The sequence below is a fragment of the Schistocerca serialis genome, chromosome 2, assembly GCF_023864345.2.
Source record: "Schistocerca serialis cubense isolate TAMUIC-IGC-003099 chromosome 2, iqSchSeri2.2, whole genome shotgun sequence".
In the NCBI taxonomy this organism is placed as follows: Eukaryota; Metazoa; Arthropoda; class Insecta; order Orthoptera; family Acrididae; genus Schistocerca; species Schistocerca serialis.
In genome coordinates this window covers 876,662,117-876,734,205 of record NC_064639.1, presented here as the reverse complement: position 1 = coordinate 876,734,205, position 72,089 = coordinate 876,662,117, and the positions used below count along the sequence as shown (strand labels likewise).

At 39.5% G+C, this 72,089-nt stretch overlaps 1 protein-coding gene across 1 annotated transcript; it reads left to right on the top strand.

The window, feature by feature from the left end:
• Positions 1–18,696: 18,696 nt before the first annotated feature.
• Positions 18,697–59,997, top strand: LOC126456085 (uncharacterized). The gene is made up of 4 exons (XM_050091840.1): positions 18,697–18,835; positions 36,655–36,887; positions 42,365–42,538; positions 59,760–59,997. The coding sequence occupies exons 1-4, from the start codon at positions 18,757–18,759 to the stop codon at positions 59,877–59,879; spliced, it is 606 nt and encodes a 201-aa protein (XP_049947797.1). The 5' UTR covers positions 18,697–18,756; the 3' UTR covers positions 59,880–59,997.
• Positions 59,998–72,089: the final 12,092 nt, after the last annotated feature.

Sequence of the window (72,089 nt, the reverse complement as noted above, 5' to 3'; positions counted from 1 at the left end):
TTGAGGTTGATGTCACAATATTTAAAGTTTGTGCTTTCGCTTAGTTAATTGTAAAACTGTAGGCTAATTTGGTTGGAATTTTCAGTCTTATAAATCGAAATGGCAGTTCAGTAGAGGTCGGTGGTATTCTGGGGATAAATAGCGTGTGTTCTTTGTCCTTTTGAGTCATAAGTTTGGCTTCAATGATGTTATTCGATAGCTGTTTGATAATCATCCTTGTTCCATTACATAGTTTTGGTGAGTTGAGATTTCTGAGTGGTATCACTGGAGATACAATTTAAGTTGGGGGAGTGTACTGGCATTCCTGGTACTTGCAAAGAGTTTAGAAATTCTGTAGGAAGTTTACACTTTCTACAACATTTACCATCATGTCAATAAATTTATATATTCTCTTTTCACTGGGAATTTTCTTTTGAATATTAAAGCCGATATCATTGACAGTATTATTTTTAGTGGGCCTTTCAAATTGTCAGTCCAGATTGGTATAGTTGTGAACAATGTTTGGAAAAATATGGTTGATGGGTTTGTTTGCACCAGTGGCTATGTTGCAGAAATTACTGTTGAGTTTAATGAGGCCTGTCATCTGGTCAGTAGGACATATGACTTCATGTATTTGTAAGAGTTATTGAGCAAAATGTGCTGTTGTTTTGTCTTTTGATAGTCCAACTCTCATATTTTTTGTTAGTCACAGTGTTTTTATGTGTGGCCAGAGATGTAATTTTTTAAGTATGCATTGATCTCATCTGCTGTTGTGGACTTGGTGATAACTTTCCAGTTATCTCCAAGTCAACACCAGCAGATGAGATCAGTGCATGCTTTAAAAAATCACATCTCTGGCCCACATACGAATACTGTGACTAACAAAAAATGTGAAATTTGAACTATCAAAAGACAAAACAAAATCTCCTGATAGTATGAGTTGAGCTCCACCCATCACTTAAGAGTTTCCTTGCAAGTCTTGTATAATGTTCTGTCCATGGCGTCAAGTGATTTTTTATGTGTCATTGAGCATCCATTCCAGGAGATAATTTTAGCTTGCTTTTGAAGTTCACCCCAGCCAAATGCTCTTGAGATTTTACATACTGCAAATTGTTCTTCAGCTATATTCAGTGATAGTTGTAGGGCAGAATGGGCAGTACATCCTCCTTCCATAAGTGTGGCTGCAATGCCAGACAATGCAAGTGCAGGTGCAATTTGTTGTTTAGCATGTATTTCTGCCAGCAATAGATTTATTAGAGACATTTTACTGGTGCCACCTGGTGCATCCATCTAAATAATTCTGCTAATGTTGTTGGCATTCAAGTCCATGACAACATTGTAAATTTCCTTTCAATTGTCACTGAGGAGTGATTTGTTGTGAGCAATGTATTAACAGAGTTTCTTTGATATTGTAGCTTTTTTCCTTTGTAATTTCAAAGTTTAACACACTAATAGCATCTTTTTGTGATGCTTGCATCCCAGGTTGTACTAAGGTCTGGTTGTTTATTGCTAAACATTTAGCTTCTAGCTGAGTGAGTGTTTCATTGAAGATGTTGTCATTGAATTCAGTGCTCAGCTCAAGATGAGCTTGTCATATTTGGTACAGTATGTAATCACTCATACTCTCTTTGAAAGAGACCCATAGCCATTTTGGATTTGAAGAGTTACATTGTTAGAATTATGGCAAATTAGTCTCTGGTTTGTTCATTTGAGGCTGTGAATGAGGTTTCTTACAGTGTTAATTCCCAGTGGTTGCCGTTTTCCAGTGGTGTTAAGTGTTGTAATGCTTCTCTGTATGTCTGCCATAGGTAACTGTCAACAGTCTTGTGATCTGTGAAACTTGATGGTACCCGTATTTCATGTAGCAACATTTAGAAATAAAAATATTCAGTGTTGTTCAAATATATGGTACACTATGTGATCAAAAGTATCTGGACACCCCCAAAAACATACTTTTTTTTCATATTAGGTGCATTGTGCTGCCACCTACTGCCACGTACTCCATATCAGCGACCTCAGTACTCATTAGACATTGTGAGAGAGCAGAATGGGGCTCTCCGCAGAACTCATGGACTTCGAATGTGGTCAGGTGATTAGGTGTCACTTGTGTCATACATCTGTACACAAGATTTCCACACTCTTAAACATCCCTAGGTCCACTGTTTTCGATGTGATGCTGAAGTGGAAATGTGAAGGGACACTACAGCACAAAAGCATACAGGCTGACCTCATCTGTTGGCTTACAGAGACCACCAACAGTTGAAGAGGGTCGTAATGTGTAATAGGCAGACATCTATCCAAACCATCACACAGGAATTCCAAACTGCATCAGGTTCCACTGCAAGTTCTGTGACAGTCGGGCGAAGATGAGAAAACTTGGATTTCATGGTCGAGCGGCTGCTCATAAGACACACATCATGCTGGTAAATGCCAAATGATGCCTCACTTGGTGTAAGGAGCGTAAACATTGGATGATTGAACAGTGGGAAAACATTGTGTGGTGATGAATCATGGTACACAATGTGGGGATCCGATGGCAGGGTGTGGGTATGGCTAAAGCCGGTGAGTGTCATCTGCCAGAATGTGTAGTGCCAACAGTAAAACTCGGAGGCAGTGGTGTTATGGTGTGGTTGTGTTTTTCATGTAGGGGGCCTGCACCACTTGTTGTTTTGTGTGGAACTATCACAGCACAGGCCTACACTGATGTTTTAAGCACCTTCTTCCTTCTCACTGCCGAAGAGCGATTCGGGGATGGTGACTGCATCTTTCAACATGATCAAGCACCTGTTCATCATGCACGGCCTGTGGCAGAGTGGTTACATGATAATAATGTCCCTGTAATGGACTGGTCTGCACAGAATCCTGACCTGAATCCTATAGAACACCTTTGGGATGTTCTGGAATGCTGACTTCGTGCCAGGCCTCACCGACCAACCTCTCCTCAGTGCAGCACTCCATGAAGAAAGGGCTGCCATTCCCCAAGAAACCTTCCAGCGCCTAATTAACCGTATTCCTGTGAGAGTGGAAGCTGTCATCAAGGCTAAGGATGGGCCAACACCGCCACGAACTTGTAAGTCATTTTCAGCCAGGTGTCCGGATACTTTTGATCACATAGTGTATATACTCAGCCTAGTGTGCCAGATCACCTACTGGTATTCCTCGTTTTTGGTCATTGAAATTCCCCCCCCCCCCCCACACGCACACACACACACACACACACACACACACACACACACACACACACACACACACACACACACACACACACACACACACATATTAGGTAAGGACATTGACATATAGTAATGTTTTTGCGAATCGATCCATTTGGCACAGTTGGTAAAAACCTATTGATGTTGTGTCCTGAGGTGGTTCACTTGCAATTTTTCTAGCAGTGACTTTTGTATCTTCCCATTTGGTACATGAGGATCTCATTGTTTCTGTTCTGTTGTTCACTGTTTTTAGCTATTTGAAATATCCTTTGTTCACATACTTACAGACATTTCAAACAATGGAAAATCCAGGATGGAATGTAACAATATTATGAGAAGGCAAGTTGCTACTCACCATATAGCAGAGATGCTGAGTCGCACATAGGTGACTTCCCTTCTCATAATATTGTTATAGACATATTTGATGGATTTTCTTGGATTACAGTATTCTATGTTTATGTGTGCTTGGAAATTTTGGAAAGTAGTATGTTGTGTGGTACTACCCATTGATTACCTATTTTCAGTTCATTGCTGCCTTGTATTCATATTTTTGCTGTGAAGCCACCATTTAAGGGTGATCGTCTTCTGTATTTTAGATAGCAATCAACTCCAGTTTGTGTGTCATCCAAGTATGGTTTTGGGTATTTTTTGTACATTTTCTATCCTTCATACATGGTGAATTGGGATTTAATGGCCCATATGGTTCCTGAATCATGTTTTTCACTACTATTTTGTACAGTTCTGGATGTTTTTGAGAAATTCCGCTTGGATGATTTTGTCAATAAGTGTGGGATGAATTCTCTCCTGTAGCCATATGAGAAGGTGTGTGTGAGGCAGTCCTCATTTTTGCCATTTGATTTGTACATCCAGCATATAATGGTTCCAAAGATGTGGTATTTTATGAGGACATCGATAAATCTCATTTGTTTTTGTTGGAAAACTCAATCTATTATGCTATGTTGATATGTGAGGACTTGTCCATATCTTAGTTGTTCTTTGATTTCTGATCATGAACGTTATGAAGAGGTCAGGCTGTCCATATTTTCTTAGGTAGGTCATGGCATCTTAAGTGTATTTGTGCATGTGTCTCAGACTTCCTATGTACCATGCGGGTAAGATTACCATTGTTCCAATGTTGTCAATGTTTCCATCATTTATGCTTGCCTTTCGAAAGTGGATGTATTCTTCTGTGTGTAAGTTCTTCTGATTCAGTCTTATGTAAAGTAACTGTTCCTCTTCTAGTTTTGTCTACATATCTACAAGGAATTGGTGGAATAAATACAGAGTGTTGAGAATCTGATTGTATGTTTCATTGTCTTTGATCATTAAACAGTAGGCACAGAACTCCATGGAAGTGACTGTTTTGTTTGTTTCTATACCTGTTTCAGGTTGGATTTATTTCATACTACAGTGATATCCATCTCCTCTCCATGCAGAAATATTAATGGATATTGGAGGGCATACGTTTCCCCAGTCACGTAATGTAAAAATTCCTGCTGAGGTGTTTTCAGTGGTAGTAATCGAATCATTCCATTCATGTAATAGAATCCTGGTGTTTCTCTACTGAATTTTCACATTGCAAAACTGGCAGATGTTATCCATTTTCCCAATTACAACATTTGTGTTTATTGTATTCTTTCGTCAGGTAATAGTGGAAGCCTTCATTTGTTACGTTTTAATGTTTGTTTGTCCTTGTCCATGCTTCCCATGGCACACAACTGGTTGTGATGTGTGATGAGTGGTTACCCACAGAGGGGTACTTTGAATAGGCATCCACAATGAGCAACCACATCGATCCCAAAGAAGCTGAGTTGGTTGCAATCCCAAGGATGGTTGAGTGTAGGCCAGGGTGCAGATGATTGTGCAGGTGCTGCTTGGTGCCAGACACACAGTGTGCAGCCATGGGCCATCCACTTGACATCATATTGATACTCAGCCGGTTCTCGTGTCAGTGAGCCATTGTCTTCATGTAGGATATCCCCGAAGTCCACAGTGCAGCAAGCTCAGAACTCATTGCTGCAATTCAGCTGGAATGATTACCCTATACATGTCTCAGTATTCAAGTGAATGACATCATCAACAACCAACAGCCTGTGAGAAATAAGAAATGTGTTTCCAAGGGTTGTGCTTATTCATCAACTGGTGGGTGAGGTAGGTTGGGCAGTCATGGGTCACATATTAGAAGACTTGGCACATGGTGGGGTCATGGCATGTGGTAGCAGCATAGCATGCTGCTATGACAAGTCAAATGTATGTTGTGCAGTATCAATTTGGAAGCAGAGGACCTCCTGTCGGTCAGTATCAGAGTCTGGGCTGGCATGTAGACACAACAATGTTGGCTGTTGGAGTGTTGTGCCTTGGACATACACTGGATGGCACAATTGTATGCACTCAGGAACAGTGCTAGCACTCTAGGCATTGAGCTCTTCATTCTAGGAGGTGGAATCAGGCCTGCATAATGTAAGAAAAGGCTTGTGATCCATAATTAGAGAGAATTTTGTTCCAAATTTTTTAATGTCAATGCTATTGCCAATGCTTTCTTTTTGATTTGTGAGTTGTTGTGCTGTGCTGGTGTCAAATTCTTTGATGTGTAAGCATTGGGCTGTTCAGAGTAACCCTCATTCCTGTGTACCAGGACTGCCCAGATGCTGTAGGTGGATGCATCAGACACCACAACAAATGGATGTTCAGGAAAGAAAGGTGTGAGACGAGGACAGATTTTGACATGGTTTTTAATTGGGTAAAAGCCTGGTGACAGGCAGGGGTCCAGTTGTGGGTTACTCTCTTTTTATGCAAGTGATTGAGGTGCTGCACGCTATGGGCTATTTGAGATAGAAACCTGGAGTAATAGTTGATTTTGCCCAAAAACACCTGCAGTTTGGGTAAGTTTCTTGGGCAGGGAAGGGAATCTGTGGCACCTACATTTTGATCAGTAGGCCTGATTCTGTCTTTTATGATCTGGTACCCCAAATACTCCACTTTGGTGAAAACATCAACACTTGTCCAACTGACAATGCATAACTGTGTCCTGCATGGTTATAAAGAGGGTGTGGAGGCTTCACAAATGCTTCTGGCAGCAGGGTCCGTTAACAATGAGACCATCCAGATAGTTCTTCAAATGGTTCAAATGGCTCTGAGCACTATGGGACTCAACTGCTGAGGTCATTAGTCCCCTAGAACTTAGAACTAGTTAAACCTAACTAACCTAAGGACATCACAAACATCCATGCCCGAGGCAGGATTCGAACCTGCGACCGTAGCGGTCTTGCGGTTCCAGACTGCAGCGCCTTTAACCGCACGGCCACTTCGGCCGGCCAGATAGTTCTCACTTACTGGAATGTGCCATGTCAGTTGTTCTAGATACATATGGAAAATTGCGCAGGCTGAGGCAATGCCAAATGAGAGTCGCTTGTACTTATATTACCCAAAAAGCATGCTCATGACAACTGTGTTCTGAGATTCCTCATCTAAAGGCAACTGAAAGTAAGCATTGGCACTGTCAGTCTTTGAGTGGTACTCCCCTCCAGCAAGTTTGGTAAGGAGGTCTTCTATCTGGGGGATAGGATAAGTTTCAACCTGTAATTGAGTATTCATGGGGGATTGGGTTGGGTTGTTTGGGGGAAGAGGCCAAACAGCGAGGTCATCGGTCTCATCGGATTAGGGAAGGATGGGGAAGGAAGTCGGCCGTGCCCTTTCAAGGGAGCACATTTGCCTGGAGCAACTTAGGGAAATTATGGAAAACCTAAATCAGGATGGCCAGATGTGGGATTGAACCATCATCCTCCTGAATGCTAGTCCAGTGTGCGTCAGTGGGTACTTAACATGGTCTATTGAAATCCACACATAATTGAAGAGATGACTGGGCTTTCTGTTTATGACCAGTAGGGTGACCCATGTGCTAGATTTCACTGGCTTGCTAACTCCAGCTTATGGGTCTGATGCAACAAGGTCTGACAGAGGGGCCAACTTTTGGAGCAAAGAGAATGTCTCTGGTGAAGCCCAAGACAAAAACAGTGATCTCTGCAATGGATCATCCATGACTTGAAATGCTGTTTCAGACAACACAAGTACATGTTACAGTCCACCTTAGCGTCAATGAAAGCTGAAAATGATGTAGAATGTATGGGGGCATCAGTATGGGAGGCTCTGAGGCCTAGTGCAACTGGGCCTCATGTGCCCTGAGTTTGTCTGCCTGAAGCTGGAGTGATTTTTGAAACAAGTCTAAGTGTTGTATTAAATGCTGCTGTTGCTCCATCAGGCTAACCAGTTTAGTAACCATGTTATTAATAACTTCCTTTTCCCTCATCGCCAATATTATATTTCAGATAGCTGGATATTGGCATGCACATCAGAGCTTCAGAAGAAATGGAGAAATAGAGGAAGCCACTGGGTGGGAGACCCACCTACAGACAAGTAACCCAAACTAACAGAAGGTCAGTAAAATGCGACAGACAGAGTGCAGACAAGACAACAGACCAGGACAAGGACAATCAACCCAGATGATAACAAAGTCCAGTGCAAAGCCTTCACCACAATGGTAACAACAAGGCCAAGAGCAGTGGAGAGACAAATCCAAGACATGATCAGAGAGAGTAACTGGTCTTTAATAATTAACCAGAGGCATTTTTAATTAAAGTCCACCTCTGTAGCTGAGTTTTCAGTGTAGATAGTTACAATGTGGAAAAACCAGGTTCAATTTCTGTTACTGTCAAGGATTTTCCTTGGTGTGAGGACTGCTACAGAGTGCACACAGACTTGTGATAAGTCAGAAGCTATTTTAGTGAGTAGTAGTGGCCCCAAGGTCTGGAAAGTTGGCAAAATGGCTGGAAGAGCAGTGTGCTGACTGCATACTCCTCCATGCCAAACCCACGTGATGCTGCAAGGCGGAGGGTGACACAATGGCCTGTTGACATCTCTTGGGCTGCCAGAGCCTGCACAAGGAGCTCGTTTACTTGTAATTAAAGCCACTGTTCTTCAGACAACAATTTATACCTAAAATACTTCAGTCCACACTCACACTCATAATGTTCATTACAAAACTATATTTCCTCTTGTTAGTATTACTCTGGAATATTTGCCACAAAACTAATTGTAGCTTAAATCAAATGCCATTTATTACAGTTACCACTTCTCGTCTGTGAGTGCAATTGTTAATATTACACAATGGAGCCACTAAACTACCACAAACGTAACTTACTTAATGATTTCTTATCCCACCTTCCTCAGAATTAATTAATTATACTTCCAATTCTTGCTTTCCATTAACACTGATCTCACTTTTAACGATCATCATTTGTAACATAATTTTGTTCCACTTAAGACTCTCTCTACTTCTCTTTGCAACATGCTTCCATACTTGACTCTCAGCTTCCAGCAAGTGGCTACATGAAAACGCATGCAAACTCAGCTTGAAAAACTCACACTCTCAATGTGACAGTACGTAATAAATGTTCATCTCCCAAAGAACTTAGTATCCCATTGACTGGATACACTCATATTCCCATAGTTAAGTTTTTACAAATACTTGGGATTTTTTTGGAAAAAAAATGATCTTATCATTCCTGATAGATCTGGGATGAATCTTACCATTACTGCAAACCTCAAAGTTGCTCTTAACACTCCATAACGGAAAAATATGTTTGCAAAATTCTACAGTTTCTTTGACCCTTTTCACACCAACAAAATAATAGTCAAAATTTACTATTTTACTGTATGCGCACCATTACTAAAAAAACTTGATGTTGACAACAACAAAAGTCAATTTAACTGTCTGATATCCAATCCAAAGGCCATAGAGGTCACAGACAGAATGAATCTGGGTGCGTTATCCAAATATATCTCCCCATTACAACGCATTATCACATTCATCCATCCCTACCTCAAAGAATATACTTCATTTACAATAAGTTTCCTTTCCTCTGTATACATTAAGAGATTTCATCAAGCTACACATGAATCTGCCTTGCTACAACAGTTCAACCAGTCACTATTCAACGTAACCCTACAGATTGATACCCTAAGCTGCCTCCAAAACAAAGAGACTACCTAAGAATGTGGTTCACGTTAATGGATAGTCTGTTCGATGTCCACAGTGTTAGAAATGATGATGTTAGTTTTATATGCCTCTGAGTCATCTTCACTATAACATTGATATAATCAGATACTTGCTATTGAAACTGGTATCTTCCCACAAATATGACACAGCTAAAGCTATTATTATTGTCTGCCCTTCTTGTCTGGCAGATTCCATTCAACAAATAATCAACAAAGAGCATCTAGAGAATAAATCCCTATCACAGTTGTAGCAGTGTTTATGATTACTCCAGAACACGTGCCAAACACTGAGCTGTACACATTATGGTTAGTGAAATTGCCTCAAGAGCTATGATTACAACTTTTGTCCCATATGACGGATCCACTGGATGTCAAAATTTGCCTGGCTGACCAAATGTTCCAAGTGATAAGGCACCGCCATCTCATTCCAGCATCTAATAAACTGGGAAGCAGTGCAGGTGGCAGCACTGGGACAGCAGTTTAATTTACGGCCTGCAGAGACAGACAGGACAAGCATCGTGGGCACGCATGATGTTCAGTGGCCAGGAGGGAGGCATCCACAGCTCCCACTACTCACCAGCTGAATTGGCCCAACTTCAGACAAGTCTACAGCTATACACCCAATGACCTTCCAGCAAGGAAATAAAGATGGTACAACTGGCAGTAGTCACCCACCTCACACAGTTTACCACCTCTACTGGTTTTTCAGCACATTCAGCGATGCAGTGTGGAACTGCAAACTCCATGTGCATTCCCAAATGCATCACATGGGTCATATTAGGCGCCACAATCCCAGATGACTTGGATCTGTGGGCAAGCTATGCTCCATTCTATCAATTCTGCAGAAAATAAGGTCACTTGTTCATTCAGAACATCTCAACAAATCTTTCATATTTAATCAACATGGAGTGTGGTGTCCTATGTCACTGGCCTACACGGCTAGTGCACTATCCTTACATGCAGTTAGCAAGATGGATATAAGATCATAGTGCAGCTGAACTCCAGATTCAGTTCCTGCCAGATGTATACTTTCCTTGGACCTTCCATGTGGCTGAAGTAGATGACACAGCTATAGAATGTGACCCAAACATGGCAACTGTTTATTGATCCGATCTGGTACAAGATGCCATTTTGCTGTGCATATCTGGATGATATTTTAATCTTTTCCACATCTGTTGAGGATCAGCAGTCCCATCTCCAGCAAGTCTTAGAAGCTTTTAAGATTAATGTCTCAATTACATGGAGATTCAGTGACATTCCTGCAACATAAATACTGATGGCTCCTGACCACCATCCAGTCAGACTGATATTATGTGTTTCCTACCTAGACCCACAACATTCAAAGAATTGCATCACTCCTACCCAAAGCCACATTAATTGAGACTCCATTAACAGATGCCTTGGCAGATAAACAAATATCTGGCTCACACTGGGTTCGATGGACAGACAATGTGATTTAAGTCTTCGAAGCACTCTAGGTCCCATTAGTAAATACTGTTACACTCATGGACCCCTTCCTGGGTGCGTGCATTTATATCACCATAGATGTGAGAGATTCTGTGATCACTGCAGTTTTACTTCAACAATTGGGTGGTTCCAACCAATCAACCTTCATGATTCTTTTCCAAGAAACTATCCAGTTTGCAACATAAGTAGTCTGCATTTGACTGGGAGCAATTCACAGTACATGAGTCTATGAAGTATTTCTGGATGACATTGAAGACAGAGAAGTCACCATATGTACCGGTCACACCATTCGATCTGCAACCCAGCAGCAGATCTGTCACCCTGCTGTTTTTGGCAGATGGACCTCATTTGTCAGTACACTGAAGATGTCAGATACATTAAAGGACTAGACAGTGTGGTAGCAGATTGATTATTCTGTGTTCTGGCAAATATTTCTCAACTTAGTTTTGAAGAGTTGCTCACTTTCAGCAAGAAGATAGAGAGATGCAGGATTTGTTACATGACATCTCCACAAATCTTACTATAGTTTCACAATAGCTTCCTGGGGCTGACAGTCCTATAATTTGTGACATCACTACAGGCAGTCTATGCCCTATAACCCCAGTTGCTATGAGAAGAGGAATCTTCTCATTGGTACATGATCGGGCACACTCTGGTATTAGAGCAACAACACATTTGATTACAGAACATTTTGTCTGGCTGCACACTAAGAGAGACTGCCAGGCATGGTTACACACATGCACCTCATGCGAAAAAAGTAGGGTTGGTGTCATAATCAGTCAGCATTAGGAAAATTTAATGTTTTAAAAGGACACTTAAGTTAGGTTGTTCTTGACACTGTTGGCCCCCTACCACCATCCAAAGGCTACAGATACATACTGTCAGCCATTGATAGAAATATGTGATGGGTAGAGGCCATGCCTGTTCAAGATATTACTGCCAGTTATGTAGCTACCACTTTTACTAGCATGTGGATCATGAGATTTCAGTCACAAGTGATCAGGGTCAGAAGTTTGAGACCCAACTGTGCTCCATATATGTGGTACAGCTAAATTCCATACCATTGCTCACCACCCACAGAACAATACCCCCATAGAACGAGAGCACCGTATGTTCAGAACAGTACTCACCTGCCACAAGGAGGCATGGACTCAAGCATTACCCTGAGTATGACTAGGAATCCACATAGCACATAAAGATGATCTCAGGGCTTCACTGGCACAAGTAATTTACGGGGAACGACTTGCCCTGCCAGCCAAGTTTGTTGAACACTCATCAGTCACACCTTCAAGTGAGTTACTGGCATTTATTGATAAGATTAAGTGCCACACCACCAAACTCTGCATGTCTCCATCCCTACCTCATTCAACTCCTGAACATTTATCCACTGTGAACTTAATTGCAAATTAATTATTCTCTGAAACAACATGGTACAGGAAGTTCTGCAACTACCTTACTTGGGTCCACGCCATGTCCTGACTAATTCCAATATCACAGTGAACATCATATTGAACAATAAAAGCCAGACTGTTTCAATACATATGGTCAAGCACGCATGGATGTTAAATGATGAATGTGTGGCAGCTATACCTCTTACGCAGTCAGTATCATGTGAAGCTCTTTAAGAATTGTGTGATTCCACTCCACTCCTCAATATGACCACCTCCCCAGTTCAAACTTCATCCATTACAACCAAACTACCACCACACCTCCAATTGGTGGCAGCTCACTGGGGCAGCATGTGACCTCTACTCCACTGCAAGCACCAGATGCAATGTTTAGCATTGACGTCCCCCATCATTGTGCAGAGCTCCTGGCCATTCACCTGGGGGTTCAGGGAGGAGCTCTGTGGTGACTAGCACCAGTTGAGAGGATAGCATTGACCATGGAGCTGTAGAAGTTCGTACAGAGTGTTTGTTTTTTGGCTCTTGTTGTAGTTATCAGTGACACAAGAGCTATTATGCTGTACTACCAATGGTTATTTTGTAATTAAAGTGTACTTATTCTCAAGTGTTGGAATGTTCCTTTTGGCTGCTGATGGCCAGGTAGCCACACACTCAATCTTGTAGTAGTTGCCTGCAGCTGACCAAGTGTACTGAATCATCCAAATGAGCATCTGGTCCGTCACTCTGTGCACTGGTGAGAAATCCTTGCTGCATACCTGTCATTGTTCAACACCATGTCACTCAATTCTGTCACTACTGGGAGAGAAGCCTGACTCACTTTTGCTTTCATTTCAGGTAGGATAGTGCTATAATTAAACTATGTTTTCTAGATTTTCATGTAACTATCAATTGTTTTTGAGTTCTTTTCTGTAGAGTTCTTCTCTATGTACGAATTGTCACTGCTCAGTGTGTTTCAAACCTCCACATCATGAGCACCAGTAATTAGGAGGTCCACTATTTTGTCTCCCTCTCTTCTCCCACTTATTAAATTTTTGGCCATGTTCTGTATCAATTCGATTCTTCCTGCCTCCAGTTCTCAAGGCTCTCATCATTTCATGCTTGGTGTCCAAATTCTCCTTTCTCAGTTTATGATTATATTCTATGTGCCTGATACTGATTCAGCAGTCATACATGATAATTGATTCTGCAGATAGATGACAGTTTTCTTATTATCTATTGTATGAGCTTGGTTTCCTCAAAGGTACTTTCTAAATAATTGATCTATTCCAGATCCTTGTCCAAAAAATCCATAAAATTGCAATCTTCTTTTCTGTTGTGTGATTAGTAAGTAACTATTTCTATTGTTCCTTCCTGTTGGCTGTGTGACCTGTACTTAATGCGAAAATGTTTTCACGTTTTTTGTACATGAACTTATTTTCTAGTCACACACTTCAGTTCACCGCTTCCTCTTCTAGCAATCTGATGGTGAAGCAACTCTTTTATGCTTCAGGCCACACACAGCTCATAGTACCTCTGAAGCTTCATAAAAATACAACTCGGCGTAACCAACCATTCAGGATGAAATTGTTAAACAGAATGTTTTTATAAATTCCACTTCTGGATCACAAGCCACAACACCTGCATTTGTTCATAGTACCTTTGAAGCTTCATAAAAATACAACTGGGTGTAACCAACCTTTCAGGATGAAATTGTTAAACAGAACGTTTTTATAAATTCCACTTCTGGATCACATGCCACAACACCTGTGTTTGTTGGTTTAAGTCCCTCTTTTTGTACATATTCTATCTTCTTGAGCCTTGCTTTGTGTGGTGTCAGGAGAGCTTATCTGCATTACCATAATTTTGGTTTCATTCTCCTGGTGTGTTGCTTCCATTTTTAATTCAGCTACTTCCAACACTCTGCTTATGTGTACCATTAATTTAACCTGATCCTTACTACTCAAATAATGTCAGCCCCCAAAAGAATTTGGCATCACAGTTGATACAGTACCCTTACACTGCAAGCACATAGATGGCTGCACAGTGGTCACTCCTCAACCTAAGTCATACCATTAAGTTAATTTATTGACACATATGAGTTACAATCTGTGGAGTCCTTATTTGATTTATGTAGACTGGAATCATCCTTCCAATACATCCTTTGATCCCAAAATCCTTGTGGCCTTAAGATCCAAAAGTCCCTCAGCTCTTACCAGAAACCAATAGTGAAAGTGTGAAATGTGGCGAAAATGAATTTCGTAAACTATGCAGTGGAGAAACAAACCAAAAAACGGTAAAAAATATGATCGAAAAAAGGTACAATGTTCTCTTATTAACAGACAGCCATGGCAGAAATTGAGCAAGTGTTTTACAGGACAATTACAAAGATATCCAAGGAATAGGCATAGTGAAACCAGGTGCAAGTACGAAATCTGTTACTGATGTTGACCTGGAGGGAAACAAGAAAGAAGAGAATGAATATGTAGTGTGTATAGCTGGTGCCAATGACATCGCAAGAAATGAAGAGTGAAATTACCTAGCAAGCCTGGAAAACTTCCTAGAAGCAAATAAATCACAAAACACCATTATTACAACGCTGCCTCACAGGTATGATCTCATGTACAATTCATGTGTAAATAAGTTGATTCGAAAAACAAACATTAAAATGAAACAAATGTGTGCTCTTTTTGGCAAATGTAAAATATTAGATATAGGCAAACTGAACAGAAGCCTACATACCAGACATGGTATGCACCTAGATTTTGAAGGCAAAAAAATTCTTGTGTGACAAAATATGGGAAATTATCAATGAAAAAGATGAATTAAACAGAATTCTCAGTCAAAAAGTAAACAGTGATGTTTGTTAAGAGGAAAGCATAATAAATTAACCCTTGCATATCAGAATGTCCAGTATGTAACAAATAAAGCAGAGCAGCTGAGTGTTTACCTAAATGAAACTAAGCCACACCTCTTCCTAGTGAGTGAATTGGGATCCAAGGAAGAGGAATCATATGGTTATGGGCTAAAAAATTACGAACTTATAAACTTGTACTGCAGAAAGACACACAAAAGTGGTGGGGTAGGCATTTATAGTAGAAATGATGTAAAATGTGAAAAATTGAAATGGATAGATGATCTGAGTACTGAAATGGTATTTGAGGTTGCAGCAGTAAACCTAAAGTATGGAAACAACAGCCTTATTATAGCAGCACTGTATATGTCACCTGGAAGTAACACAGAAGAGTTTCTAAATTGCCTAGAGGACTTGCTGGAGGGGACAGCAGTGTATAAACAACACTTGTTGCTTGTTGGAGGCATCAACACAGACTCAATAAATAATAGCGTTAATTATTTACACTATATGGATGTATTACAGTGTTATAACTTTAAACAAATGAACTCAGAACCTACAAGAGTCACTGCAAATACGAAGACATGTATTGACCATGTTCTCACAAATGTAGGAAAAGAGAAAGTAAATGTAAACACCTTAGAAAACTACATTTGTGATCACAGAGCCCTTACTATGGAAATTGATGTAGGGAACATAGATGTAACTGAAAGTGATACAGTTATATATAAAAGAAAATTTAATTATTCTAAACTTAAGATGGCACTAGGGAATGAAAAATGGGAACCAGTCTACAATGCAACTCAAGCGAATGAAAAGTGGGAGTATTTCTGTAATTTATTCAGCAACACTTTAAATGAAACATGTCCTTTAGTTAAAAAAGTATATAAAGCTGTAAACCATAAAGCCAAGAAACTCCCTTCTGAAATTATTGAACTGAGGGAGAAAATGAAAGATTGCTATATACTTTTTAGAGATACTAAACTACAATATTTCTCAACAAAATACAAACTGCTCAGAAAAACATACAGAGAGTCCTTGACTAACCTAAGAGCACAGAAATATACCTCTGAAATAAGGAACTCTAGCTGTATCAGTAAAACTGCCTGGAAAGTAATGCATAAAGAAAAGTGGGAAACAGAATTCCAGTGAACACAGCAACATAACATTAAAGGAAAATGGTGAAGAAATAAATGGCCCAAAAGAAGTGTGTGAGAAATTTATACAAAAGTTCAGTACAATTGATACAAATGAAGTTCATGTCAAGCCACAAATTTTTAGTCTTGGAAAATCTAGCCAGTCCTTTTATATCCACGGCATTACTGAGAGGGACGTCCAGGCAATCATATCAGCACTTCAACCAAAAATGTCTTGTGGCTGGGATGACATTTCACCTAAACTTCTAAAGGAATGCAGGGATGAATTAGTGAAACCCCTGACTCACTTGATAAATAATGTTGTATTCCCTGACCTTTTGAAAATTACTGAAATTATACCAGTGCATAAAAAGGGATTAAAAACTTACACTAAAAACTACAGGCCAATATCATTAACCTCAGAACTAGGCATATTGTTAGAGAGAGTAATATTAAATCAAGTTGAATCATATTTCACCAAACACAATCTGTTAAACAACCTACAACATGGATTTAGAAAAAGGAGATTTACTACAACAACAGTAGCATCTTTTATACATGAAATATTAAATAAGCTGGACAAAAGTGACAAGGTAATAGACACTTTCCTAGATATGAGTAAAGCCTTTGATACTGTGAATCATACCTTTCTTCTGTATAAGCTAGAAGAGTGCGGGTTGAGAGAACTAGCCTTGAAACCACTTACCTCCTGAAACTTCCTGGCAGATTAAAACTGTGTGCCCGACCGAGACTCGAACTCGGGACCTTTGCCTTTCACGGGCAAGTGCTCTACCAACTGAGCTACCGTAGCATTCTCATTCCACTTACCTTCTATTTGAAAGACAGGAAACAGTGTGTAAAGCTAACTTATAAAAATAATGAGCAGCTCCTAACAACCAAGTCAACCTTCAGGACACTTCAATGTGGCGTGCCTTAAGGAAGCATACTATGGCCTTTTCTGTTCCTCGTATATGTAAATAACTTATTTGAATCCCAAAATTGCATGGTTGTAAGCTATGCCAATGACATCTCCTTCATCAGCTGTAGCAGTGATATGCAGTCTGCAGCTAACAGTAATGAGATCAGTTTCAATACTCTGTCCGCATACCTTACAGCAAACAAGCTTCTTGTAAATAAAGACAAAATGGTAATAATGAAGTCCATCCTCAGTTATAATGCTGCCGTAACTGGTACTGTATTTACATCCCCATTGGGTCTTGCATATGCAAATTCACAAAAACTTTTGGACATCGTTGTTGATGAACACTTATCATGGAAAGAACATGTAGATAATACTTGCAAGAAAATCAGTAGAAATGTGTGTCTACTGAAACGGGTCTCAGCCTTCTTGGACCATGATACTTTAAGGCAAATATATTTTCGGTTGATTCATCTGCACCTTCAGTATGGTATTGAGGGGAGGGGCATCAGCAGTTCATATAGATAGACTTTTTAGATTACAAAAAAAGGCAGTAAGAATGGTAGCCAAGGTGAAGAAGAGAGAGTCTTGCTTGCAGAGACATCTTTAGAAAATATAAAATTCTTATTGTGTACTCCATGTATATATACTGCAGACAGTCATGTTTGTGAAACAAAATCCTGAATTTAATATGACAAACAGTAATGTACACAACTATGATACACAGAGAAGGGAAAATTTTCATAGAATTGTGACCAATAAAAAGGCAACGGACCACAGCCCACATAGAATGGGAGCAATTTTCTACAATGCACTACCCTGTGAACTCAAGAAAGCAAATCTAAATATGCTTAAGAGTAGACTCAAGCAATTATTAATAGATGAGTGTTGTTACTTTATAGAGGACTTAAAGTTGTAGTGCCATCTTGGAAAACAGTGTATATAGACAATGTCTCTGATCTATCAGTGGTATGAAAGAATGTAATTATACACTGTATTATGTGTACTGTACTATTATAAATATAAGCTAAATTGTGTTACACTCTAGAGGAACCTACTTTTAGTGCCCTTTTGAAAAATAGTGTGTACAGACATGTGTCTGATCCATATGATGTTATGAAAGACTGTAAATATTTTACTGTATATGTGTAATGTAAGCTAAATTTTCCTGACAATGTCCAAAAACTTTTTGTTATATGGACAGAAAATAAATAAATTGTCCCACATCCACATCTACTCCCCACTCTCCCAGCCCCCTCCACCGACAACACGCTTGCTTTACCCATCTGTATATTTATTTATCAAAATCCACACTTCTCTCTCTGCAGTCCCCCTCTGCCACCTTTATTTTACAATTAAACCACTCCTTCTCCACTCTACTCCTCCACTTCGCTTGTGCCAAGGCAGCTCCTCTTCAACCCTCCCCATCATGCAGTTGTGTGTGTGTTGTGTTGTGTTGTGTGTGTGTGTGTGTGTGTGTGTATGTGTGTGTTTACAGTTTGTTACCTCTATGGGACATTGTCTGAAAGCAGTGATGATTTTAATCTTCTCAACTAAACATGTGGTGTTTGTTACATTTACTTCAGTTATAATTTTTACCTTAACTGTATATTAAGTAAAGCAACTAAAAATGTTCACTGACTTATGACAGTGTTGGTGCAATTCATTGATATGTAAATACATTCATTCACAGAACAACAATAAGAAGTCAAAGGCACACCATCATCTGTCTCTGGCTGCAATTAGAGCGATAATGAATGTTGTACATCTGTGGCTTGCTGATTTTGGATTTCCTCCAGAGGAAATTATATCCCTTGGTATCTTTTCTGATGGTGAGTGATGACTTTTATTTCAACAGTAGCTATAATGAAAAGTACATATGCTTGACATAAGGATTCACCATAAGGCATAGTTTTTCCAACTATGCTCCATGACATAACAGTGTTCTCCAGAAATTGAATAAGTGCTCAGGGAAAAACTACTAATGACATGATTTTTTAACAGTTTATCTCATTTAAAATTGAAGTAATCACTGAGTAGAACAAATTCTTCCTATTTTCTTAACCTTCAAAATAAGCAAGGTTTTCCATCAAACTAACAGAGTTCTCAGTGTTCTGTCAAAGTATCAGGATTCTCAAAGTGTTCCATAAGAGAAAAAATTTTGAAATCCCTGCCATAGAAAATGGAGTTAGCAGCATATAGGAACATGAAGAAGGTTTTGAATACTGTAGCTCAGCTATCAGCTTTGTGTTCAGGGAGAATAGAGGAGCAGGGAAGGGAGGAGGCTGCATTGTATGTGTGCATGCATGTGCTTTCTCATAAAGAACACAAGGTTTGATTGTTATGCTGGTTTAATTTCTTTTTGTTGCCTTGTAAAGGAACATATCATATGTCTGTTTGCTGTGCAGTACTTCTTTTAAGTAATGGGAAATATTTAACCTATGATTTACAATCACTATTTTATAATTGGATGGATAAAAAATCTTGTCAACAATTGGCAGCAGTGGAAAACACATATAAAAGTTAAGAAAACGTAAAAGCTTTTGAAGCCAGTGGCTCCTTCTTCCAGCAGAAGGACTAAAGGCGAAGGAAGATGGACAAATGAAAAGGACTGGCAAGGTTTAAGAAATGGGGAGACCTATGGAAAAGTCACCCAGAACCCTGGTTCAGGGTAAACTTACTGGACAGGATGAGAAGGAAAGATTAATTGTTAAGAACTGCATCAAACAAGATTTGGAAACCTGAGAGCTTGGAGATGGAAGATAAGAATAATAAGCAAGACAGCAGTTACTGAGAAAACACTGTGCAAGAGTTAATTAGTGTATAAAGCTAAGTGAATTATTTGTGGTAGAGATGGGAGGGCAGGGGAAAATGACAGTTCAGAAAACAAAAGGTGTAGAAAACTGAAAGAGATCAAAGAAATGAATAGTTATTGAGAAGAAATGCTGAAACTGAAGAAACTGATGTAAATTAAGGCCAGTTGCATGCTGAGAACTGAGGAAATGTTGTAACACCAGTTCCCTCCTGTGGAGCTCTGAGAAACTATAGTTGAATTCTTTTATCTTGGCGGCTCGCGCATGCCCGCCCAGACACGGGAGATTGCTGCGTTGCCAGTTGCACATGACGCACGCGCCAATAGAAGCAGCGCCATAGTATAGCATAGTTCGCAAGCTTATGTTTAGGGGGGAGCGCGCAGTTCATGAAGTAAAGCCACCAAGGCCGCATTAACCCTTTCGCTGCTACAAAGACGTGCTCCCTGCATTCCGCGCTGTGCGCGATTTTGTCACTGCACTGCTCGCCTGTGCAGACACACCGTGTTCCGACTGCTTTGACACACTTATCATTCGATTCCACAAAAACTATTTGGCCCAAAAATTTGATTTTTACACATCTTATTGACTGATACCTTCCCCCCAAATAGTAAACCATTGGAAGAAATTTTGAAGAGTTTGCAGAGGTAAAAGTCCATAGAGTATACTTTCCGTATGGTCGATTTTAGTTGCCACGATGTTGAGAATGAAATGTGGACAAGATACCTAAATTTCATATAAAATTTACTGTATAACAATATCTCATTTATGTACCACATAGGTGTCGTATGTAATATTGAGAAATATTCCGTCTTTAACGACTGTAACAAAAGTTTTATTTACACCAGACGTGTTTGGCTTTTTTTAAAGCACTTCATTCAATTGAAGGTATGGCACATATACATTTCATTCTCAACATAGTGGCAACTAAAATCGACCATATGGAAAGTATACGCTATGGACTTCCACCTCTGCAAACTCTTCAAAATTTCGTGCAGTGGTTTACTACATTTAATGCTGCACAATAACTGCGTTGAACATCGAAACAAAATTAAGTCATTTATGGGGGAAGGTATCAGTCAAGAAGACGTGAAAAAATCAAATTTTTGGGCCAAGTACTTTTTGTGAAATCGCATGATAAGTGCAGTGATGACAAAATCACGCACAGCGCGGAATGGGGGGAGCACGTGTCTGCAGCAGGGAAAGGGTTAATGAAGAGACAAAGCACTAGAAGTTTCAAAAAATTGCATTCAAACGAATATAATTCGTGAAGTAAGGCACTTCGATATTGTTTTTAAATAATGAAAATATTAAGTACCACACAAGGTTTTGAACTGTTAACCTTTCACGTAGAAGCCCAACACCTTAACCGTTACGCTAACGCAGCTCGTCTGATTATAGTACGCCATGAGGACTAACACGTCACACAAAATACTGACAAACACTGTTGGTATGACTATGAATTACTCACGCTTCATCGAAGCACAATAGGAAATAAACAATTACCGCTGTTCTTTATTGCGAAAAAGCGGTTCGTGAGATTGATACAAACACCTTTCCTTGCTATCGCCTGAATTAGGAGGCTTATTGCTTGTTTGGTTTAATTAATTAATAGAATGTGAAGCAATTAGTATAAAGAATGCTATTTCCAAACTTTCTGTAAAAGAAAGTCTGCTATCAAGACACTGCTTTTGTTCTATTACTTTATTTATGACTGAACGTTTCTAAAACACTCATTCATGCTCTGCACGGCAATCTAGATATGGCAACGTCATTCTCTGTTCATTGGCTGACTGTGTTTTGTGATGTCAGATGCGCAGAACGAACCCAAACTCAGCCGCCAACATAAATGACGCGCACTTTAGTGTCAGGGAGAAGAATCCAAATGGCACTTGTGATGAAACAGACACCAAGACCACAACTGTCATATTGTAGATCATACTCTCTGCAACAGGATATTGTGTGTTGCCAGTATACTCCCCCTGTCTGGGCCCATTCACCATGACTGATAACTTTGAGGTAATCACACCAATTTAGAAGGCCAAACAGTGCTTACATAATAGCTGGTACATGATATGTTGTTTCACAGGTGGCCTTCCTTTTATAGTATATGTTTTGCCAGTTATAGGGCTGGAATAGGTGGTGCTAGGAGGGAGCATCATGCAAGTCTTACAGCAGCAATGGTCACAAGGGTAGGAGCCATAAGGTAGGGAAAAGGGTCAGTAGGAGCATGAAGTCTGACTAGGATACTGTAGAGACTTGGCGAGTGAGCAAAGTCACAGTATTCTTGAAGCAGACGATTAGTACATTCAAGACCAGGATGCTACTAAGTGACAAGAGGTATACTCCTAAGTTTTTTTGGAGGGATCAGCAGTAGTGGAATTGGATGTAATGTTCCCAGAATCTGCTTTTGAATTAAGCTGGTGGAGTAATTACACCCAATGAAGGCTGAGATGAGAATGCTGTGAAGAGTTTGCATCTGCACAAAAACATTTGCCTCAAATGCCACCTCCTGTCACTTAGAACTATCCTATTCTTAAATGTGTTAATCAGGTACTTTGACAAGTCTTTGACTTCTTAAAAACATGCCCTGAAAGGAGGTCCTTTCTGTCTGACATTTTGCCCACCACACATAGAATAGCTTTTCATTGCACTTACCCCACACTTACCCAGTCTCCTCAAAATCATGGGCACATTCTATGCTCCTTCTTCACCCATTTCCCTACTCTATGGCTCCTACCCCTGTGACTGTCCCTACTGTAAGGCTTGTCCTATGAACCCTCCAACTGCCACCTGTGCTAGCCCTGAAATTGAAAAACATATATTATGAAAGGGAGAATGTCCTATGAAATGATACACATTGTATACCAGCTGTTATGTAAACAGACACATGTATTGTTTTTGGCTAGCTTAATTCGTACAATAGCATATAGAAAGAAGTAAAATTTGTAACTCCCAACAAACCTCACATAAGTATCCTTTCTAACTTTATATCACTAGGCACTAAGATTACCCTTAATGTAGATATATTACTTTTGGATTCTCAAAGAATGTCACCCAAGCTGACTAGTCAAGGTCATGTTAGCAAACACTGAGTTTGTTGCATGAGTGTATTCTAAAGCAGCCATCCACATCATACAATTAATGGTCCCCTCAACAACAATCTTTAGCACATGGCAAAAGATGCAGTTGGTAGTTATAAAGTTTTAATTATCTGCTCCAAAAATAATGTTAGGTAATAGTTTTGTGCATTTTTTCAGGTACATTTTGCTACCTTGGTACACAATAGCATCCCCACATCACAGCACCATTCTTATGCTATAAAATTCTATTTTTAAGTGTCTAGTCTGTGTTGGAAGGTGTGATATGTGTAGGTGTTACTGTAGGATAATCAGACAAGTAGTAGTATGTGTAGATTGTGGACTAGAGCTTCACTTGGGTGCCTGTATGGAGGAACTGAATTGGGTGACTGTATTGGGACTGCAGTGAGGCTCTCCATGGAACTGTAGACCCTGCAAAAGAGACAAGAAAATCAGTGAACAGGAGGCAAAGATTTGTGCCTTTCAAGTGAATCAGAACATGTGTCATTTTAACTAGATAGGTTGAAGGGGAAAAAAGATTATGGGAACTGGGCAAAGGTAAAAAACAATAGACCCGAAAGGGGACCAACAAACTTGAACCAGTGATCTCACAGATTGTGATAGATAAATAAGTAAATAACACCATTGGCCAGTTTTCTGCTCTTTTTTTTTAATATGATAATTAAAACCGAAACAATGGAAAATCCAGGATGGGATGTAACACTATTATGAGAAGGCAAGTCGCTACTCACCATATGGCAACTGAAACCACACTGTGAGCAGCAGCACCAGTGCATGATGGGAGTGATGACTGGGTGGGAGTAAGGAGGAGACTGGGGCGGGGACGGGGAGGGATCGTATGGTGGGGGTGGCGGACAGTGAAGTGATGCAGATTAGGCAGAGGGCTGGGGAGAGGTGGGGAGGGGGGGTGGGGAGGGGGAGTGGGAGGAAAGGAGAGAAATAAAAAGACTGGGTGGAGTGGTGGAATGACGGCTGTGTAGTTCTGGAATGGGAACAGGAAAGGGGCTAGGTGGGTGAGCACAGTGGCTAATGAAGGTTGAGGTAAGGAGGGTCATGGGAACGTGTAGCAATTCACCTACTTTGTTTTATTTATTCATTTGTTGTCCTCAGTGTCGACGTACTGGCTGGAAAAAGAGGAGATGGATGTCCAGTACTGTCTATTATAAATAATGTACCCGACAGATGCAGAGTTTGCATTTCACAGTCTTTTACTTTCACTTTTCACAACCCCCCAATAATACACAGTTATATATGGGCAGTGCGCAATTGTTGTAACTTCCCATAAGCCTCATTAATAGTTTGCAGATGAACATCCACCTATTGCTACAATAGTTTCCTGTTGAACATCTATGAGCAGTAAAAACATAACCACATATAATTCACAGTTTTTTCGGAATAATCAGGTACATATGGAACAGACACTAGTTTAACACATGACCTATTGGTGTAACACTTATTTCACTGTTAAGTTGATGCATTGTTGTCATTCTAACCAACACAGGTTCTTCGTGTGAAACTTGTGTGTGGACTGACTGTCTCGTAACCAAACACCGGGCCCTTATATATCATCACAACAATAGATAGGTACTGAAGCTAAACATTGTTCAAAGTTAGATTTACAGAAATTACAATTAAAGCTTAACTCATTAAATTAACTGAATACATTGAAGAATTTGTTCTTTTTAACAGTTTCATCTACTACAAGCATTACGCTGAATTAGTTGTTTAAATGATGAAATTAGCTGATATTGTTACGCAAACAATACTTTTGACAAAATTGTTAACTACCTTGGAATTAATTAATGGGTGGCTTTGCTAACATGTTTTCAAAGAGAGCCAAATAAATACTTTAAGATTACTAGTATTTCGTCTTCCAAATATTTCCAGTTATTACAGAATTTATATTTGTTTATATGTCAACAATAGAATTTATGTTATGAAACAATTATTGATTTCAGCCTATAACAAAAAATACTAACTAGGAATAGTCGAAATAAATTACAGAATCAATTACATACATAAAACTAAGCACAAAATTGGGTCTGGTGTTATATTCTTTAAAATTGAGGGCCAACCTTTCTCTTTTATGAAAATGCAGATTACACTTGCATATGTTAATGGTGATTAGTTAAAATTGTAAGAATGAATTTTAAGGAGGCAGATGACAAAACAAAAAGGGAAGTTAAAAATATCCCAGCTTGCTTCGTCACAAACGTAGGATGTATTGCAGGGAAAGTTCCCACATGCACCATCACATGAAACATGTGAAATCTGTTATGTGATTTACTAGCTAAGCTGCTACCACTGTGCTGCATTCTATGTAGGCATGACAACCAACAAGCTGTCTGTCCACATGAATGGCCACCGACAAACTGTGGACAAGGAACAAATTGATCACCCTGTTGCTGAACACGCTGCCAAATATGACATCCTTCATTTCAGTGACTGCTCCACAGCCTGTGCCATATGGATCGTTCCCAACAACAACAGCTTTTCTGAATTGCACAGGTAGGAACTTTCCCTGCAATACGTCCTATGTTCCCGTAACCCTCCTGGCCTCAACCTTCGTTAGTCACTGTCCTCACCCATCCAGCCCCTACCCTGTTCCCATTCCAGTACTACACAGCCATCATTCCACCGCCACACCCAGTCTTTTTATTTCTCTCCCTTTCCGCTACTTCCCCCCACCCCCCACTCCCGCCCCTCCCCTCCCCATTGCTCTCCTGTCCTCTGTCTAATCTGCAGCACTTCACTGTCTGCCACCCCACAGCTATGAAACTAGAAACCAATACAATCTGCATCTAGAGAGGAAAAATAAAGTTAAAACTCAACAGAGCTTGTTCTACAATGCCATTAAATTATATAATAAATTACCCCAAAAAGTAAAAGATATTGACACAATTGGACAGTTCAAAACAAAACTAAAAAATTTTTTATCAAATAAAAGTTATTACGCAGTAACAGACTATCTGAATTAAAACATGTAGTGTAATTAAAGTAGCCTGCATTGTAATACATGAGGAAATTATTATAATATGAAATCCAGAATTGTACAGTACTATAAGAAAATTACAAATTACATAAGGATATAAAACTAATTTAAGATACCTCAAAAATGCGTGTAAATACCAATTTTATGTGTATAATTGTAGGTATATTGTATTGTCTATGATTTTGCTGACAAAACCCACCCAATGTAAATTGTTGCATGGATTAATAAAGAAATCAATCAATCAATCAATCCCCCCCCCCCCCCCCCCCCCAGTCTCCTCCCTTACCAAGTCACCACTCCCATCATACACCTCTGCTGCTGCTCGCGCAGTGTGGTTTCAGTTTCCTGAGAGTGCAGGTGTGTGTGTGTGTGTGTGTGTGTGTGTGTGTGTGTGTGTGTGTAAGCTATAATTGTGAGAGTCTTTTTGTTGTGCCTATCTGTGACTCAGCAACTTTCCTTTTCATAATATTGATAATTAAAACTTTATGATTTCCCCTCATATATTGTCTTCATTGAAATCCATTAGGTACTGGATTTTCCTTGTCACTAGGACAGTTTCCTTACATGAGAAACATGACAGAAATGGGACTCTTGATACATCTGCCATGACAGGCAAGTTTACAGAGACACAGTGCCTCTCCACATGCATAAACATGTTGGAAAATGGTCTACTGAATAAGAGAATGCAATACTATATTTGTGCTAGCATGGTTATTTGCCTGGCCTCCTTCATCACCTTACCTTCGTTCCACTGAATTTATTTGAATTTATCCACTATCAAACATTTTACATGTTATTGGCTTAATTATTTACATACAAAACGAAGGTACACAAAGAACATAAAAATTTCAAGATATTTACATAAGTGATACATTATTACATATAATGGGAGAATTATGTATGTAAAAAACTTTTAACTAGTAATTTATTACCACTTTATGTGACAGTAGTCAGAACCTTCTGTCACATAACTCTAATTGCTCATATTCTTTCAGGGAGTAGTATGCTTCCTTCTTAAACCATTCTGCTACAACGTTCTTGGATGTATTATAGTGAACAGAATGTGGAGCTTTTGGTAATCTATTGAAAAATTGGGGCCTAGATACTTGTGGCAGTTGTGAACCTTTGCTACCTATTGTAGGGTATGTCAATTGATTGTCCAGTTCATGTGTTGTGATGATGTACAGATATCTTAATGTTAAAATTATTTAAGTTCTTTGTAACACTGAGAAGGCAACATTACATATAGAGGCTTGGGACTGACATAATGTTGAGCTCTTTGAAGTGGTCTTTACAGGATTCTCTTGGAATCAGTGCTGATGTACATCTGAAGCCTATTTTTGCAACTTGAATTCAGTTTTTGAGCTGGGGCAATTATGGCATAAAAGGTTTCCATGGGTAAAGTGGAAGTGAAGAAATGCAAAATTTGCATGTACTGGTAGAATTTTATTTACATTATTCCTCACTTTGTTCAACAGATAAATTACTTGAGAATGTTTTGAGCATAAGTTTTCTGTATGACTCGCCCAGCTTAGTTTCCAATCTATGTGGAAACCTAAGAGTTTGATTAATTATTTTTTGATGTTCATTGGAGACACTTAAATTGAAAACAATATCCTCAGTTTTATTGTTATTAATCTGTAAATAATTTGCATGGAACCAGTTAGTGCATCGGTCCATAGCTGTGCTTACATTATGTCGCAACTCCTCTGTATCATCAACTTGTGTGATTAGAGGTGTATTATCTGCATACAGTACTGCCTGGCCAGGCAAAAAGAAGGTAAGTTATAGACACACACACACACACACACACACACACACACACACACACACACACACACACACACACACACATACACACATAATTAACAGGAATGGACCCAGTACTGAGCCCTTTGGAACACCCTTTGTAATAGGTAATGAGTCTGACTTCTGGCTGTTTATAGTTGCCACCTGCTTTCTGTTACTTAGGTATGACTCAATGAGGTGAAGAGCTTCCTCTCCAGCTCCATAGTATTGGAGCTTTTTTATAAGTATACTATGGGAGACAGTGTTAAAAGCTTTCCTCAAATCTAGAAGAGTTGCACAGACTGTTTCTTAGTCTCAAAAGAATCACGTAATTTTGTGATGATAGTCTCAACTGCTTTTACAGTGGAGAAATGAAATCTGAATGCATATTGTGATGAGCTAAGTAGATTATTTTGCTCAAAGTGCTGGTTCATCTGTATGTGCGTGCAGTATTCTATAATTTTTACGTGACTGGTATGAGTGAGATGGGATGATAGTTATCAAGAGATGCTTCATCACCTTTCTTGAGGGCAGGGGATACTATAGTAATTTTAGGCAATCTGGGAAGATTCCTTCATGTAGCATTTGCTTGATGATTTTGGTTAGTAGCAGTCGAATTTCTTTCTTTATATTTTTTATTAGATGATTTGAAAGTCCATAGAAGTCTTCTGCTTTTGAGTTACTAAGTTTGGCAGTTGCTTCACTAACCTGTCTGTAGGATACTCGAGTCTAGCAGAACTTGTCTTGTTGCTTACTGTCTAGAGATGGAAGCAAAACTACAGCTTTGTTTGCATCTTCACTGAGATTTTTATTTGAGCCAGAACTGGTAAAGTGTGGATTTAAGGTGTTTGGTTGAACTGGACTGTTGTTGTCTTTATTTTGGAAGTTATCTCTGTTTTGACAACTTTCCATGCTGCTTTACACTTATTTGTCGAACTGAGTATGTAACTGTCATTGGCTTTCCTCTTGGCTGCTCCAATTTCTGATCTATACACCCTTCTTGCTGCTATGTACACTTCCTTTTCAGCCTGATTCTGTTGCAATCTGTCATAGGGCACCATCATTTCTTCCCTATGTTTGCACATTTGTGGCATGTACCACTTTCTCATTTCTTGCAGTTTATTACTCCAGTTCTGCTTTGGAGGTTTTCTGCGATATTTGGGATGACATGAGTCAAGATTTTCTACTAATAATCCTAAAAATTTCTGTGTTTAATCATTGGCAAACATATCATTAGTAAGTACTGTCTCCCAGTTTATGTGATTAAGGTTTGGTTTTTAACTGATTCAATTTATGTCCATTAATTGGCCTGATTACTCTTCCTGGTTCAGTTGAAGAACTGTCTGTTTTGTTGCTTATAGGGTGCCTAAGCCATAAACCTGTATGATCTCATATCCTGAGGTTTACGGTAGCAAATTCAGTTTTATTTGGCTGAAAGTTGCATATTACGTTATCTAAGCAAGCACTGACCCTGGTGGGTTTGTCATTTAGACAGTGGAAGTCCTCCCATGAACCTTGCCATTGGTGGGGAGACTTGCATGCCTCAGTGATACAAATAGCCATACCATAGGTGCAGCAACAACAGAGGGGTATCTCTTGAGAGGCCAGACAAATGTGTGGTTCCTGGAGAGGGGCAGAAGACTTTTAAGTTGTTCCAGTGGCAACAGTCTGGATGATTGACTGATCTGGCCATGTAACATTAACCAAAATAGCCTTGCTCTGCTGGTACTGTGAATGGCTGAAAGCAAGGAAAAATTCAGCCATAATTTTTCCTGAGGACATGCAGTTTAACTGCACGGTTAAGCGATGATGACGTTCTCTTGGGTAAAATATTCTGGAGGTAAAATAATCCACCATTTGCATCTCTGGGTGGGGACTACTCAGGAGGACGTAATTATCAGGAGAAAGAAAACGTGTTCTACGGATCGGAACGTGGAATGTCAGATCCCTTAATCAGGCAGGTACATTAGAAAATTTAAATAGGGGAATAGATAGGTTAAAATTAGATATAGTGGGAATCAGTGAAGTTCGGTGGCAGGAGGAACAAGACTTCTGGTTAGGTGAATACGGGTTTATAAAGACAAAATCAAATAGGGCTAATGTAGGAGTAGGTTTAATAATGAATAAAGAAATGGAAGCATGGGTAAGCTACTATGAACAGCATAGTGAACGCATTATTGTGCAAAGATATACATGACACCATGCCTACCACACTGTAACAAGTTTATATGCCAACTAGCTCTGCAGATGAAAAGGTTGAAGAAATGATTGACGAGATAAAAGAAATTATTCAGAAAGTGAAGGGAGACGAATATTTAAGTTGTGGGGGACTGGAATTTTATAGTAGGAAAAGGAAGAGAAGGAAAAAGTAATAGGTGAATATGGAATGAGGTTAAGGAATGAAATCGGATTACAGAATGCAAGAGGAAGCCATTTAGTAGAATTCTGCACAGAGTATAACTTAATCATAGCTAACACGTGGTTTAAGAATCATGAAAGAAGGCTGTATATGTGGAAGAGGGCTCTAGACACCAGAAGGTTTCAGATAGATTATATAGTGGTAAGACAGAGATTTAGGAACCAGGTTTTAAATTGTAAGACATTTCCAGGGACAGATGTGGACTCTGACCACAATCTATTGGTTATGAACTATAGATTAAAACTGAATAAACTGCAAAAAGGTGGGAATTTAAGGAGATGGAACCTGGATAAACTGAAAGAATCAGAGGTCGCAGAGAGTTTCAGAGAAAGCACTAGGGAACAATTGACAAGAACAGGGAAAATAAATACAGAAGGAGGTGAATGGCCAGATTTGAGCGATGAATTAGTGAAGGCAGCAGAGGATCAAGTAGGTAAAAAGATGAAGGCTAGTAGAAATCCTTGGATAACAGAAGAGATATTGAATTTAATTGAAAGGAGAAAATATAAAAATGCAGTAATCGAAGCAAACAAAAAGGAATACAAACGTCTAAAAAATGAGATCGACAGGAAGTGCAAAATCGCTAGAGGACAAATGTAAGGGTGTAGAGGCATATATCACTAGGGGTAAGATAGATACTGCCTAAAGTAAAACTAAAGAGACCTTTGGAGAAATGGGAACCACCTGTATGAATATCAAGAGCTCAGATGGAAAACTAGTTCTAAGCAAAGAATGGAAGATGGAAGGAGTATATAGAGGGTCTATGCAAGGATGATGCACATGAAGGCAATATTAGAAATGGAAAAGAACATAGGTGAAGATGAAATGGGAGACATGATACTGTATGAAGAGTTTGACAGAGCACTGAAAGACCTAAGTTGAAACAAGGCCCCGGGAGTAGACAACATGCGTTAGAACTACCAATAGGCTTGGGAGAGCCAGCCCTAACAAAACTCTACCATCTGGTGAGCAAGATGTATGAGGCAGGTGAAATACCCTCAGACTTCAAGAAGAATACAATAACTCCAATCTCAAAGAAAGCAAGTGTTGACAAGTGTGAAAATTACCAAACTATCCATTTAATAAGTCACACCTGCGAAATACTAGCATGAATTCTTTACAGACGAATGGAAAAAATGGTATAAGCCAACCTCGGGGAAGATCAAATTGGATTCTGTAGAAATGTTGGAGCATGTGAGGCTATACTGACCCTAGGACTTATCTTAGAAGATAGATTAAGGAAAGGCAAACTTACATTTATAGCATTTATAGATTGGAATACTCTTTTTCAAATTCTGAAGGTGGCAGGGGTCAAATACAGGGAGAAAAAGGCTGTTTACAATTTGTACAGAAACCAGATGACAATTATAAGAGTCGAGGGGCACGAAAGGGAAGCAGTGCTTGAGAAGGGAGTGGAACAAGGTTACAGCCTGTCCCCGGTGTTGTTCAATCTGTATATTGAGCAAGCAGTAATGGAAACAAAAGAAAAATTTGGAATAGGAATTAAAATCCATGGAGAAGAAATAAAAATTGTGAGGTTTGCCAATGACCTTGTAATTCTGCCAGAGACAGCAAAGGTCCTGGAAGAACAGTTGAAGAGAATGGACAGTATCTTGAAATGAGGATATAAGATGAACATCAACAAAAGCAAAATGAGGATAATGGAATGTGGTCGAATTAAATCAGGGAATTAGATTAGGAAATCAGACACTTAAAGTAGTAGATGAGGTTAGCTGTTTGGGGAGCAAAGTAACTGATGATGGTTGAAGTAGAGAGGATATAAAATGTAGATTGGCAATGTGAAGGAAAGTGTTTCTGAAAAAGAGAAATTTGTTAACATCGAGTATAGATTTAAGTGTCAGGAAGTCTTTTCTGAAAGTATTTGTATGGAGTGTAGCCATGTATGGAAGTGAAACATGGACAATAAATAGTTTAGACAAGAAGAGAATAGAAGATTTTGAAATGTGGTGCTACAGAAGAATGCTGAAGATCAGATTGGTAGATCATGTAACTAATGGGGAGTTACAGAATAGAATTGGGGACAAGAGGAACTTGTGGCACAACCTGAATAGAAGCTGGGATTGGTAGGACATGTTCCGAGGCATAGATGGATCATCAATTTAGTATTGGAGAGAAGCACTGAGGGTAAAAATCATAGAGGAAGAGTAAGGCATGAATACACTTAACAGATTCAGAGGGATGTAGGTTGCAGTGGTTACTTGGAGATAAAGAAGCTTGCACAGTATATAGTAGCATGGAGAGCTGCATCAAAGACCACAACAACAACAACAACAACAACAACAGGTTTAATGATCTTAATATGTCTAATAGGTGCTTCACATGTTAGGTCTTATACCTAGTATCTGTGTTAATATCGCAACTCTGCATTTTTATATTTTAAAAGCATTATTATCAATTTCTTGAGATTTTCTATGAATAATTCTGTGTTATTACTAGGAGATTGGTACACTGATATAACTATTATTTCTTGACTTGGTATCATTATTGCTGAGACTTCAAAATCTGGTTCTATATAGAGAAAACTTACATCTATTACTTCATATTCTAATTTTTTTCTTTTATAAGAATTGAAATACTACCGTGTTTCACATTTGTTCTACACTAACATGTTGCTAATTGGTATCAATAAGGTGCAGGAAATAAAACAACCCCTTGTTTTACATTCCTTTTTTGCTGCCCTAATGAAATACTCTCTGAAGAGACAATTTACTGAAAGTTTCATAATTCCAACCGTATCTAGTGCACTTGCACAAAACAAGTGATTTTGTATAATACATTAAATTTCATAAAATTTATTATTTCATTTGTTTACTTATATGTCATGTTCATCCAATATATGCTAGCATTATTTTTCATTCACTAATTAAGTCATAATTAAGAAAAATTAGGTTGGCATTGTTGTTTTTCACTATTTAGTTTAATGTGATATATATCTTATTTAAAAATCTTTTATATTGTATACCTCATATTGGGCATAAAATACAAAAGGTTTTGTCTATAGTCATTCATAATAACTTTGAACTTTTAATTGTTAATTTTATAAATTTGCACTATAGTTTTGTTAACTTCATTGTTAAGAACATATAAATAGGGGGAGCAGAAGGCTCAGAGGAGACGCAGTTGGAGACAGTCCACAGACGTGATCACTGTGTTGCATGCCAGAGTAATAATATAACTGTTGTACTAAGTGGTTTTGTAGGTATGTAGCCTGTTATGTGGAGTGGGCTACCACCAACAAGAAGTTGTGCAGCTTATCATTAATAAACCACTATAAAACAACTTGGTACCTGGATTATTTCATGGAATTCACGTAACTAGGTCCAGTTTGCAGTTGAAATGGATCATGACGATGAATTCCACAGCAGCAGCAGAAAGCAGATTACTCTGAGTTACACCAAACTAAGATATGTGTAAGCAATGAACTAAACTTTATATTTCACTGCAGAACTAATGACTAAATTGTAATGTTTGGAAACTGTTCTAGCAGTAAACATATGTATTTGTTTAAAAGTTATCTTTGAGTGGTGGAGGCCAGAGTGATGAGTAACAAAGACACCCCCATGATTACATGTTCTTGATGTCATAGGAACAGAAGTATAACAATAAACTTTTCAAATTCTCTGTTTCATCAAATAAATCTTTCAGTGATTGTTTTTGTTGTAATTTTGCCACTGTTTCAGTCTCCTCTGCAATTCATTACAAACACTTAATTCAAGTTCACTATGAATTAACCAGTGGTCATTTACTAGCAAAACATCACAATTTGATTCTTCCAACCATTGTTCCATTTCCGTGAGTTTATTTTTTAGTGACTGTATGTTAATATGCAAGAAAAATACACTTTTTGCACTTTTGTCTGGCTGGTTGGACAAACAAAATTTTTGACTATTGTCATCTGGCTGCCCTAGGTGAAATGCTTCAAATGACTTACGCTGCACCTCCCTTGTGTGACTCACCATAAAAAATGCTGAGGTTCTTTCCTCGTGCATGTTAGATGAGGTGCTTTTTGAGAGTTGCATTTTAAGATGATTTCGCTTTTGGGTATTTCATACCTGTTGTTGATGTTATCATTGGTATTTTTATGAGCAATTTTTCCCTAGGCTGTTAAGATATAATCCATGGCCGATGTTGCTAACATCAAGGATTTTTACATTTCTGAAATTCTATGAGATGCTTTTAAGAGATACTGCAGCTAATCATATTATGATGTTTTCAGTTGATTTTTTGTCAGCTGGCTTTTGAGAAACTATAGCCTCATCATTTTCTGATGTCTACAAGTGTAATTAATGCCTTTATTTTGCACATCAAGTGCAGCTAGTCATGGGAGTTGTGCCCTTTAAGATACTAAGTCTTGACCCTGTGAAGATGGTTGTCACAACAGCATTTCTCAGTAACTGCTCCAGCTTAAAGTGTTGCCACAACTCCACTAAATATCTTCACTTAATCTACGAAATAATTTTTGTCATTATCTATCTTTCTGTAATGAGTATGTGATAGCTTGAAAAGTAATTGATGGAACCAATAATTTTAAATAGTTTTCTAAGAATAGGAGCAACCGATTATTAACACTGATCTTGCAACACTTCCCAATGTGATTTATTTGTATAAGGTAACCAGTTTCAGTTATCCACTCCATATTCTTATTCATTATTTCAATTCTGACCAAGTAAAAATAATTGGCAATTTTCACTGTTTTAAGATCAGTTTGAATTAGTGGGACAGTATGAGGTTAAGTCAATTATTATCCACAATTTAGTTATATTTTTGTTTATTTTGGTAGTACTGTCATTTTACATTGATTACACATGCTTTGTTTATTTGTTGTTATCTCTTTGCAATTTTCAAGCTGCTAGGTTAATTTTGTTACCGCTGCCATACCGTTAATCATGGCTGCTCTACTGACTATTTGCACCAAAGTAGAGCAACATTCAGTGATCCGCTTTTTTGTGGTCATAAGGCATATCAGGGGCCGAAATTCATTGAAAACTTTTGGTACAGTATGGGAACAGTGTTTTGCCACAATAGAGAATCATCAAATGGGCTGGAAAATTCCGAAATGGTCGCACAAATGTTACATATGATGAAGGAGCCTGATGACTGTTTACCACCGCAAATGCAGAAACCACTGAGCGTTCATGTGAAATTATTCTCTTAGACAAGCAATTAGCTATTGACAAAGTGACACATTGTCTGCAAATAAGTCATGGTTCTGCCTACGAAATCATCCAAAACTGACTTGGGTTTCATTAAGTTTGTGCAAGATGGGACCCAAAAAACTAACACAGTTGCATAAACAAATGCACTTGGACATCTGCAAAAAATACTTGGATTGCTAGTAATGAAGGGGACAACTTCTTGGACAGGATCATTACTGGTGACGAAACATGGATCCATCATTATGAGCTGGAGAGTAAATGGCAGAGTATGAAATGGAAATCTCAAATTCGCCGTGCAAGACAAAGTTCAAGACCCAACCATCTGCAGGAAAACTGATGTTTATGGCTTTTTGGGATGCACAAGGTCCAGTACTGAAACATTATGGTGAAAGGGGCACAACAATAAACAATGTACATTACAGCAAGATGCCTGCTGCCAAGTTAAAGCCTGCAATTCGAAGCAAATGCCGAGGATTGCTGTCCAGAGGTGTTGTGTTGTTGCACAATAATGTGCGTCCACATACAGCTGCCCACACTGCTGCAACGCTCCAAAAACTCAAATTTGAAGTACTGGATCACCCTCCATATAGTCCCAATCTTGCCCCTTCTGACTATCATTTGTTTGGTCCACTCAAACCATCATTAAGGGACCATCAATTTGCGTCAGACAAAGCAGTGGAGGAAGCAGGTGCATTCCTGGCTCACAGCTCAACCAAGAACCTTCTTTTATGAGGGCATCAGGAAGCTTGTACAATGGGGGGACCAAGAGCATTGAAACGCAAGGAGACTATGTGGAAAAATAATGTTCTTCTAAATTTCACATTTGATTACAATAAAATTTTATAACTGCTTACAGATAACAATTGACTTACCCTCTTAAATAAATTCAAAACATCAGTAAAGCAACAAATGGGATAATAAATTAATTCAAAACATCATATCAGAAATGTTTACAATTATTTCTTCCCAAACGCAGTTATTACTTGGACACTACTCTGAAGAGTCTCCTCAAGTTCTGCACAGATGTTGAGTAATAATGAATCAGCATGGCTCCTGAACCCTTCCAGTTGATGACAGGATGAGAAGCCTCTCAAGTGTCAACCAATGTTAAGAAATAGTTAACACAAACAAGCTCTTCTAGTCTGTTTAATTTCATTCTTATATGCGTTAATCTATTGTAAATTTTACGTTTTGAACCATAGCATCCAAGCAATTAAACATCTCTTTTGTGCATTACATGATTTTGTGCTTAGCTTTATTATATCATTTACTGTCAAACTAAATTATGTACAATGAAGACTTTCATGACTGGATGTTGTAGTTGCTGGTGAGTTTCCTATTTGTTTATCGTAATATTCACACAGGTACACACAACCTGCCAAAAGGCTTGGTATTCTCACAACCAGCAATGCTTGATTGCAACGGATTCTGGTCACCATGTGAGACAGTGCTTCCACCTTCAGAAGGACCTGTGCACCTTCCAGACATACTGCCAATTCCCTTGAGGGCAACTGCTTCCTTTGGACTTGGCAAGTGTATGCGAGCTATCTGGACTCTGCCTATGAGTGAAAGAGAAAGTGAGCAGGAGAAAGATAAGGTACATCAGTCAATCATATTTGTATATGGTTTTGATGAGAGTATGGCTCTCAGTTGCATACATGTTAACACTTGTCTATAGGGGAAGCCTGTTGATGACAGATTCACACTGGCATACTTTGATCTAAGCCTGCTCAAATTGCATTCACAGAAACTATTTAGCAAGTGTATAGAGAAATTATAGCATGTGGTTGCTTGACACTGGGCATCATTGACATGTCACATTAGTTAAAAACATGTTAGAAATCTTCCACAGTTCTTCATATAGGACAGAAATCATCTGTGATTGAACTAATTTCTACAGAGAAGCTGTATGGACATCACAAGGACAGCATCCCCAATGGTGGACAACAATGGCTGGTATCCACTTCAGCTGCCAACCAAACCATTGTGCCCATACTGGTGATCCTGGCATGAAGCAGCCAGACAAAACTGATCACTGCACGTGCAGCACAGGCTGCAGATGGTGGAGGAGCATGCATGGCTGTTGGCTGTGAAGCAACTCAGCCAGGCTCTGCCCCCCCCCCCCCCCCCCCCCCCGTAGGCATTGAGTGATAGGTGCCCAGAAAATGGAGAAGGGCATCATCTGGTGCAGAATTCACAAAGACTTTTTCATTTCGAACTTCAGCATACACACTAGTCATTCCCCATCACTATTTGATTGAGGGTGGAATGGTGAAGCCATAACATGATGAATGCCATGACAGGAACAAAACAATTGAAAGATGTGAAAACAAACTGGGGCTCATTATCAGAAAATAAGGTACAAGGTGAAGTATCTGGGACTTGGGACACTTCTGCAAGAAACACACGAGGATGTATTTCATCCTCTACATCTATTAACACAATGAATTCAACACAAATGGTCTTCGTTGACTGTCACAAACAAGTAACAAACTTCGTAACTAGTTCGTAACAGGAAAACATGTTCATGAATAAATGCAAGTACTTGGCCTACAAGTCTTGGTTGTAAAAACAACATAATAAGTCCTTGTTTTCCTTGAGTGGAGCACATTGGAACAGACTAACACATAAGTTACAATCTGTACAAGTTCACAGTCTCTACTGTGTTGCCAAATGAATCTGACAGAATATCAACAGACCCACAGGAATGTTGCTGAGATCCCTTGGCAGTGAACACAGCTTGCAGTTGAGGCAGCACTGGCTGCATTGTAACTGCCATGATTGGTGCAGGCGCAATCCTAAATACCCACATAACACAGGTACACTTCCTTCTGATTGGCTTATGTGACATAGGGGATGCTGCCAAAGGTTCATGGCACAAGCAATCTCTTTTGCTGATTTACATGCCCTCTGTGGTTTCTTCTGGTGTATGTGAAGGCCCTCTGCAGGTCATGAGGCAAATAGCAGGTCGACAACATCATATGGTTACAAGGGCTGAGCTGCCAATCAAGCCGACGGCGGTGTGTTGCAGTGTGGCATAGGCGGCTGATAGCTTTTGCAACACGTCACAAGGCAATCCCTCATTATAAAACCTCTTGAAAGGGTATGAACTGTGAGCTCAGTCAATGTCAATGCCTATCTGAGAATGTAAGGAAACCAGGAAAATGCATCCACAACCACGAGCCAGTAGGAATTCAGGAAGCGACCCGCAAAGCCTACATGAATGCATTTGCATGGCTGGTGAGGAGCATGACAGGGAGACAGAGACACCCTGGGAGCTGCCTGTTGTTGGGCACACTGCTCACGACCCATAACAAAATGGACAATTTTGCCATCAATCACTGGGCAAAAAAATATGTCTCCTAAGAGATTAGCATGCAAAATTCACCAATGGCACTGCTGGAGAAGGTGTAGAACTGCATGTTGTAATGTGGTGAGAATGACTACTCTAGGAGAGAGATCTTCCATGGGTAACAGCAAAACACCATCAAAATCAGAGGTGATACCATAAGGGAAAATAGTTGCACAGGGGGTCTGAAGGCCACTCAGCACTTTATCTGGTCAGTCCTGTTGAACAAATCAAACCACCTGATGGAGAACCGGGTTGCTAAGAATGGCAGCTGCTATGCATGAACTCTTAACTGGAAAACCCACAACTGTGGCCCGTGTTTCAGTGTCAAGATGAAAACAAAGCAATTCTTCATAATCAAAGTCAGGATCAGGACCCACAGGAAGGTGGGACAAGGTGTCCACATTGGGTTGTTCAGACGTACGCCAAAAATGGATTTCATAGTTGTAGTGAGACAAGAGCAGTGTCCAGCTTGTACACTGTGTGCTGCACTGTCAGGTAAGGAAGTGTGAGGTTTAAACAAAGAAACCCAGTGTTTGTGGTCAGTAATAATGTGAAACTTTTAGCCATACAAAAAAAACATGGAATTTCTGGAGAGTACAGACTATGGCAAGAGTTTCTTTCTCCACATGAGAGTAATGCTACTGAGCTGGATTGAGAGGTGTAGAGGTGAAAGCAACAGGTCGTTCAGAGTCATCAGCATATTTGTAGGCTAGGATCATGCCAAGGCCATACTGTGAGGCATCAGTCTCCACAATTATGTGCTGGTCCAGAGAGAATGTAGCTAAACAAGAGGCCTGAGAGTAGTTCGAATTCAAACATTTGAAAAGCATGTTCGCAGTCTGGGCTCCAGCAAAAATGCACATTCTTGTGTAACAAGGGATGCAACTAATGGGCCAATGTGGTGACCTCCAGCAGGAATTGATGGTGGTAGGCTATCTTCCCTAAGAAGACCTGAAGTTCATTTATGGACATGGGATGAAGCATAGGCATAACCCAGAAATGTGGTCTGTCAGATGGCAAATCCCATCCCATGAGACCTCAAACCCGAAATAAGCAATAGAAGGTTGAAAAAAATTGAGATTTTGCAGGGTTACACTGTACGCCTGTGGACTGTGGGACAGAAAACAAAGTGTGCAAAGTTTTTAAGTGATCAGCCATGGAGGAGACTGTGACAACAATAACATCCAGTTAATTACTGCAACCCAGGACATGCATAGTCAGTTGCTATAAAAATCATTGTTAAATGGCAGTTGCACTATCCATGCTGAAAGGAAAGCGTAAATACTGATACAGACCAAAAGGAGTATTCAAAACCAGAACTCGCCAAGACTCTTCGTCCACAGGAACCTGTAGATATGCTTCAGACAAATCAATTTTAGGGAAGTACTGGCCATTCGATATTTTTACGAACAGTTCCTCCTGGTGTGGGAGAGGATATGTATCCACAATTGAATGCACGTTGACAGTGGTACTGAAGTCATCACAGAGGCGAAGTTTCTCCTACAGTTTCCAAACTACAACCGCAGAGACAACCATTCAATAGCCACAACATGTTGCACCACCTCTATAGGTTGAAGTCTGTACAATTCTGGATTCACTTGACCTTTCAGGATGCACAAGACACAAATGAGGGTTAGCCATGGATTTCAAGGAAATATGAGTGGAAAAATTCATAGCGCAATCTACACCTTCCAAAAACAATTCCAAAACCTCCTCACACGGTGTTTCCAATTGAGAGTATGATACCTGATTGGACACAATATGAACTGCATTGGGGATAGAAAACTCAAATGCCTGAAATGCTTCCTTCCCGAACAAGTTCTCAACACTGGCATCAGTAGGTGTAGCCACCAAAAATGTAATGGAATGAATCAGTGACTTGTAAGAGGCAGATGTATTAAATTGTTCCAACAGCACCTTGTTCTGTTCATTCTGCAAAACTGTTCTCAATGGTGGTGAGCCTACACTCAAATACATTTGAGAATTCAATAATCTCACTACAGCACCTATGTCGACCTGTAGCCAGAGCAATTATGAAAAGCACTTAACTCAGCAAGCAACTTGGGAGAAGTCACAAGCATTGGAGTCACACAGGGTACCTCCATGTCCATATCCTGAGCAACCTTCAGCGAATAACGCACAGAGACCATGTGGCCTTCTGGCAAGCATTACATGTAGCCCAGTGCTTAGGACCCACTGAATGTTCATGCTGGACAAGACAGAAACAGAGAATGCTGATGCTGATGCTGGTGCTGGTGCTGTGGTGGTCATGGCTGCTGGTCCCGACTGTAAAAGTTATTATGGACAAATAAACCATTATTATTGTTATTATTATTATTATTATTATTATTTGGTCTGCTCAGCACTGGGCCCACATGTTTACCGCCACCACTGTCAGTTCCTCGTGAAAGCTATCTATCATTCTAGGGAGCACATTTTGTGACACTACTGCCACATCACCCCATGCTTCAGTTTTGTCAGGTGCTGCCTGACAAACTTCAAAAGATTGTGCTATTTGAAAAACTTCTACCAACTGCAAGTTTTCACAGAGTAAAGCCTTCTGGTGCACTTCCTTGTCTGGAGCTAAATAGATAATTGTGTTGAACACTATAGAGTCTACATAAGAGTCATTATGGGCATCAGTAATGAAGTGATACTTACAGCTGTGGAGTTCAGCTGTCAGGCCCTGTAAGACTGATTTGGTTTCATGTGGAATTGGCAGAATACAGCTCACACCACTATGACATACATTTGTTTATGACAATTGTTGGACAATAAACTTCATATGTGATCAAAAATAAGAGCTACCAGTTCTTAAAAGGGGTAAGCTGACAAAGGCTTTGCAGAACTTTGAGTGTGTCTTACTGATAGTCAAAAAATGGTGTCAGAGTCATTTTTAGTAAGCTTCCCAATCCCCAGCTGAATTGTCATATGGAGGAAAAGTGGGTGGATGGAACAGTAGAATGGTATCCTGTCTGTTAATGGAAGCCGACAAAGTGGTCACAGCTGAAGAAAGCTGCTCAATGAATAAAACTGATGAAACTGCACCTAAAAACTGTGCACAGAGAAACAATTCCAAACTCATTGCCAATAGTGTAGGAACCAAGTAATACACAAAGTCAATCCAAGTCACACAAATATGGCTTTATTCATAACTTCTGAACAATAACAGATAAACCTCTTTGGGTTCCACAAGACACAGAACCACTGATGTGCACAATACAAACTAAAATAACATAGATGGGTCAATTAATTACTGTAAGGTCCTTTTACACTTATGAATAATGGTTCCAGAAGTCATCAGTGTAATGGGTGAACTAAAAATTGTAAATAAATAAACAAAAAGGAGGCAGGGTTGACAGTTTCATTTGTGTCTCTCTCAAACCTGGACCATTTGTTTCAGTTTCAGCTCATAAACAGGACAGTCTGCTGCTGCCACAACCATTATCTTTACAAATTTTATGTTGACCTTTAGAACACAGTGTTGCATTTAAAAAACAAAGCTTATACCAATATTTACAGCTATACTTTGTCACATGAGGTTACACTAAATGCTCTAACTGGTGTAATAAGAGCTGTTTAGCTGTATTATAAACTGTTAAAGTAGATGATAATATATTTTATAATCCACAAAATACTTTCATACTTTTAAAAAAATTAATATTCCTCCTTTCGTTGTAAAATTCCAAAAATTACATATTTCTCATCACTCTGTAAAACAGGCTGCAGTGGAACGTATATCACAGGAAGAGGAGAAAATAAAAGAATGGTTAGAAATGTACACACTATTGGACGAATATGAAAAGAAAATATCAGCTGAGATAGAGCGAAAGGCTATTTCTACTGAAGCCAAGTACCGATGGCTTTCACTGTCGGAGAGGCTACCAGAAGACAAGGTTTGTGTTTCACAGTAGATAATTGATTTCACAGTTCAAATGTGAAAAACAGAACCAGCATAGTGTCTACAATGCGTATATGTAATATTGTTCTGTTTTCTTGCAATCTTCATTAAGAAGTTATAACAATTTGAATGACTAACAACCTTTGCTGGAAGCAATGCTCCACAAATATAGGTAGTACAAACAATTCATTCAACCATCACGTTGCATAAAACTCATTAAGAAGACGAATCTTCAGGGATGTGAATCTTCAGGGATCTGGTACAAGTCAATGTACCCAGTAACAAAGGTCAAGCAACACTTAGAAAATTAACCCGTAACTTAACAATACACTGTCACTATACTGCTTAATACTATTTGTACATACTTCAAATAAATGTAACATTGTGAATTAGCAGAAAAGACACTACTCTGAAAAAATCTTCTCCTCCTCAGTTTCATTACATAGTTAAAATCAAACAATGGAAATTCTGGGATGGAATAACAACAATTATGAAAAGGATAGATTTCTACTTGCTGTAAAGATGACACACCGAGTTGCAGACAGGCACAATGAATAGACTGCTACACATCAAGCTTTTGGCCAAAGCTTACACCAGAAAAGGAAAAAAAACCATACACACATTCAAGCAAGACAACACTCCTCGCACACACACATGACCACTGTCTCTGGCTTCTCAGACCAGACTGCTTGTCTGCATTATAATATTAAGTCTTCATTTACTTTGAACAAACCTATTAATTATGTAAAGACTATATTTGAAGGTGAATATCCTCAATACTTGTGGAGCAAAGTAATAGCTTGGCACATTTACACTTTGAATTAGGTAGAGTTCTCTCTTCTCAGCCCAAACCACTTTAATTCAAGGAGTTATGCATCCATAATCCTTGCTCATTGTGGACTTTGCCCCTATTTATGTTAAGGGGAAATAAAACTGAAAAAGCTATAGCAGTATGTTCACAAAACAAATAAATTTTCTTGAAATCTGCAGGTTTTTGTTTATCATATCTCTTGATTACCAGATAGAACAGTTTCATCATGACTTACTCTCCCAAAAATCTCAATATTTCTGAGGAAACATTGTTTACTCTAGTAGCCTTGTTTTGACAGGTCTTCCAGTGCTCTGCCAAATTCTTCTTGTACTATCAAATCTCTCATCTCATTTTTTATCTACACCCTGTCCTTTTTCTATAATATTGTCTTGCAGTTTGTTTTCCTTGTATAGAACTTTTATAAATCCTTCTATATTTCATTCAGCCTTCCCATCTTTGCTTACTGCTGGGTCACCATCTGAGCTTTAGTGCTCTAGGAATTCCTGATTAGCCATTTTGCACTTTCTGTCAGTCTCATTTTTAGCAATCTGTGTTTTGTTTTGTCTGATTCATTTCTGCATTTTCATGTTTTCTCCTATTGTCAATTAAATTTGATAACTCATGAGTTATACAAAGATTTCTATTGTGTATTGTTTTGTCTTTATTTTATTCTCTGCTGCCATCACTGTTTCTTGTCTCAGCTACTCATCATCTACTGTGTTACACATTCCTGACATACTGTTGGCTCAAACAGTGACTAACATAAACAGAAAAATTATTTGTTTTAATCTGTAGTCACACTTTTATTTTGCCATCTAATGACTACATACTATAACAAATTTCCTTTCCCCTGTTTCAGTCAAATTTTACCTAATGATCCCTTTGAATCAACACTCCCTGGTTCTGTTAATTTAACCAGTTCACATTTCTTTAATATCCTACTTCTCTGCAATCTCTTCAGTTTGAATCTGCAGTTGGTAACCAAAAAATTATGGTCATATCCCACATCTGTCTGTGGAAATGTCGTACAGTTTAAAATCTGATTTCAAAGTCTCTATCTTACCATCAATCTGAAGCTTTCCACTATCCCCAGGACTCTTTCATGGGTTTTAAACCAAATGTTTGCAATGCTTAAATTATGCCATTTGCAATATTCTGTTAACCAGCTTTCCTCTTCATTCCTTTTTTCATGTTCACAGTCTCCTACAACATTTTCTTTTCATCCTTCCCCTCCTATGTAATTACAGTCCCTAGTCACAATTCAATTTTCCTCTTCCTTAACTATCTGAATAATTTCTTTTACCTTGTAGTGGCCTAAACATCAGCCACCACGTGTTAATGCAAAGATCAGTGCTGTGTAAAGTACAGTGCAGTGCAGCATTCTTAGCATGTGAATCTTGGGTCTTTGAGCATTTAAGTACCCAGCCACCAAAGACACTGTGTTTTTCTGAATTTGTTGGTAATATGTGCTCCATGCCAATGTTCTGTTACCTGATGTTACAAAGTTGTAGCCTGTACTCAACTCCTTTTTATGTCAAGAATTATAGTTCCAAATTTTGGCATTTCTGTCCTGCCCATTTTAAGAGAGACATCAGTCACGCATTCCTCACAAAGTTCTAAAGAACCAGTGCAAGTGTCATTCACTTAGTTTTTATGAACTCGTCAAGTGAAAGTCGATTAGCCAAAAGTCGAGCTGGACTCGACAAGTGGTGACCCCATTATAATTGGCAGAATCTCATTTGAACTGTGTGTTGGCCGAAGAACTAACAGTATCGAGAATAGCAGTTCACCTGCCACTGTTCTGTCAGATAATTCTATCCTTTGGTTAATGCAGGCAGAAGCAAGTTTCTTGTGGCAGAGAGATAACAGCCAGTGTGACTAAGTTCACTTTCACAGTAAGCCAACTTGACCATCAGTTCGCTGCTGAAGTGCAAGATATAATTAGGGTGATACCACAAGCAAACTCGTACACGAGCTCAAGTCAGAATTGATACGACTTGTGACTGCTTTACAACAGGATCACATATCGCAAGTCCTTACTCGAGAGGTGACGGGCATTAGAAAGTCACGAAGGCACTAGAAAGCCACCCCAGTACCTGTGACACGTTTGCAGTAAGGCTGACACAACCACTGTACCAGATATGTTGTGCACACCATGGAGCAGTCATTTGCCACTGCATATAAAAGCCATAGTTTCCTCACAGCTGACATGCTGCCAGATGCCATGGCACAGCTGGCCAATTGAATACAAGATGCAGTCACACCCACACAGGTCTGTGCAGTCACAGCACAGGACAACAGTGCAGCCACTGCAGCAACATTAGCATGTGCTAACCATGACTCACTCGCAGCAAAGGTCACATGCTGTTGTTGCACAACAATGCCAGCAATGGCAGAGGTTGATAACAATGTCATTCAAGAAGTAGATCTTCTGTTGGTATGGCAACACTGCAAGGTGGTGGATGTACAGATGTGGTGGTACCATTAGACTGTGCCACCCACACACATGGAACTTCACCATCATGGATGTCACTGAGGCACTCATTGGAGCAGACCTCCTGGTACACTACAGACTACTTCCAGACATTGCTGAGCAGCAGTCACCAGTTTCCACCACAGCGCAGTTCACAGCACCGGGTCGATGCAGACTTCTGGGAGTGAATATGCAATGTTTTTGAGCAGCTACCCGAACTTGGCCAGGCTCCCCCCAGTACTCCTAAGCACGTACCACGTGACACAGTGCACCACATAAGGATGACAGATGAACCCTCTGTAGCATGTTGGCCAAGACGTTTGGCTTTGAACTGTTTAGCAATAGCAGAGGCTGAATTTGAGTTTATAATATGTGAAGGCATAATGCAGCCACCTAAAAGTCCATGTCCTCAGCATTACAGTTGGTACCAATGAAAGGTGGAGCAGAGCACCCATGTGATGACCATTATGTGCTTAACTCATGAACAATGCCCAACAGATACCCTGTACTGCTTTTGAGGGATTATAATTATGTGCTACATGGTGCCTCCATATTTGCTGTTCTGGGGTGTGTGAAAGACATACCCAAGACTGCCATAACAACACCTTTTGGGTTAATGGGATGAGAAGTTCTGCCTCATGCAAGACACCTTTTTTCTTTTGTTTCACCCATACATGTTTCAGCACTTTTGTGCTATCGTCAGTGGGTTCTATTTTTATTTTTAACTTACATTACGTTATTGTCCTCTTGTTTTGGTAGCTGTTATGCTACACAATATACAACATGTCATAATTTTGAAGTTGTGGTACGTTTTCTTGTGTTGTCGGCGAAGTAAATAGGCTTACTTCTTTGCCTGTGTTCGCGTGGCAATGCAGTTTTTTGATTACTCAAAACTTAGGTGGAGTTTTTGCTGCCATTACGTGTTGTAAGAAGAACTGCACCACAAGATGATTACCTTTTGGGTTATTTGAAAGCATGTTCATGACTTCCAGGTTAAGTAACAGTGCTCAAACTTGGCGAAGATTTATGGACTTCATTCTCCGAGGGCTATCATAGTGCTTCACCTGCCTCGATGTTGTCCTAGTGTTCTCCGCGAACCCGGAACAACATCGACAATATCTGTGGGAGGTGTCCAGACAATCGGAACAATGCGGATTCATCCTGAACATGAACAAGTGTGTCTTTGGACAGCCAGAGGTGACTTTCCTCAGTCATAAGATCTCTGCTGTGGGCTCCCTTCCTCTGCCTGAGAAGGTGGACATGGTACCACAACTATCCTGGCCAACTACAATCAAAGAGTTATGATGTTTCTTGGGTGTGCTTAACTTCGTAAATGGCACCTTCCTTGTGTTGCAGAGTTACAGGAAAATTTTAAGGCAGCGTTATCAGGCCCAAAAGTTAATGGTAAGTCTCTGGTGAAGTGGAGACATGATACGTGCTCCATTGTGAGGTAGCAAAGAAGAGCTTGGCTGATGCAGCACTTCTGGCATACCTGCAGCTCAACACACCACTAGCTATAGTTGTGCATGCAAGGCAGGCAAAGCCTGGCAACCACTGGCATACCATTCACACAAACTGTCACCTTCACAAAGAACATCATACACATTTGATCGTGAGCTCCTGGCTATGTACCAGGTGGTAAAGTACTTTCATCCTCAAGTCGAAGTGTGAGTGTTAACAATTTATACGGAGCTGAAGCTACTGACGTTTGCATTCAGACAGAATAGTGCCAAAAGCTCACCCAGACAATTTAACCACTTGTAATCCCTAACGCAATTCATAATGGACATTAAGCACACATCTGGGACCAACAATGTTGTCATGGGTTATATATCATGGGTCAACAGTGTTTCCAGTTCAATAGAATTTTCCACTCTTACACAAGTGCATCAAGAAGACAATGAACTCCTTCTGTATGTGAATGATGCCACATCAGCATTGAAGCTAGAGCTCACTGATATTCCAGGGGAAGGAACACATCTGTAGTATGACATCTCTCGTGGCTGAACTCTCCCCTTTCTGCCACCGGTATTCAGTTGGCAAGCTTTTAACACTGTCCATGAGTTGTTCCATCCAGGGGTGTGTCCAACCTTTCACTTAGTGTCCCAGCATTTTGTGTGGTTGGGAATGCAGAAAGACTGTTGGGAATGGGCAAATACTGTCTCCAGTGTCAATGCTGCAAGTTTACTCATCATGTCCAAGCCCCAATTGGCAACTTCTCAGGTACCACCACTCACTCCACCCATGTACATTTGGACACTGTAGGACTGCTTCCTGCATTAAATGGACAGAGGTACTTATTAACATGATTGACCATTATACTCATTTGCCTGATGCAATACTGGTCAATAATAGTTTCTGCCTGTACTTCGACATAGTTGGTGAATTCACCCACCATATAACCACTAGCTATCACCTGGCAAGAAACAGGATGATCAAAGACTGGCACCATTGTTTCAAGCCAGCACTAATCTGCTATGTAGAGGCCTGATTGTCAGCACTACCAGTGGTACTACTCAGCTTGTGAACAACACTAAGGTCTGACATTGGTTTGTCACCAGCAGAATTAATTTATGGTGAAACACTGCAAATGCCTGGTGATTTTTTTTTGACACAGACACAATAGAGATATTTGCGCGTGATTAGTCAAATGTTTTACATCACTTGAAACAACTCATTTCCAGGATCCATAACTCAAAAGCTTCATGGCATAGCCCATTGCCCTCCTTCATGCACCAATATCTCAAGCATTGTAAACATGTTATGCTCCACACGCAAGGCATTAGACCACCACTACAAGCCAAATATTCTGGCCCATATAAAGTTCTCCAATGACATACATAAATAATGGACAATCTAGTGATTGACAAGGCTGCAACTGTCTTCATTAAACCACGTTAAACCAGTGCAGTGGGCTAAAGACATAGTTTCATGATATAATGCGTCCTTTCAGTCTACAAAGGTGAGGAAACCTCACCTTCAAACTGATGCACCACAGACAGTGGTTCAATGGAGGCATCCACCCACCTCAGATTGAGATGCTACTATCATTGCAAGTGCCACCACTGCAGAATCCAATTCCTGAAACAGTTCCTCCTCCAACACAGACAACTCACTCTGGCAGTCGGGTGCACTTCCCAGTGTGATTCCTCAATCCTGATGCTCCGCTTCTACCTGGGAGTTTGTATAGTAGCCTATATGTCAGCAATCATGCATTAAAATGAAGTTCAATGATATGTAATGTACAGTGCAGTGCAGTGTTCTTAGCAAGTGAAACATGGCTGTCTGAGCAGTTCTGTATTCAGCTGCCAGGAGCACTGTGTTTTTTATGCTTTTATATGTTTTCTGTCCATTGTTTTTTGTGAATTTGTTGGTAATGTACACTCCTTGCCAATGTTCTGTTGCATAATGTTACCAAACTGTAACCTGTAATCAACTTCTATTTATGTCAAGGATTAGAGTTCTGAATTATTGCATTTCTGTCCAATCCATGTATAAGAGAGACGTCAGGTGTGCATTTCTAATAAAGTTTCAAAGATTCAATAGAAGTGTCATTCATTTAGTCATTATGAACACTCAAGCAGAGCTGGACCAGAGAACCTCATACATTGTTTCTCTCTCTTCATCATCTGTGGAGTTAGTAGGCACATAAACTTGTCCTACTGTGGTGGATGTTGGCTTCATGTCTAGTTTGGCTATGATAATGCATTCACTATGCTTTTCATATTGACATACATTTCTATTTCTTATTCATTATTGCACCTATTACTGCATTACCACACTTCTACACCAACCTGTTTGTGGGCCACCTGGCATCTCCCTGTCCTCCCAAAAACCCCAGCCATTAGTCCGCTTCAGATTCATTGATGATATCTTCACAATTTGGACTCAAGACACCCTATCCTCAATCCTACACAACCTCAACATCTACTCTGCCATCTGCTTTGCATGTTCCTCCTCCACCCAATGTGCCAGCTTCCTGGGTGTTGACCTCCACCTCTCTGACACTATACACACCTCTGTTGACATTAAACCCAGTAATCACCAACATTACCTGTGTTTTGGCAGGTGCCATCCCTTCTACACTAAAACTTTTCTCCCATACTGCCTGGACACCGGTGGAGAACATGTCTCCAGTAATGAGAATTCCCTTGCCCAGTGTGCTGAAGGTCTCACAAAGGCCTTCAAAGACAGGCAGTACCCCCAAACCCAGTTTACAAGCAGATTTCCCATGCCAAGTGCTCACACACCCCCAATCCTTCCACCACCAACCAAGAATCAGGTACAATGGAGTGCCCCCATGTCACCCAGTATTACTCTGGGATGGAACAGCTGAACCATATCTGTTTGTATGTAAGTGGGAATTTAGACTAGGGCAGCAGTGAGAATTTGGATCAAGGATGGAGGTGTGCTAGGGTAACCTGTGCAGTTGTTCGAACTGCTATGCTAATTTGGCTTAGTGGCTAAAGCACGTGCCTAGTAAGCAGGACACCCAGGTATGATTCCCAGCCTTGGTACAAATTTTCACTCTCTGCTTCAGTCTATATACATAAAATCACATCTGTCTGAGACTAGTAAAGTTTCTAAATTTGTGCCATTTTATTTGAAGCACATCCTTCATCTGAGCTTTTATTATCTACCATCATGCCTAAGATCCTTCCTACTGCTCCTAAAGGGGTTTTACATCACCCAAGTAACCTACACAACATTCTAATCCATCTCTATGCTAATCCTACTCCCCAACCCCTTACAACAGGGACCCTGTGGAAGACCCAGGTGCAAGACCTGTTCAATCCATCCACCCAGCACTTCCAGTCCAGTTCTGTCACTGGCTTAGCCTACTCATCAGAGGCCATGCCACCTGTAAGTGCAGCAATGTCATAAACCAACTGTGCTGCAAACATAACACAATCTTTTTATGTCAGTGTGACAACCAACCAGCTGTCCACGAGAATGGTTGGCGACTGCCAAATGGTCGCCGAGAACATATCTGGCACAACATGCATCCCAGCATAACATGCTCAGTTTCAATGGCTGCTTCACAACCTGGGCCATCTGGATCCTTCCCTTCACCTCCTACTTTTCTGAACTATGCAGATGGGAGTTATCCTTGCAACATATCCTTCACTCCTGTAACTGTCCTGGCCTCGATCTCTGGTAACCCACTGTCCAAACACTCTGCATCCAACAGTTTTCCCTTCCCTCCATCCTACCATCACCTCCCAATCCGCATCCACGGATCATCTTCGGTGTAGACCACTCCCTAACAGTTCCAACACCTGTGCCTCACATACCTGTCCCGTGCACCTACCACCTCTCCCTCTCGCATTCCTAGCCAGCAAACTGGCCTCAACCATTCTTCCTGCCTCCTGCCTCTCTCTGTCTCTACCCAGGTTTAATATGTTCTCATCACAAAAAAAACATCAGAAAACTTTGTTATTTAATTCAGAATATTGGCACACAGTCTGGTGACTTCTGCTCTTACTATCCAAATATTTTCACTATCAATATTTGAGTTGATCATTAGAAATGTCTTCTGCTACCATAATGGTACAGCTTTGGAACTTCTGAAATGTAGACAGGTAATAACCAAAATTATTGTTTTCCTAATTATTTCCTCGTCATTTTCACTCCAGTCCCTACATTCCTAGGATTTTTCATTTGATGTAAGAGCAGTAAACGAAGAGGAAACAGCAAGATCACTAAGTGTAAACACGGATCACGTGGAGGCTGACTACCCCCTACCCCTACCTCGGACTGCTCTGTGCAACAGACCCGGATCTACGATATTTCGAACCAGGGCAATACTACATGGTGGGGACCCCCCTCCACCCGCCTCCCTAGAGTGTTTGAGATAGGACGTCAAAAATTAAAAAGTAAAATATGTTCATTTTGTAGTGCACATCTTTCTGAAGAGTCTGATGCATAAAACATATAACTTTGAGGAAATGTAAGAAGTGTTATTTTGTCTTAAGTGTGCCAAAGTGCAGTGCCACACCTCTTCACACAGCATAGTTTTGTAATATGTGGCCTTTTTTCCCTCCAAAAAAGGATTCAGCAGTTCTTCATTCCAGGTTTCATGGATTTCGGAGTGTTATTACAGATAATACAAATTTCCCCCATCACTACTGTTGTTTAACTAGATTCTCAAGTTATATAACATGAAAGCAATAAATGAAAAATAAAAACTATCAAAAATAATTAAATGAATGTTATGATAAGCTGTTAGACTGTAATGTCTACTACATTTCAGAAATTAAAAGAAATAATTTTGTGCACTAATACTAAGAAGAATAACTTTCCCATCTTTCTTTATTTTTATGGACTTTGACAGTATTATCACATTATTAACTCAGAGAATTATGAATGTCAAGGTGCTTTGTGAGTCTGAGGAAAAAAAAAAAAAAAAAAAAAAGACTTTTCAATTTACTTTAAATGATATAGGCGACAGATGCACAATTACTTTTTGCAGTACTTTTAATTTCACTGTTCACAATCCCCTAATAACACACAGTTATATGGCCAGTGCACAATTGTTTAACATTTGATAAGCCTCATTAATAGTCAGCAGGTGAAACTCTACATGCTGCTACAATAGTTTCTTGTTGAACATCTACAAGCAGTAAAACCTAACCACAAAGTTCACAATTCTTGAAGAATAATCAGGTACGTATGGAGCAGACACTGTCACTGTTTTAGCACATGGCCTACTTGTTTAACACTTATTACATTGTTAAACTGAAGCATTGTTGTTGTTCTAACCAGCACAAGCTACTCGTCTGAAACTTGGCCGTGGACTGACTGTCTCATGACCAAAAATCGGGCCCTTATGTATCATCACAATAATCGGTACTGAAACTACACATCGTTCAAAGTTTAATTTACAGAAATTGCATTAAAACTTAACTCATTAAATTAACTGAATACATTGAAAAATTGGTTCTTTTTAGCAGTTTCTTCTACTATGAGGATTATGCCAAATTATCTGTTTAAATTGTGAAATTAACAAATATAGTTATGTAAACAATGCTTTTGACAAAACTGTTAATTACTTTGTAATTAATGAAGGGCTGGCTCAGCTAATGTTTCTGACTAGAGCCAAATAGATACTTAAAGATTGCTATTACTTTGCCTTCCAAATATTTACAATTATTACAGAATTTATACTTGTTTACATGTCAACAATAGAATTTTTGCAGAGGTTGAGAATACCGCTTCAGTTGTGAATTACTCTATTTTCACATGACTGGTTTCAGACTGTTATAAGCCCATCCTCAGGTGACGTACTGGAAATAGCAAAAGATGGGAGATAATTTTCACATGCCACAACGCACATAAAAAACCAAAAAACAATTTTTTTTCTAAAAAATTTTAAAAACTTTTAAAAACATTTCAAAACTGCTGGTCGGGCTAGGTGCTGTGAAACCTATGTCAATGCACAAGGGGTACCATACAGTACTACGGACAACTGCCTCGATAGGGAATATATACAAATTATATCATGATGCTTACACTGTGCTGTGGTCCCCGAGCGCCGCATGTACCAGGCGCGGTGTGCTGCCTATGACCACAGAACAGGGAGTAGTGGATGCGAATGAGGAGGCAAATTGATAAACCAGATTGGCAAAAGTGCTGCCATCTATTGACGGAGAGAACAACACAGGGGGCCACTAGCCCGGCCGTTCAGAATTTGAATTTAGTGGTTTACATTTAAAATGAATAAGAAACAAAAAGATTACATAAAAAATACACAATATATGTTAAAAGTGCAGTGTGCATAGTAAAGGACCATACTGTACAGTTCAGTCCAGAACTGTAGTAAAGCTGAGTGGAAGGTGCGATATAAAATTATTATATAAACCATAAAGCGCAATGAATCTTTCCTTTTACATGAGTGGCAAACAAGTTTTAAATTTATTGGGGATATATAAGTGGCAACATGAAACAACATGCCACAGTCATCAGTTAAAAGAACATGCACATGTGCCAACCCTATTTACAAACTCTCGTTACTGATCAACAAGGAAAGTAGCGAAATGTTACAGTCTATACTGTCAGCAAGTGATATGCCAATTAATAGCTAGCAGCAATAGCATTAAAAGGACACATTAAAAGTAGGGTCCAATTTAAAACTGCTAACCAACAGACGACAACTAATCAAGGCTTACATTAGATAAGATTGGCATATCACTTTCTGACAGTACAGACTGTAAGGTTACACTACTTTCCTTGCTGATCAGTAACAAGAGCTTGTAAACAGGAGTGCCACATGTGCATGTTCTTTTAACTGATGACTGTGGCATGTGTTCGATGTTGCCACTTATCCCCACTAAATTTAAAACTTGTTTGCCACTCATGTAAAAGGAAAGTTTCATTGCGCATTACGGTTTATATAATAGTTTTATATCGCACCTTCCCCTCAGTTTTACTACAGTTCTGGCCTGAACTGTTCAATACACTCCTTTACTATGTACAATGCGCTTTTAACTTATATTGTGTATTTGTATGTAATTTTTTTGTTTCTTATTCATTTTAAATGTAAACCACTAAATCCAAATTGTGAATGGCCTGGCTAGTGGCCCCATGTTGTTCTCTCCGTCAATAGATGGCAGCACTTTTGCCACTCTGGTTTACCAATTTGCCTCCTTGTTTGCATCCGCTACTCCCTGTTCTGTGGTCATAGGCAGCACACCGCTCCTGGAACACGTGGAGCTCGGGGACCACAGCACAGCGTAAGCGTCGTGATATCATTTGTATATTCCCTATCCAGGCAGTTGTCCATAGTACTGTATGGTGCCCCTTGTGCTTTGACATAGGTTTCGCAGCACCTAGCCCGACCAGCAGTTTTGAAATATTTTTTAAAAAATTTTAAATTTATTTAGAAAAAAATTGTTTTTTTGTTTTTATGTGCATTGTGCCATGTGAAAATTATCTCCCATCTTTTGCTATTTCCAGTACATCACCTGAGGATGGGCTTCTAACAGTCTGAAACCAGTCATGTGAAAATAAAGTAATTTACAGCTCAACCTCTATCTTTCTCTTTTATGGAAATGCAGATCATATTCACGTATGTTAATGTTAATTAAGTCAAAATGAATTTTAAGGAGGCAGATGACAGAACAAGAGGGGAATTAAAATTATCCCAGCTTACTTCATCACAAACAGAGGTGCTGGCATTTTTCAACTACATTTCAAAGGTGTATACTATAAGCTGCACCTCTCCATATGACTATTGTTGGAAAGATGTGGACATGAAGTTGATAATACCACTGCAGGTGCAGAAATCCCAGTAGGAATTGCAGGCCATTATCAGAGATGATTGTCAGGGACAACGCTTCATTGCAAGAACCTGATTGAGAACCCACACTGTAGCTTCCATGGAGCACATGCACAGTGAATGTGTTGGACATATGGGTCATTAGACAGCACATTGACCACCACCAACCACATAGAATAACAGAAAACACCCTAAAAATCGATGTGAACATGGTTCCACAGCTGACGTGTCATGTGCCTTGGAGCAAAAGTTCTTGACAGTGCCGCTTGTCATTTGGCACACTGTTTGCACTCATGGATGAGCATCTCAATCACTGAGTCAGTATCAGGCAAGTAGAAATATGCGGAACGAGTACCTTCATGTGTATCACACCCCAGTGGCTACAATGTAAGAGACCAAGGATACGAGCCCACAAAACTGGAAGGACAACAACCTGAGTGTCATCTGAGTACGTGCTAAAGAGTAGAGCACCATCAACTATGGAACCGAGTGGTTCTAGGTGCTACAGTATGGAACCACGTGACCGCTATGGTCGCAGGTTCAAATCCTGCCTCGGGCATGGATGAGTGTGATGTCCTTAGGTTAGTTAGGTTTAAGTAGCTCTAAGTTCTAGGGGAACTGATGACCTCAGCAGTTAACTCCCATAGTGCTCAGAGTCATTTTTTTTACTATGGAACACTATTGCCAACAATTTCACACAAAATTGACCATCTGACAGAGAAGGGATCTTGCCATATGACCTGCACAATGTGATGAGCTGACACCAGAAGTCTGTCCACAACATGCTGCAAGTGAACACTGCTTTGGAAACAGGCAACAGCAGTTTTATCTAAAGCCAGGTCAGGACCCATGGACAAGCACAACAGTGCATCAGCATTAGCATGCTGTGCCATGAATCTGTAACAAATCTTATTGTGATACATGCCCAAAAACAGAGCCCAAAGTGAGAATATTTGTGGGATCCTGTTGGGAAGTTACAAATGGGGACTGAACAGTGACCCAAGCATCCTTTTCTATTTAGAATAACTGTGTTGAGCAGCTATCAACATTTTGGAGGCACATGGAAGATATTGTTCAGTGCCATCAGCATTTCTGTGAGTAAACATTTCTCTAACCCTGTATTGGAAGCATTTATTGCCAGGATGAGTTGTTTGCCCAGGGTTAAAGGTAACAAGGCACAGAGTTCCCTTAGCAGCATCTTTCTTTGACTGAACACTCTGTCACAGGCTACTGACCACATGAAAGGAACGCCTTCTATTGCAACTCATTCAATGGCTGTTTTATGTCCAATGTGTTAGGGAAAATTTTCAGATAATAACTGACTTTGTACAGAAATGACTGGAGTTCCTTCCAGTTCCCTGATTTAGGGAGGTTACCAATTCCCACTACCTGGTGCTTCATAGGTTTGATACTGTCCTTAAAAAGAACGTGAGCCAAATATTTGATTTCCATCTAAAAAACTTTGATTTTTGCAGATTGCATTTGAAGCTCACCCCTTGTAATTTAGTAAACAGAATCCAAAGGTTAGTGAGATGTCCCTGCCATGAGAAACCCATTATGATGATGATGACATGAAGATAGTTTGCACAGCACAGAGCACTTTCTGTTAACAGTTCTAAAAATCTCTGGGAAATAGCTGGCACACTCACAGTGCCAAAGAGCAGATGTGTATAATGGTACAACCTGGAGGACTTGATCAACATTATCTGTTGAGAGGCAGAGAAGCTGCAGGTACAATTCTGCCAAGTCAATTTTAGAAAGACATTCATCACCCATCAGTTGTGTATTTCTTCTGGGTGGGGAATGGGGCAGCTATCCACTACACATTGGGCAATAGTGGTGGACTTGAACTCGTTGCACAAACAAAGATTTTTGGGTAACACCAGAGGCATAGCCCATGGGCTGGAAGGAATGAGTTTAGTGATACCCAGGCTGTACAAGATGTTCAGTTCTTCCTTAACTGTTGGCTGCAGAGCAAACAGCGTACGTCAAGCACAACAAAATTTGGGGTTGACTGTCAGTTTGGATGGGGGAAGGGGGTGAGGGGGGTGGCCCTTGGCAGTCTTTTAAAGCACCCAATCCAAGCAAAGAGAGTGACAACAATGACCTGAACTCTTGACATAGGTTGTCCAAGACCTGCAGTGGGAGCAATGGGATAGAATCAGAAATGAGATGCACACCATCCTGAATTTGAAAAACCAAGAACCATGATGCCTCAATGCCAGAAATGTTTTTGAATGTCACACATTCAATGGCCAAAAATGTGACCACCATGGTGACATATTGATACTCAACTTTGTTCAAGAACTGGCCTTAAAGAGGAATCAGCTGATTGCAGTAACCAAATAATGATTGGTGGAGGAAAGAGAAGGGTGATCCAACCAATGACACATTTCAAGATTCATGAGAGAAACAGAAGGCCCAATATCAACCTGGAAAAGAATTCAGCATTATACTTGTATAAATTTTGGTGGGTATTCTGAGCTCCTAGCTGAGCACTGGTACGATGCTATGTTCTGCCAGGAACTTCACATCCATGTCTGAGGACAAGCCACATGGGCAGCCACTACAGACATCTGCCACATGGCTTTGTATATGGCAAACTGCATACTGTGTGTGCTGATGTAGATGGCAACTATGGATGTGTGCACAGATACAATCAGGACATGAGCAGAAACTGTGTCAGGAAGATGGCAAATAGTGTGAACAAGAAGAAAACGATGAGGGTGTCACTGAACAATGCTGTTTCTATGGACCAAACACACTGCTGCTGCACCCATTACATCCTTGAACTGTTCCATCACAGCCTGAGGCACTTTGAACTCCTAAGTGACTAGCAAAATCCCTACTCCTGACTGTGTGATCCCCCAGCTCAGTGCCTTCTGATTCACCTCTGTCTGGAGCAGAAAGAATGATATCATGTATCAGAGGGTCAGCATAGGATGATGGTGATGATTACATATAAATCAGCATTTTATAGACTTAACCCGCAGGGGTCAGCTACCTATGCCAGATAGGACTGGTCCAGTTCCTGTTGTCACTGGCAAAAATCCACCTGGGAAGTCACAACGTGGGTTTCCTTATGACAGTAATCATTGAGCAATTCACACATTTGAAAAAAATTACAATGCCACAGGATGCATCAATGGGGCAAGTTTCTGAAGCAAATGGAATGTTCTGGGTGCAATGCAAGACAGGATAAAGGATTAATACAGAGTCAGAACCACTGCCTGGACACTGTGTAATGATTCTGCAAATGGCACACATAATCCCTCTTCCTTCACTTCTTTGAATGGTGGAAAAGCTGGGAATGCAGGTGGGTGTGCAAGGGTGGGAATGGAAGGACAGTGCCACCCTGGTAAATCATAACCAGCTGGTGAAGCACGTCTAACTGGTGTTGTTTCTGTTCAAACTGCTGCAACTGTTGTTGTAATGACTGAACAAATGCTGTATCCTTTGTGCTTGTGGAACACACATGGAAAAAAATGAATCCATCACCAAAGACTGTAGTACCTACATTTTTATTGCTGTTAACAAAGTATACAATAATACAATTGCACTAACTGATCAACAGAGATTACACACACATGTGGACAAAAGCAGTGGGAGCAGAGCAAGGCCAAGTCCAGTAACAAACAAGTTCATCATAAAAATATTACTGAACAGTTCTAACTGGCAGGTAGAACCTGCACAGAGCATGAACACAAAGAGTGGACCACGCTGCCAGTGTGCAGTCGTCCCCACTCAGTTAGTATGGGCACTGTTGACAAGTGAAGTAGGCTTTCTCACAGTCAATCAATCAATCAATCTCACTTCGTTAGCCTGCCAGTGGCACCAAATGTGAACTCTGTGAGTGAGATAGTGGTGGCATAAGTTGACATCCCACCACATATTACAACATATCACCCATTTTCACTGGCAGTTATGCTCTCAACAGTCAGACAACAGTTTGGGAGTGACTCATAACATTATTCTTTAATGGTCATTCAACTGCTATATTTAAGAAGTCTTTTTTTCTAGTGTGGATATACAAAGCATAAAAATTATAAATATCAAATAAAAAGAATACTTTTCATTTCTTCTCAAGCTTGTCTCACTCATTAAACTGATCTTGCCATTATGTGTTGATTTATTTTATGCCTGATTACACCATTATAATCTTCACATATTTTATGACATTTTCCAAATAATGAAAAACTACAGAACAGACTTTATTGTCATTGAAGGTTGTTTCAAACTCAATTCAGCATCAAAATCAAAATCGTGGCCAGGTAACACAATCATTTTAAACAAAAAATTATTATATTTTGAAGTTTTAATATCAGTTTTTAATTCCATTATTGATACTACTGCTGCAAATAATACTAGTGAAACTGACAGCAGAAAATGACAGTCAGGTAGCTGTCTTATACTCAAGTAGCTGTCTTGTAGATGCAGCTCTGTATCAGTCTGTGTAAATTGCAGAAGCTGTAGTAACTGACAAAGTGTGCCATTTGTGCAACTCATATGAGTGGGAATGAAAGGTCAATGGTTGTTTAATAGTGATAAATGGCGTCTATAGAAATTAGTAATTTACCCCAATGCTGTGAAAATCATCTAACTTTTATTGCTACAAATAATTTATGTAACAAAATACAAATCAAGCATCTTTTCAGGTGACAAAGGATGAATACACCAGCTTAGCTTTTGGATCAGATAACAGTCTATTTAATGCTGGAAAAGTATCAGATGTGCACGTGGGGAAATCAGTGGAATTTATGGAAGATGTAGATTAACTTTAATTGTTTTTTATGTATTTTAATCTAATTTATTTTGCTTATAACTTCCTTAAGTTGTTAATGTATTTATTTAGCACAAAAATAAAATAGAAATTGTCATCTTAGTAACCTAATACAAATACAGACATTTTACATAATTGTTGTTTAATCATTTTTCTAGTATACCCACCTGAATATGTATGTATGGTAAATCACTGCTTCCAGGATGAGGAGGTACATCAGACCTGGATCAAATCCACTAGCAGATTAACGATGAGGGTCATTGTGCCAGCCAGCCTGGATTCGGTTTTTAGGTGGTTTCCCACACTCCACTAGGTGAATATCAGACTAGTAACTAAGTTCCACTTTGGTTACATGATTCACAATCATTTAGAAAACTTTTGCACATTTTCACATGCATACAGATAGTTGGGGCAGAGAGGGTAACAGGGTGGCAACAGGAAGGGCATCCAGCCACTTCTTAAATTGACTTTCCCAAATCTGTTAATAACCATGCTGACCCTGCACGACTGAGTGACAAAGGCACAAAAGGAAAATTATTTCTCCATTATATTACCAGACCTCTCCAACAAAACAGCATGCTATCATCTGCTAATAAAGGAATGCTTGTCCTGTTAACTGTCATGAAGTTTAGATGACAACACCTAATGGCCTAAATTTCCTGTTGCATATTTAAAATGGTCCTTCATCAGGTAAAACATTAAAACTCTTTATATCCCATAGCGTTCAATGATGAAATAAAGGAAAAATCAAACACTCGAAAGTCCAGGTTGCAATAACAACAATATTATCTTTTTCATAATATTGTTCTGAAACAAAAGATAGAAGACAAGAGTTTAACATCCAGTTGGTGGTGAAGTTGAGATGGAGCACATGAGGAAGAGCATTTGTCTTAAGCAATTTAGGAAAAACACAGGAAAAATCTGAATGACCAGATGGGGATCTGAACAGTCATTCTCTTGAATGAAAGTCCAGTTGCTTGTGTGCCAGAGCTTCTGTGGTGTTACATTATCTCAAGGTACTAGCAGCTGCAGCCTGAATGCACTGATATACTGCACGTGAGACAAATTATGTTACATATTGCTCCCTGTATTCAACTGGAAACATTAGCTGGTGATTAACTCCCAGTCCATTCTCAGCAAAGTGCCAGAGTTTGAAGCACTCCTAAAAAGCAGTGGAGATCACATAATACTAGGTACAGAAAGTTGGTTAAAACCTGAATTTGGTAGCAGTGAGAGTTTGAGGCAAAAGTGTATACTGGAAGGACAGGCTAATGGACAACTGAGAAGGTTTATTTATCACAGCAGAAAAATATCTCTGATCCACTAAGATAGAAATTGAAGCTGTGTGTGAGACTGTTTGGGCAAAGCTCAGAATCAAGGATGAACATAAACTTATAACTTAATCCTTCTATTGACCACTAGCCTCACCTCCGAATTTAAACATAAACTTTAGAAAAAACCTCAGTTCATTAGCACACAACCTCCCTAATTGTACTGTCATCATCAAAGAAAACTTAAAACAGTCAACAATAAAGTGAGAACATAACAGTTTTGTAGCAGGTAGGTGTGACAAGAAATATAGCAAAACATTACTATAAGCCTTCCGTGAAAATTATCTACAAGAGATTGTTCAGTAGCTCCCTCATGATGGAAATATATTAGACCTAATGCCAACAAATAGACCTGCCCTCATCAAGAATGTCCACATAGAAACTGGTACCAGTGACCATAAATGCACTCATAGTAACAGTGATTAACGAAGTACAATGGGCAACTAAAACAAGTAGAAAGATTTATATGATCAACAAACTACACTGTCATATAAAATAAATAAATAAATAAAAACATAACAGAAGACATGGGTGGATGTCAATGTACCTTCATACACATACACACACCTTAGGCTGCGAAAGCAAAGAGAGCTTCACTGCAAGTTTAAACGCAGCCAAAACCTCTCAGACAAACAGAAGTTAAACGATGTCAAAGTTAGCGTAAGGAGGGCTATTCATGAAGCGTTCAGTGAATTCGAAAGTAAAATTCTATGTACCGACTTGACAGAAAATCCTAGGAAGTTCTGGTCTTACGTTAAATCAGTAAGTGGCTCGAAACAGCATATCCAGATGCTCCGGGATGATGATGGGATTGAAACAGAGGATGACAAATGTAAAGCCGAAATACAAAACACCTTTTTCCAAAGGTGTTTCACAGAGGAAGACCACGCTGCAGTTCCTTCTCTAAATCCTCGCACAAACGTAAAAATGGCTGATATCAAAATAAGTGTCCAAGGAACAGAAAAGCAACTGGAATCTCTCAACAGAGGAAAGTCCACTGAACCTGCTAGGCGACACCAATTCGATTCTACACAGAGTACACAAAAGAACTTGCCCCCCTTCTAACAGCTGTGTACCGCAAGACTCTAGAGGAACGGAAGGTTCCAAATGATTGGAAAAGAGCACAGGTAGTCCCAGTCTTCAAGAAGGGTCATTGAGGAGATGCGCAAAACTATAGACCTATATCTCTGACGTCGATCTTCTGTAGAATTTTAGAACATGTTTTTAGCTCGCATATCATGTTGTTCCTGGAAACCCGGAATCTACTCTGTAGGAATCAACATAAATTCCGGAAACAGCGATCGTGTGAGACCCAACTCACTTTATTTGTTCATGAGACCCAGAAAATATTAGATAGAGGCTCCCAGGTAGATGCTATTTTCCTTGACTTCCGGAAGGCGTTCGATACAGTTCTGCACTGTCACCTGATAAACAAAGTAAGAGCCCACGGAATATCAGACCTGCTGTGTGGCTGGATTGAAGAGTTTTTAGCAAACAGAACACAGCATGTTGTTCTCAATGGAGAGACGTCTACAGATGTTAAAGTAACCTCTGGTGTGCCACAGGGGAGTGTTATGGGACCATTGCTTTTCACAATATATATAAATGACCTAGTAAATAGTGTCGGAAGTTCCATGCGGCTTTTCGCAGATGATGCTGTAGTATACAGAGAAGTTGCAGCATTAGAAAATTGTAGCAAAATGCAGGAAGATCTGCAGCAGATAGGCACTTGGTGCAGGGAGTGGCAACTGACCCTTAACATAGACAAATGTAATGTATTGCGAATACATAGAAAGAAGGATCTTTTATTTTATGATTATATGTTAGTGGAACGAACACTGGTAGCAGTTACTTCTGTAAATTATCTAGGAGTATGTGTGTGGAATGATTTGAAGTGGAATGATCATATAAAATTAATTGTTGGTAAGGCGGATACCAGGTTGAGATTCATTGGGAGAGTCCTTAGAAAATGTAGTCCATCAACAAAGGAGGTGGCTTACAAAACACTCGTTCGACCTATACTTGAGTATTGCTCATCAGTGTGGGATCTGTACCAGATCGGGTTGACGGAGGAGATAGAGAAGATCCAAAGAAGAGCGGCGCATTTCATAACGGGGTTATTTGGTAAGTGTGATAGCATTGTGGAGATGTTTGGCCGGCTCAAGTGGCGGACTCTGCAAGAGGGGTACTCTGCATCGCGGTGTAGTTTGCTGTCCAGGTTTCGAGAGGGTGTGTTTCTGGATGAGGTATCGAATGTATTTCTTCCCCCTACTTATACCTCCTGAGGAGATCATGAATGTAAAATTAGAGAGATTCGAGCGCTCATGGAAGCTTTCTGGCAGTCGTTCTTCCTGCGAACCATACACGACTCGAACAGAAAAGGGAGGTAATGACAGTGGCCTGTAAAGTGCCCTCCATCACACACCATTTAGTGGCTTGCGGAGTATAAATGTAGATGTAGATGTAGATGTAGATGTAGGCAGGTATGTAAATGATATCAGAGTTGCAATTCTCTATGAAAGATAGAACCACCAACTGAGTGCAATAGTGTTGCTCATTTGTAGTGTTGTTACCAAGGCTAGTAGGGTACAAAAGCACCAGCTATCAATGCTCCTGTTGGAACACAGAAAAGATGAATACATGGGAAACTGGCTGCCTTGATCCCCATTCCACTTTCCTCACCAAAAATTTTAGCATGCAGACGTATTCACACTCTTTTAACACAGAACATTCTAAATCATTCTAACCAATCTCTCTTTGTAGTGAAGCATTTGTATTCAGCATCTCCCTCTCACTGCCACTATCCATACATCTACATCTATACTCTGCAAACCAGTGTGAAGCGCATGCTAGGGGGTATGCCCCACTGTATCAGTTATTAGGGTTTCTTCCCATTCCATTCACATGTGGATCACAGGAGGAATTATTCTTTAAATGCCTCTGTGTGTGCTGTCATTAACTTAATCTTGTCCTCAAAATCCCTATGTGAGTGATAAGCAGGGGGTTGTAGAATATTCCTAGAAGCATCATTTAAATCTGGTTCTTGAAACTTTGTAAGAAGAGTTTCTCAGGGCATTTTATGTCTATCTTCAGGAGTCTGACAGTACAGCTTCTTCAGCATCACTATAATGCTCTCTCATGGGTCAGACAAACCTGTGCTTTCATGCTACCCTTCTCTGTATGGATCCTACACACTTGACAAATATTCCAGAATAGGTAGCACAAGTGATTTGTAAGCAACCTCCTTTGTAGTATCATCACGTCCCCAATATTCTACCAATAAAGCAAAAGGCTGCCACCTGCTTCACCCACAACTGAGCCTATGTGATCATTCAATTTCATATCCCTACAAAATGTTACACCCAGTATCAGTTGGTCGATTCCAACTATGACCCACAAATATTACAGTCATTCACTTTATTTTGTGAAGTGCTAAATTTTACATTTCTGAACATTTAAGGCAGGTTGCCAATCTTTGCACCAAATTGAATCTTATCAAGATGTGACTGAATATTTATACAGCTTCTTTCAGACAGTCCTTCATTATGGATAATTGCATCACCTGCAAAAAGTCTGAGGTCATTATTGATATTGTCTACAAGGTCATTAACATACATTCCAGTCAAAAATTTTGCTTGATGCCACATACCACACACTTTTGATAATAAGCATAGATGTGGTACTGAGACAAATGATATTTGGAAATCAAGAAATACTGCATCTACCTGACTGCTTTGATCCAAAGCTTTCAGTATGTCATGCAACAAATGTGTAAGTTGGGTTTTGCATGAACGATACTTGTTAACAAGGAGAAAGTTATTTTGTCTGAGATATTGAGGTATCTCGTTATGTTTGAGCTCAGGATAGGTTATAAGATTCTACAACAAATAGATGTCAAGAATATTGGACAGTAGTATTGTGGATCACTTCTACTACCATTTTTGTAAACAATACTATGAAAAGGAAAGTTGCTTCTCACCATATAACAGAGATGCTGAGTCGCAGATATTGCACATACACACACACACACACACACACACACACACACACACACACACACACACACATGTGACACATACACACATGATTACAGTCTCTGGCAGCTGAAGCCTATCTGTGACTCAGCATCTTTGCTGTAAGGTGAGTAGCAACTTTCCTTTTCATAATATTGTTACATTCCATCCTGGATTTTCTGTTGTTTGGTTCTTGTAACTGGGTGTTCCTTGTGCTTTCTTCCAATCACTGGGCATGATCTTTTGTTTGAGAGATAGACGATAGATTACAGTAAAAAGAAGGGCTAACTTAGCCACAAATTCAGTATAGAATCTGATAGGGATTCCATTGGTCCCTGGTGCTTGGTTTAATTTTAGTTATTTCAACTGTTTCCCAACACCATTTACACTAACATTTATTTCATCTATCTTTTAAGTAATACGAGGATTACATTGGGGCAATTCCCCTGGCTTTTCCTTCATAAACAAACATTTTAAAATGGAGTTAAGCAGTCAGCTTTTGCTTTGCTATCCTCAATTTCAATTTCTGTCGCATTTGCTATGGACTAGACACTGACTTTGGTGCCACTAACAGCCTTTACTTTCAACCACAATTTCTTGCACTTTGATATTCATTTTTGCTAAAGTCATCTCATGGTCACTGATACCAGTTTCGCTCTGGACATCCTCAAAGAGATCAGGTCTGTTTATTGCCATTAGATCTAATATATTTCTATCATGAGTGGGGTTCCAAACTATCTGTTCTACGTATCTTTCAGAGAAATTACATTAGTAAATGTTTCACATGATGTTTTATCAGACCCACCACTAACAAATCTGTAATTTTCCCAATTGATTGTTGGATATTTAGCCTCCACTGATGATTGCCGGTATGATTGGGGAACTTATTTATCTGCAAAATGAAGTTTTCTCTAAAGTATATATGTTTTCTGAAGTACATGTGTCTCTCTGCACCTGCCTCCTTTTTCTCCCATTGGCACTTTCTCTTGTCTGTTGCTCCCTCTGTTACTGTCTTCACCCCTTTCTCTCACTCTTCCTTACCACTGTCTCCTTCTCTGCCACTTTCACTGTCTCTCTGTTCCACTGTCATTGTCTTCGTACTATTCTTGTTCTCTCCCATTACCACTGTCTCTTTCTTTCTCACTTACTGTCTGTTATCTTGCACCTCTATTGTCTCTCTACAAATGTCCTTGGGAATGGTTTGCTCAGGGCTTTGACCACTAGACGGGAGAACTTTAACACATGGGACAGAGTGGGCAAATTTTTTGTGTTAAAATTTGTTGGTTGAGGGAGGAGGGGGAAGGTGGGATGCCCAGGCCCCTCAAGCACACATATGGTCACCCCTCATCTCTCTTATCTCTCCTTTCCATTTCCACTGTTCTCTCCCTCTTTTGCTCCCACTGCTACTATCTCCATCCAGCTCTCTCGACCTCCTGCCCACTCTCCCTCCCCCCCCCCCCTCACCCCCCCTCTCTCTCTCTCTCTGTCTCTCTCTTACAGCTACTTTCTCTCTCCCACCATCACTGTCTGCTCTCTCTTTCTCTCCCACTGTCACCGTCTCCTCTTTCTTCCAGCATCACTGTGTGTCTGCCACTCTGTTTCAGCCCAAAAGGCACAAAAATCTCTTTTTACAAGGATATGGGACATGTCAAAGTATTTACAAATTTAGACCAATTTAAAATAAGCTAATTGTATACACACATATTTACAGACTTCTAGTTAGAGATCATCATTAGATTTTACTCCTGGTATAAAATACTTTTTTAGAAATAATCTCACTATCAGTTACTGCACACACTATACACACACTGTTTCATAACACTTCACTCACTACACACACACACACACACACACACACACACACACACACACACACACACACACCTCCTGATCACTGGCCCATTTTCTGTACTGCAACTTCCCATTTGCTATCCTGAAAAACTGAGTCAGTATCCCTCCATAATGAGTGAGATGTTGAGCTCAGAAAGAGGAAGAGGTGTTAGTATTGTGCTATGCATATCTTGAGGGGAGAGTGTTTCTAGAAACGAAAAAAGAAGGAAAAAAACATAAAGTGAAGGTGTTATGTGGAATGTTGAATGTTTTATAATCATTATTATTTATTTGTATAACATTTATTTTTACCAAAACCCTACCCTGTTTTATCTAAGTAATCCTTCAATGTATTGCATAACAGGTACTTTTTAGTTGCCTTTTTAAATAAATGTATTTTTGCAGTTTCTTTAATCTCTTTTGGTAATTTATTGTACAGTTTTATTCCTTGGTAGAAAATGCTGTTTTGAGTTTTATGTTTATTTTTTCTTAGTAAATGTAAGTTGAGTCTATCTCTTGTTGTATGGTCATGCACAGAGCTGTTTGTGCAGTAACTACCAATGTTATTTTTGATGTGTACAACTGACTGGTAAATGTATTCACATGGAGCAGTTAAAATCCCCAGTGTTTTGAACAGATCTTCACAATGAGTATTTTTGGTTATTATTCTTATGGCTCTTTTCTGACATTTGAAAATTGTGTTCATATTTTGTGCCTTTGTTCCCCAGAAAAGAATGCCATAGCTAAGAATTGAGTGTGCATATGATTAATATGTAACTAAAAGACACTGCATGTTACACATTGATGAGAGGATTCTAAGGGCATAACATGCTGGTGACATTCTGTTTGCAAGTACCTTTGTGTGTTCACACCACTTCAACTAAGAATCAATATTCATTCCTAGAAATTTTGCATTTGTTACACAGTCTACAGATGTGCCATCTACATTAAATTACATTGTCATTTTTTGTCTTCAAACTGAAATTCATGGCATTAGTTTTCTTTATGTTCAATGTAACTTTATTGCTTATTGAGCAATCATAAACTTCCTTGAGAGTTTCATTTGCTTTCTCGGCAAGGAGTTCTCTTGTTTTACTAAATGTTTAGAACTATTTGAAGTATGTGTTATCTCTACTCTTTGTGCCCTATCTGCTAGGTATGATTGAAACCTGTCATTAGCTACCCCTCTTATTCCTAATGCTTCTAATTTATTTAGTACAATCTTGTGGTCGACTGTATTAAACACCTTAGAAAGATTCAAAAATATGCCTGTGACACACTCTTCCTTATCAAGAGCATCAAGTACAAATTTTGTGAATTCTACTATGGCTGACTCCGTATTTTTGCCACTTCGGAAACCAAACTGTGATTCTCTTAAAAGATTGTATTTATTCAGGTAATTCATTAATCTGTCTTTTATAATTGCTTCTATTCTTTTTGAGAATGCTGACAACAGGGAAATGGGCTGGCAATTTTCTATGTCTTATGCATTACCTTTCTTAAGCAAAGGTACAACTCTTGCCTGCTCAGGAAATGTCCCTGATGTGAAAGATTCATTTATTATATTTATTAAGGGGCCTTGTACAATCCCTATGTATTGTTTCAGTACACACATTGGTACTTCATCTAAGCCTACTGACTTTTTATTTTTTAGTTTTGAACAGTTTCATTAACTTCATTCTCTGAGGTTGGAAGTAAGATCACTGTATTTAGTGCAACATTATTTACAGATGTTATATTTGTTTTGGGGAATTTTTGCTGTAACTTCTCTGCAATACTTGACAAATGCTCATTTACATAGTTTGATAAGTGTTGTGGATCATTTATTACCTTATCCCCCTCGCTTAGCATTATGTTATTCTGCGTTTATTTGCCTCTCTCCATTTCCTTTGGTATAACATACCAGATTGCTTTGCTTTTATTCTCTGCATTATATATTTTTTTTCATTAAATGACTTTTTTGCAACAGTCAGCACCATCCTATAGATCTTTTTGTATCTATGATAGAAATTCAAGAATTCTGGATCATTGTGAATCTTTTTCAGGGAACAGAGATGTTTAAGTGTTTGGGAGGACTCCTTAATACCTGCTGTTATCCATCTGTTTTTGTGAGATGTTGATACAGACATGCATACTTTTGGAAATGCCTTTTCAGAGTTCAATTTAAACAATGTGGAGAATTTAGAGAATTTCATATTCACATTGGTTTCCTTATATTTTCATCCCAGCTTTGTTTTTCTAGTTCTTTTGAAAAATCTTTTATTTTGATTTCTGATGGATGTCATTTGTAGGCTTGTAGTTTATGGAATGATTTGATGCCTGATTTTACTGTTGTTATTTGACAGAGCTGGTCTGATAGTCCAAGATCTTTTACAGCTACATCACATTTTTCCCTGTCCATATTTGTGGCCACATGGTCAATTATTGATGCAGTCTTTTAAAGAGGAGCATATTTGCCTTTTTTGTGCTCCTACAGCAACATTTTTCAGCCGGTTCCCTTCTTTTCTCTGTTATAGTCCCATCTTTTCCCTGTTATAGCAGCACATGCTGCTTGTATAAAACAAATTATAGGGGTCACTAAAGTTTTGATGGTTTATTTATATGCTAACACATATTTGCCAACCATCCAATTAAAGTTCACTTTACACTACAGTAAATAAAAATGCACAACATTTTTAGGGTACACCTATGTGGTGTTTGATATGCAACTACAGAGAATTTGGTATGACAAAATAATTTTTTGTAAGGTGGTTACGCTACCAGGTGGCACCATCGCGTAATTTTCAAGTCAAGACAGCCTGTATAGTCTTGAGGTGCCCTTTTTACAGGGACAGCACATCATACAGTTTTGTTGGTGAAAAAATGGCAAGTAAAACGTATTTTGTTGAAAAGTGGGGGAACTGGTCTCCATACATGAATCTATAAATTTATCAGGTTGATATGGAAACAGGAAAAAATCCCAGAAGAGTGGATCTTGGTTGCAATCTAACCAATACATAACAAAGGAGACAAGACTTGTTTGTACTACAGAGGAATTACCCTGCTGAAGGTAGCCTATAAGATTGTCTCTAGTATTATGTACAACAGACTAGTTACAAATGCAGAAGAGGTCCTTTGAGAATATCTGTGTAGATTTTGGCCCAATAGGTCAACAACAGATTAGATATTTGTGCTGAAGTAAATGGATGAAAAGGTGTAAGGATACAATATTGTGCTTCATAACCTCTGTTTTGATTTCAAACAGGCTTTTGGTAGTCTTATGGCAGAAATGCTGACTGATTTTCCACTGCTTGGTATACCACCTAATTAAGTTTCACTTATTCAAGCAACATTGGCTGGTTCCAATGCTGCATTGTGAATGAATGGAGAATTCAGTAAATGGTTTAGCATTGGTAAAGGAGTTGTACAAGGTAATGCTGCCTCTACAATGCTTTTTAATTTGACTTTTTAAGCAGCCATTCAAAAGCTTCAGATATCTGGTTGCTTAATTACAAAGTCAACCTTGATATATGCAAATCCTGATGATGTAGCAATTGTTAGTAGAAGAAGACTTTCCACTAGAAACAATAATATGTGAGCTGAAAGAAGCCGCACAACCTAGATGCCTTCCTACTAATGAAATGGAGACTAAGTACATGAATTTAACGAGGAAGAAAAACGTAACTTTGATAACTAGACACTTCCACATACTTAAGAAATTGTTGGCCTCTAAGTTATTAAATAGACAGCTGACACTGCAAATGTATAAGTTAATGATCAGGCCAGTTGTAGCCCACAGATGTGAAACGTGTACATTAAAGAGTACTGATGAGCAACAGCTCAAGATATTTGAACCCCAGGGTCTGCACAAGATCTGTATGGCATTTCAGGATGACAATGGTTCCTAGAGATATAGAAAGAAGATTGAGCTGGATTTCATCATACTAGGAGCTGACATTGTAAGAATAATAAAAAGTAGGAGAATAGACTGTCTTGGACATGTTCTTCAGATGGAAACTGGAAGAACAACTAAGAAGGTTTTTGAATGGAGGTTAGCTAGAAGAAGACAGAGAGGGAGGCCACACAAATGGTGGATATATTACATGAAAGAAGATACAAAATCTCTCAGAGTCAGAGGATGGTGAGAATTGTGTTGAAGAGAGCAGAATGGATGAAACAGGTTGAATTGAAGAGACTAAGACCTACACAGGGCTGTAATGCCATGAGGAGTAGAAGAAGAAGAGAAACACAGTTTCTTGACCTCAAAACTTTTGCAATAACCCCAGACCACTTGCCATGTGTTCACTATATCAGTAAAACTATGTATGTTCCTCAGACCACATATTACATGCATACTTTTGGCATAGTAATCAACAGAACTTGAGATATATCTGCCTGAAAAATCACCTTTTTGTGCATGGCTTTTTGGAACAGATTGGTACTGTACGCTTTTGGGCATTGACTGATAAGGAGTTGAACAGCATCAGATGTTGAGTGAACACCATGAAGGACACAGAAATGCCACATACTTGTGTGAGACAGTATTATCAGCATCTGACAGAATTTGGAAGACATCTCATTGTGGGCCTCCATTTGACTGGCTGGATGAACTGTTCCAGAGGTAAAATAGTCCCTCATTTGGATCTCCGGGTGGGGACTACTCAAGAAGACATCGTTATCAGGAGAAAGAAAACTGGCATTCTACAGATCAGAGCGTGGAATGTCAGATCCCTTAATCAGGCAGGTCAGTTAAAAAATTTGAAAAGGGAAATAGATCGGTTAAAGTTAGATATAGTGGGAATTAGTGACGCTCTGTGGCACGAGGAACAAGACTTCTGGTGGGGCAAATAGAGGATTATAAATACAAAATCAAATAGGGGCTGGAGTAGGTTTAATAATGAATAAAAAAAATAGGAGTGTGGGCAAGCTATTACAATCAGCATAATGAATGCATTATTGTGGCCAAGGTAGACACGAAGCCCACGCCTACCACAGTAGTACAAGTTTATATGCCAACTAGCTCTGCAGACGTTGAAGATATTGATGAAATGT

Coding starts and splice junctions, on each gene's coding strand:
- LOC126456085 (XM_050091840.1), top strand. CDS start 18,757: ATGAATGTTGTACATCTGTGGCTTGCTGATTTTGGATTTCCTCCAGAG. Junction 18,836..36,654: donor CCTTGGTATCTTTTCTGATG/GTGAGTGATGAC, acceptor ATATTCACACAG/GTACACACAACCTGCCAAAA. Junction 36,888..42,364: donor GTGAGCAGGAGAAAGATAAG/GTACATCAGTCA, acceptor TCTGTAAAACAG/GCTGCAGTGGAACGTATATC.